The sequence below is a fragment of the Procambarus clarkii genome, chromosome 19 (genome assembly GCF_040958095.1).
Source record: "Procambarus clarkii isolate CNS0578487 chromosome 19, FALCON_Pclarkii_2.0, whole genome shotgun sequence".
Taxonomy (NCBI): domain Eukaryota; kingdom Metazoa; phylum Arthropoda; class Malacostraca; order Decapoda; family Cambaridae; genus Procambarus; species Procambarus clarkii.
Genome location: NC_091168.1, coordinates 23,002,907 through 23,074,995, shown reverse-complemented (window position 1 = coordinate 23,074,995; position 72,089 = coordinate 23,002,907). Strand labels below are relative to the sequence as shown.

At 37.1% G+C, this 72,089-nt stretch overlaps 5 protein-coding genes and 1 long non-coding RNA gene across 9 annotated transcripts in view; 5 read left to right on the top strand and 1 right to left on the bottom strand.

Moving 5' to 3' along the window:
• LOC123757726 (uncharacterized) overlaps nt 1-3,570 on the top strand; it is an 8,243-nt gene extending 4,673 nt beyond the window's left edge. Inside the window, exon 6 of the mRNA XM_045741572.2 lies at nt 1,882-3,570. Within this exon, the coding sequence (XP_045597528.1) occupies nt 1,882-2,003 (122 nt within the window). The 3' untranslated portion in view covers nt 2,004-3,570. The remainder of the gene's footprint in view (nt 1-1,881) is intronic.
• An 8,277-nt stretch (nt 3,571-11,847) lies between these two features.
• On the top strand, nt 11,848-16,631 carry LOC138366236 (cadmium metallothionein-like). The gene is made up of 6 exons (XM_069327159.1): nt 11,848-11,987; nt 12,753-12,884; nt 13,595-13,766; nt 14,318-14,435; nt 14,605-14,882; nt 15,013-16,631. Exons 2-6 carry the CDS (start codon nt 12,834-12,836, stop codon nt 15,069-15,071), a joined length of 678 nt encoding a protein of 225 aa, XP_069183260.1. The 5' UTR covers nt 11,848-11,987; nt 12,753-12,833; the 3' UTR covers nt 15,072-16,631.
• Nucleotides 16,632-21,349: 4,718 nt separating this feature from the next.
• On the top strand, nt 21,350-29,743 carry LOC138366234 (uncharacterized). The gene is made up of 8 exons (XM_069327158.1): nt 21,350-21,399; nt 22,190-22,336; nt 23,242-23,404; nt 23,844-24,132; nt 24,845-24,948; nt 25,148-25,262; nt 27,180-27,457; nt 27,807-29,743. Exons 2-8 carry the CDS (start codon nt 22,286-22,288, stop codon nt 27,890-27,892), a joined length of 1,086 nt encoding a protein of 361 aa, XP_069183259.1. The 5' UTR covers nt 21,350-21,399; nt 22,190-22,285; the 3' UTR covers nt 27,893-29,743.
• Nucleotides 29,744-32,335: 2,592 nt separating this feature from the next.
• Nucleotides 32,336-38,163, top strand: LOC123757570 (uncharacterized). Its single transcript, XM_045741326.2, has 8 exons — nt 32,336-32,469; nt 33,170-33,318; nt 33,757-33,934; nt 34,217-34,577; nt 35,157-35,260; nt 36,097-36,211; nt 36,573-36,850; nt 36,961-38,163. The coding sequence occupies exons 2-8, from the start codon at nt 33,211-33,213 to the stop codon at nt 36,987-36,989; spliced, it is 1,173 nt and encodes a 390-aa protein (XP_045597282.2). The 5' UTR covers nt 32,336-32,469; nt 33,170-33,210; the 3' UTR covers nt 36,990-38,163.
• A 1,638-nt stretch (nt 38,164-39,801) lies between these two features.
• LOC138366330 (uncharacterized) lies at nt 39,802-48,146 on the bottom strand. The gene is made up of 8 exons (XM_069327362.1): nt 47,821-48,146; nt 47,186-47,306; nt 46,470-46,566; nt 44,501-44,819; nt 43,166-43,281; nt 41,958-42,075; nt 41,537-41,814; nt 39,802-41,205 (listed from the first exon to the last, which is right to left on the bottom strand). Exons 1-8 carry the CDS (start codon nt 48,144-48,146, stop codon nt 40,994-40,996), a joined length of 1,587 nt encoding a protein of 528 aa, XP_069183463.1. The 3' UTR covers nt 39,802-40,993.
• A 9,190-nt stretch (nt 48,147-57,336) lies between these two features.
• LOC123757725 (uncharacterized) lies at nt 57,337-59,583 on the top strand. 4 transcript variants are annotated; one of them, XR_006772798.2, is made up of 4 exons: nt 57,337-57,447; nt 58,082-58,153; nt 58,378-58,567; nt 59,368-59,583. It is a non-coding gene; the product is annotated as an uncharacterized lncRNA (long non-coding RNA). The 4 variants fall into 4 exon arrangements; XR_006772797.2 differs by having other exon boundaries at nt 58,373-58,559; XR_006772796.2 differs by having other exon boundaries at nt 58,373-58,567.
• Nucleotides 59,584-72,089: the final 12,506 nt, after the last annotated feature.

The window sequence follows — 72,089 nt, the reverse complement described above, 5'->3', positions numbered from 1 at the left end:
TGCCTGTCTATCTGTCCAGCTATTTATCCATCTATCTACCAGATAACCTACTATCTAGATAATCTCCTACTAGAATCTACTATCCATTTTTATACTATCTATCTAGCTACTCATCCATCTATCTATTCATCTTTCTATCTATCCATCTACTCAGCCATCTATCTATTCATCTTTCTCTCTATCTATTCCTCTGTTCATCTATTTATCCATCCGTCTATCTATCTATACATCAATCTGCATCTATACTCCAATCTTTGTATCTATTCATCTGTCTATTCAACCAACAAGTTATCCACTTCTCCATCCATCCATCTATCTATCCATCTATTCATCCTTCCCACCTATACATGCCATTTTCTATCCACGTTTTCATTTATCTATTCTCCATCTACTCGTCAATCTATCCATCTATCTAACCATCTCTGTCACTTTATCTATCCGTCTGTTCATCCTTCTGTCAGTGTCTCTCAATCTATCAATTTGTTCACCTGTCTCTTTCTTTCTCTGTCTGTCTGTCCGTCTGTCTGTCTGGGTCTGTATCTCTCAATCTCTGTCTGTCTCAATCTCTGATAAAAAAAATAATTAAAAGAAAAATATTTATTAACCCCAAAATATAATATAATATAAAGCATTTTGAAATATTCAAAAATAAAATATATCTCCATTTATGTTGAGAAAGGTGTTGGGTTGTTGTTGTTATTGTTTTAGATTCAGCTACTTGGAACAAAAAGTTCCAAGCAGCACGGGCTATGGTGAGCCCGTTATAGACTTAGCTTTAAGGATCGGGGCTTGGAAAACCTTTAGGCTGTCGATGGATCGTTTGTTTCACGGAACTATGGGCAAAGTATGGATAGCAGGAAACACCTGCTAATTTTTATGAGATCAGTGAATAAGGGAGTATATTACTGCAAGAAAAACTTTATCTTAAGCATGTTTGTTTTCAAAACATTCTCCAGTGTTGCCAGTGGAGTCTCAAAATTCTTCGTAGTGGTTTGAATGTGACCCCTGGAAAGCTATTTTTTTTTTTTTTGGTGACTCCTACTAACCTATGTTGATCCCATACCACAGACGATTCCTTCTGTCTATTTGAATGGGGCTAACCGCAAGCGTTTGGCCTCCAGCTTTGGACAGGCAGACCATATGGACAGACTGACAAATAGACATTATTTCTTGTAGGTATCGACTTGGAAGGGTAACCGGTGGTGCCCGGGTTCCCCATCCCCCTCCTCTCGCCCATCCTCACCCCTCCCCCCCTTTACTCAGCCCTTTTTCCCTTACATCAAATATAATATAACCTAACCTAACCCAACAAACTTTGTAAAACCTCTTTATGTATGTACCTTACCTAAATAAACATTTATTTATTATTTATTTATTTATAATGTTAGAGAGCAATGAAACTGCTCGATGGTTTCACGAAAATAATGTATCTAATGAAAATCCCTTTGGCCTCCCAATCAATATTTCACAGTTGCCCATAGTTGAATTTATGAGTATCGGATAGGGGGGTGGGAGAATAATTACTAATATTTCTTAAATCACTTAATTCGGCCATACCCTGACCCACCTATGTGTGTCCCATACCGCAGACCATTCCCCTTACAAAAATTGGCTAAGGCTAGCCCGAAACATCTGACCCTCCAACTTTGAATAGACAGATAGACAGAGACACAAACTTATACAGACAAACGTACATTCTCTCTTTTAGTGTGTGTGTGGTGTGTGTGTGTGTGTGTGTGTGTGTGTTAAGGTTTTTTTTACTGATTGCATTGATGTATAAAATATGTATTTATGTAATCTTGTACAAACCCCTGTTTACTTGTGTTGGAATTCAGTACCACACGCTTGAGTCGTTGTAAATAAACACTTATGTATTTTCAGCTAAGAAAAAAGGGAGATTCCGCGGGTCTTGCGCCGTATCTACAGCTAAGAAGCATAAAGCCATATTCCTGAACAATACTTCACCAACTACAACCGGCGTCAGCCTTTACACATTCTTTTAGCCATGATAGTGGGACATGGACACTCTCTCTCGAGTGGCTATTCCAAAAAGGCTTACACAACGTAGTTCTCCTATTTCTTTGCATATTTATAGTCACTTGTAGCCCTCCTATTTCTTTACACACTGATATTCAATAGCAGCTCTTCTATTTATATAGCACTATATAGTACTGACTGAATTTGTACATTGAGTATAATAAATTTGGAAGTTTTCGTTTTCTTCTAATGTGTAAATTGCTTTTCCCCCCTCATACTGCGAATATAAATAACTACTAACATCCCCAGAACAACTAACCTAACCTAGCACTAACTTCACCAAAAATTACCCAGGTTCAATGAAAACAGCTTGAGGATGGGTTGCTAAATCGTTATTAACAATTCTAAGTCGATATTTGACCATTGTAAAGTCGACATTAACGATATTATCAATATTAACTAAATTGGCATTAACAATTCCAATTACTTATCGCAATTTCTGCGAAAATTTCTCACAGTTTCATTCATTTTTTACATATGAGTTTGCCCACTTTTCTCATTTGTAAATCATGTGTACACAGACTCCTTTGGTCATGATGGTTTGAAGTAATGTTCAATAAACTTACTAACGAAATCAGTCATACAGCAATGTTAAATTTGTTTGGCTTAGTATTGGGCTTAAGGACTATGAACTGCACGACGGAAGAAACCAAAAATAAACACTGTTTTTTAATCTTAATTCACAGGTCAGATTTTGCTCCTAAGTATAGCATATCTAGAAATCCTTCAAACAAATTTATCGTATACACACTGCTTCACATTGTATGTCCTGAGTTTGGGGAAACTGAGTTGCTGCATATTGATTCCTTGGGATTCTACCTTTGATACCCATATAATTTCCTGGAGGTTTTCCTTTGGAAAGCACGACATACATATTATAACAAAATTGGCAGTGAAAGAATTGCTCTAAAATATGGTATGTGTACCATTTTTTCCTGGGTTTGAAAAAATCATTAAAACTTTTACATTATGTGTTTACATGTTGTGTTAAGTTGTGAGAAAACCTCTAGAAAACCTTCGTAGTGATAAATTTGCTACATATAAATTTATATGTAGAGAATGTGATAGATATTTCGTAGGTCAAACTAAAAAAAAAACTAATATTTTTTTAATATAAATATTATAGAAGAAATTACCAAATATTTAATTATCTGTTTATTGTTTTAATCTGAAAATTCTTACCAAAGTGATTGGGATGGTTATTATGCGATCACTAACTGAAAGAATATATAAATATTACTGAATATACTGAAATTTATACTGAAAAAAAAAATACTGAATCTACTTTAATCATATTTAAATATTTAAACTGAATATCAGTAATGGGTTATATTCTTCGATTCATTTATCAGTGATTAAAAAAAATATTTTATCAAGAGGAATATTACGGAACTACTCCCATTGGGACCTATCAAAGTAAGGACTTAAACATTGGGACCTAAACATAGCTCGATATGAGTTATATTGTCCAACACAAGGTCTGTGTTGTGTTTAATATTCATGAAACCTCATAAATAAAAACATTGATTTCCACCTCATGTGTAACTCTCCAATACATGTCAAATACATCCCTATATATATATATATATATATATATATATATATATATATGTCGTACCTAGTAGCCAGAACGCACTTCTATGCCCACTATGCAAGGCCCGATTTGCCTAATAAGCCAAGTTTTCATGAATTAATATATTTCCTCTAATTTTTTTCTTGTGGAATGGTAAAGCTACCCATTTCATTACGGATCAGGTCAATTATATTTAATTGGAGTTAAAATTAACGTAGATATATGACCGAACCTAACCAACCCTACCTAACCTAACCTATCTTTATAGGTTAGGTTAGGTTAGGTAGCCGAAAAAGTTAGGTTAGGTTAGGTTAGGTAGGTTAGGTAGTCGAAAAACAATTAATTCATGAAAACTTGGCTTATTAGGCAAATTGGGCCTTGCATAGTAGGCTGAGAAGTGAGTTCTGGCTACTAGGTACGACATATATATATATATATATATATATATATATATATATATATATATATATATATATATATATATATATATATATATATATATATACTGTCTATCAATACGTTTGAAAAGATGCTGAAATATACGCGAAAGCGTTAAAGTAATTTTATGTTTCATTATCCATCCTCGGCATACGCCATACATAAATATTTTCACTTATACTAGATTGAATACCCAGGAATACCCAAGTCGAATCGAGTCATGGTCCACCTGTGAGGATCACAAGGTAACTAGTGTTGACTAAGGGCCTGTATCAACTCTGAATCATTTCAGCGAAAAAATATCAGAGCAAAATGATGAGAAGTAATGATAACAAGTGTAATATTTATAGCCACATGGTATCTCTAGTGAATATGTCAACATATACTGAAACATATGTGTGTGTTGTTGTCCCTTTGTGTTACTATTTGTCAATACTTCATGAACATCTCTTGAGCTTAATATAGATAAACATGTGTGTGTGTATGTGTGAGTGTGTGTGTATGTGTGTGTGTGTGTGTGTGTGTGTGTGTGTGTGTGTGTGTGTGTGTGTGTGTGTGTGTGTGTGTGTGTGTGTGTGTGTGTGTGTGTGTGTGTGTGTGTGTGTGTGTATGTGTTGGTGTATAAAATACGAAGAAATTAACTTGTGGTATATTATAATTAACGTATATAATATATTATGCATACATATATATATATATATATATATATATATATATATATATATATATATATATATATATATATATATATATATATATATATATATATGTGTATATCACGAAAATAAACACGTGATTAAGAATGTGACAATGTCAGACCACGAAGGAAAAATGAAACAGGAAATTTCCTTAAGTACTTTCGTATATTAAATACATCTTCAGAAGGTGTATTTAATATACGAAAGTACTTAAGGAAATTTCCTGTTTCATTTTTCCTTCGTGGTCTGAAATTGTCATATATATATATATATATATATATATATATATATATATATATATATATATATATATATATATATATATATATATATGTCGTACCTAGTAGCCAGAACTCACTTTTTGGCCTACTATTCAAGGCCCGATTTGCCTAATAAGCCAAGTTTTCCTGAATTAATATATTTTCTCTAATTTTTTTCTTATGAAATGATAAATCAACCCATTTCATTATGTATGAGGTCAATTTTTTTTTATTGGAGTTAAAATTAACGTAGATATATGACCGAACCTAACCAACCCTACCTAACCTAACCTAACCTATCTTTATAGGTTAGGTTTGGTTAGGTAGCCGAAAAAGTTAGGTTAGGTTAGGTTAGGTAGGTTAGGTAGTCGAAAAACAATTAATTCATGAAAACTTGGCTTAATAGGCAAATCGGGCCTTGCATAGTAGGCTGAGAAGTGCGTTCTGGCTATTAGGTACGACATATATATATATATATATATATATATATATATATATATATATGTCGTACCTAGTAGCCAGAACGCACTTCTATGCCTACTTTCCAAGGCCCGATTTGCCTAATAAGCCTAGTTTTCCTGAATTAATATATTTTCTCTAATTTTTTTCTTATGAAATGATAAAGCTACCCATTTCATTATGTATGAGGTCAACTTTTTTTTATTGGAGTTAAAATTGACGTAGATATATGACCGAACCTAACCAACCCTACCTAACCTAACCTAACCTATCTTTATAGGTTAGGTTAGGTTAGGTGGCCGAAAAAGTTAGGTTAGGTTAGGTTAGGTAGGTTAGGTAGTCGAAAAACAATTAATTCATGAAAACTTGGCTTATTAGGCAAATTGGGCCTTGCATAGTAGGCTCAGAAGTGCGTTCTGGCTACTAGGTACGACATATATATATATATATATATATATATATATATATATATATATATATATATATATATATATATATATATATATATATATTTATATATATATATATATTTATATATATATATATATATTTATATATTTATACATAATATATATCATATTATGTATATATATATCTGTCAAACTAAAGATTTAAACTTTACGCCTATTAGCTTCACTGGTAATTTGTACCAAAAATCCCCCAACGTTATTGGCAGTCCAATATTTACTAAGGTCTATTCTGCATCTAATTTTCTCCAGTCTGCATTCATTAACCTTCATTCATGTAAATTGATACTAACTATGATACCCAAGTTATGCGTAGTGATAATATTCCCCAGGTTCATGGATTAAATATTTAAATTATATTTAGTTTTTTTTTGTTTTGTTTTTTACAAATGGGTTTATAAAATTATGAAAAACACGTTCAGCTGTTTTTCACAATTCAGCTGTTATACAGCTGTTGTTTAGCTGTTATATAGATGGTAACAACTCATATACTATCTAAATCTTATTTATATACAGTCGTGCTGGTTTTCTTATTTCTATAAATAATTATAAAAATTAATACATTTTATTGAGATCTATATACCTCATTGTCAGATTTCAGCACTGGTTGTTAGTGTGAAGGTTTCATATGTGTCCAATCCCCGGGTCGAATCATAGATGAACCACGTGAATGAGATTGTGTAACCCACGGTATTGTGGAATATAGGTCTTACATAGGCTCTGAAATAATGTTTACTGCAAAAGGCCTATTGTCCTATGCGATGCAGCTCAAATATATATCTAACAAATGCGTGTAACAATCCAGCGATTTCACTTCTATTACATTAATAAACAATCCTATTTCAAAATAATTATTTCACTCGTATTTTGTCCCAACTTAAACACACCAAATTATATAATAAATTGTATCGTGCTGTATTTTTGTGTTGCTGTTTTTGTGTACTTATTATGATCCACTTGCCTTAGTCTGGTCAAAATACTGGAAAACTGAGAATTCTATTACGTTCAAAATTCAAATGCAGATGGATTATTCTGAAAGTTTAAAAATTCACAGCAAGTTGGATTACTTTAAAAAATCCAAAATTAATAGGAAGATGGATTGTTCTATAAAATCCACAATTAACAGGAAGATAGATTATGCAGGCGATGAGTCACAATAACGTGGCTAAAGTAAGTTGACCAGACCACACACTAGAAGGTGAAGGGACGACGACGTTTCGGTCCGTCCTGGACCATTCTCAAGTCATTCTCAAGTCACAATCGACTTGAGAATGGTCCAGGACGGACCGAAACATCGTCGTCCCTTCACCTTCTAGTGTGTGGTCTGGTCAAGATAGATTATATTATGAAGTTCAAAATTCACATTAATATGGATTATCCTATTCATTTATGTAGGAGGAAAGAAACGTTGCTGAAGTTATATATTTTTGGTGGTAACTAGGGAGGGTGGCAGAGTGAATGTGGTTTGTAAATTAACATATATGTCACAGAGGTTAACATTTATGAGCAACGCCTGACCTTTCACTGCTTCAAAATATTCAACCTCGCCTATTCATCATGGCGTCGTAGCTTAAATGAGCAAAATAGTGATTCAGTAATCACAACTGCCTGTATATTTCTTCTTGGTACAGCATTAATGAAGAACATATTTACTTAAACGTTAAAGTGCTGTGAATATTCCTATGTGCACGATAATGTCACACATACGATATCACGTCATAAAATCACGTACACCATAACTTCACGTACACACCATAGAGTGATATCTTACTTCTCTCCTGCCATCTCCCGCAGTCAATGAAGTCAACTAAGACTTATTTTTATTTATAAGCTGTGTCAGGTGGAAGTTAATGGCACATTTATATCCAAAGTTCCTCGCTGTGGAACATATTATTATTATTATTATTTACTTGCAATAGAAGGTAATTTGGTGTTTCATCGCTCAACACTCATTAGTGAGTGTTTCTTCCTAATCGCTCAGCGCTCAGTACCCCCGTAGACGCTCAGCAACGCCCAGGTCTGTGCCTCATCGGACCCAGTAAATATATATAATGTTCAGTGTTAAGCTTTCACCGTGAGTCATCTAAATGTTTTCGTAATTAATGATTGCAACATGCATTGCAATACGGAGAGAAGAAATTAGTATGTGGTTTATTCCAAACAAAAGATAATATTTAATACATCAATTTGATTATACAAGGTCAAGTATAATTTGCGTTTTGATTTCATTGAGATGTTCAATTTAAAGATATCTTCCTCGTGAATGGAAAAAAAATTAAATTGATCTCTCTGGAATTATTTTATTTCAGTGACTTACTGATGTTATAATTAAGTATATTCATAATGAAAGCCAAATTACGTCTTTTGTGTTATCCTTCAAATTGTTTATCCTGTTTAATATATTTTATTTTATAATTTCTGAAACGATTTCCTTCACTGGAGTGACAAATTATTTACTCATTTGAGTTACTTAACATAAAAAGTAAATAAATTGCACACGCGAGCACAACCAGAACCTTCTTGAGCTATCATATACTGAGTTTTCATATACTGAGTTATCCTATAATGGGTCAGAATTCATTAAGCATTACTTACGAAACCTGTACATCTTTCCTTAATCATGGCTGCCTTGTTTACGTTGATTAAACAAGTTACGAATTCCGATGCTTTGAGAAGTATGTTTTAACAGTAATAATAACCATTCATTCTGAACTTTCAAAGCTCATTAATTGTTTAATAAATGAAAACAAAATCGTCATGATTCAATAAAGATGTACAAGTTTCGTAATAGTTTAATTAGTCTTGAGCCTGATGTGTATCATAATATATTTCGTGAACAAAAGTTAGTATTATCACCTGATTTATGGCTAAGTCCTCGGGTTCTGGATCACGAGAAATTGACGCACTCGGCAGTAGTTGAGACATTGTTTGCCAGAAGTTGAAATGCACTTAAGTACAAGCGTGTGTTTGAAGCATATATATATATAAATAAAAAACAAATTAGTCAACTTCTATGGAATTTGATTTTCTGCTATTAATAAATAATTTTTCAAGCAACTGGCTCTTTATCAGAATAAGGGGGGTATCATTTTTATGTTTCTGTATTTCACACCACTAAACTTCCCTCACAGGCGACTACCCACACAAAGAGCCAAAGCTCAACCCCCGCAAGCACAAATAGGTGAGAACACATTAGGCAATTAGAATTTTTGTAAGAGGAAATTACAATTTTGTTAACACCTATATTTTGTAACACCCCCATATCTCTACCCAAATTGGATCGCTCCCTTCACAAATTCTGCCCATCCTCATACCCACTAACAGCCTCCAAACTCTCCACAATGATACTATTTCTCCCTTCGATTTCGCCACAGCCACTGGGAACTACGCTTGGAACTTATCAAAATTATTTAAGTGGGCCATACATGTATTAGAACAATTTCTACACCCTGAATGGAGAACTAGAACATTACACACTGACTAGATAAATCCGCTCACTGATTGGAAGATTTCCAATACTGTCTGGAGGGCCCTACACACATATTGAAGAACTCCAAACTGATGTGGGGCAGCAGCCAATACCTGAAGGCCATGTTTGGAGTGATCCATACAAAATATTCGGTCATAGTTGGCACATATATCTAAATTCATTTACCGTGCCCAAAATGTCCTAGTTTAGACTCGTAATGGTGATTTACAGATGCTAATTATGTGACATTTCCTGATAAATATTGATTAGGTCAAACTAAGGAAGATGTATCTAACGGAGCACATCTACAACACGTCCAATATATCATTTATATACGTGTGTGTGTGTGTGAGCGACAGAAATACACAGACAGAAGGAGACACAGACTCATAGATAATGATATATATAGAGATAAATAATATATATATATATATATATATATATATATATATATATATATATATATATATATATATATATATATATATATATATATATATATATATATATATATATATATATATATCCAGAGCTTTGCGCCCTGGAGAGGACACTCCAGCCTCGATAACCAGATCGCAAATTCATAGTCTCTCGAGACAACTGGATGCCTGCGATATATCACAATGATAACACAATGGAGTGATATCAATGAAAATCATTTTGAGTCAATGGAAGAACTTAAACTCGCGACCTGATTATTCCCAAATTCGCCATTGTGATTTAATTGTGATCTAAATGACAGTCGCAAAAAGATGGGTCCAACATGGGCATTCCAAGAAATGCTTCACACGGTAATTGAAGTTTCATGTGTCGTAAAACTGGAGACAGCAAAGGTGAAAATACCCACATACATGTGGAGAAACGTTTAGATTTGATCTTAAAGTCTGAAAATGGGTGGGGAATTGTGCTGGGAAATAGATTTGGAGAAGATTTCTGAAGACTTTTCACAATGAAAGTGAACTGTTCAAAGGAAAATCAGTGACATGGTTATTAGCATCAAGGAATCAAGTTGTGCAGGAGATCAAAACTGCAGCATATGACTTATTTTCCATTTAACTTGATCAATCGACTGATGATTCGTCGTGTTCCTAGTTACTGGAGTTTACAAGATACTTAGGTTCATTTGTCGAGGAGTTTCTCTTTTTGTTCTCCTTTTGAAACAGTTAACCAGACCTTGGATATTTTTTGGAAAATGTTTCATTTTTTATGTGAAACACAAAAATCTTTATCGGGATAATGTCTGTGGATGCTGTTCAGACGGAGCACCAACTGTGTTGAGGGATAAAAGCAGGATTTCAAGTTATTCGGTAAAAGGGAGTTCTAAAAGTAGAAGGCATTCGCTGTATAATCCATCGTCAGACACTGGTTTCAACAACACTTCCATTTCCACTACGGAAGGCTTACGATCAAGCAATTCCATTTGTGAATTTTATCGAAGGGTCTTTCAACTCACGATTTTTTAAGCAGTTTTGTGTTGACATGGATGGAGACCATCGCACACACACGCTTCTTTTCCCCACAAATGTTCAATGGCTTTCAATTGGAAATTTAACTGAGCAAGTATTTGAGCTCAGAGAGTAGCTCAAATTACTCTATGAAATTTAGAGTAAGATAAAAACTTTCTTGCCTGGTTGAATGACGAGGAATGGATCGTGTGCCTAGCCTATTTAGGTGACATTGGGGAAGGAGGGAAGGCAAACCTTCTTGAGAATGGACGAAAAACGTCAAGTTTAAAAATATTGCAGTGGTTTGAGAAATTCATGTTGCTGTTGCTAGTAGTGATAACCAAGTTCTCTCAAGATTTGCACAAAATTGGGTTTAGCAGGATTTGATAGCAGTGGAAAATTATTTCATCCCATATTTTCCTATACTCAATGATGAGGAGTTGGATTTAGTACTAAATCCATTCAAATTACCAGTTGAAAGTTTTCCTCAATTATTGTCACAAAGAATTTCTGGAGCTGATGACTTATTCGGGTGCAAGAGATAAACTCGATGAGACATCACTCATAGAAGTTTGGCGTTCGTGATGTGTAATTCCACGCCAAAAGTGGCTGAAAGAGCAATACATGCATTAGTTCCATTTATGAAGACATTTTGTAAATAGGGGATTTAATTTTTGTTCAAAGTGTAAAGGAAGCAATGAAGTGTATTGAAGGTTGAAAATGCATTTTTTTCTCACAAATTCTGTCACACACATTGTATTTACATCAGCAGAAGAACATTACAGTGCATTTGTTTGAATAATTGGATATTATTGGATATTAATTGGATATTAATCTAAAAGCAAAATGGTATGAGAACCTTTGTGTTTTCCATCTAGTAGGAGTGACGTCATGATAGCCTCGGTGGTGCCATATGGCAGGTGAATATATACAGCAGGTGTTCACTCCACATGCCTACTTAAATAGCCCGCTGGAACACAAATAGCAATAGTTAGCGAGAAGTCCAAGAACAGGTTACGAGGCGAAGCTCAGGAGGCCAGGACGGGAATAAAGACGAGGCATATACAAATAGACAGACAACAACACAGTAAACAGAGCTTCAGAAGTAAACAGTAAACAGAGCTTTAGAAGCAGAATTCAGGTAAGCTGAGGTGACCTTTTCTTTCTCTCTCTCTCTCTCTCTCTCTCTCTCTCTCTCTCTCTCTCTCTCTCTCTCTCTCTCTCTCTCTCTCTCTCTCTCTCTCTCTCTCTCTCTCTCTCTCTCTCTCTCTCTCTCTCTCTCTCTCTCTCTCTCTCTCTCTCTCTCGCTCTCTCTCTCTCTCTCTCTCTCTCTCTCTCTCTCTCTCTCTCTCTCTCTCTCTCTCTCTCTCTCTCTCTCTCTCTCTCTCTCTCTCTCTCTCTCTCTCTCTCTCTCTCTCTCTCTCTCTCTCTCTCTCTCGTTATCACATCCAGAGCCCACTCTCAGCAACATAGGCAAGTATCACATAACTTTCAGTTATCGCAAATGCAGGGTGCAGTCTAGATACATATACTCATAAACTCATAAACTCTATCAGTCACATATTACTGACCTACTATGTTTCAACTTTTGCCTAAAGGAAAGGGCTTCGGTTATTACTCTATTTGTTAATTACTCATTATCTAAAAACGTGCATTGCCTGATAGGGTGTTGGTATTAATGCAATTTTTTCATTTCAAAATTAAAACAGCTTAGTAAAAGATTCCTAAAACTTATATTCAGCCCATACTTGCATAATCAGTTTGTATCCTGGAAAATATGACCCTTATCTGCATGATCCGGATACGAATATGTCAGTTACACAAGTCATTCGAACGTAAGTTGAAGTGTTCAGATATTAACTCAGGATTAAAAATATAAAAGTGATGTTAACATTATCATTAACAGGAGCGGAAAAAGGCTAAAACACCAGCAGCGACAGACGTTGGAACAGCTGTTAAATATATCAACAAGCAGAAGCAACCAATCATGTTCCTGATCACGATCCTGTTTCTCGTACATGGGGTCTGCATGCCTGCAGTGAGTCAAAGAGCCTCCTTCACCAAACCTATTATTATTATTATGTATTCTGCCACTGATTCCATATCATTTTTATGTTCTCTGCCACCTATTCCCTTATTACTACTATGTACCCTGCCACCTAATTCCTATTATTGTTATGTACTTAGCCACCTATTCCCCTATTTCTACTATGTACTCTGTCACCTAGTCGCTGTTATTGTTATGTCCTCGGTCAACTTTCCTTCCCTTTCAGCCTCCACAAATATTTAATGTGTTCATTGGCAAGTTCTCCACGCTAACTTAACCAGTCATCCGGCTTCTCACTCATTTTAACCAGTTCTCTCACCTAACAGCTTTGACAAACTCGTGTCAAAAATAGGGGGGTTAAATTAAACCAAATAAACTCTACTAATACTGCCGTTCTCTAAGCATAATTCTCGGTATATTTGGTGGGTTTCTTAGGTTTATATGTTGCTTGTTAGACAAAACAGTTGAATTTTTTTTAAGGTAGTGACTATTGTTATTTCACATTGAATTTTCTGTTTATTTGTATGATTTGCGTATCTGATTTGTGTATCAAAATTAGTAAATGTGTATATTCCATTCCAATAATCTTTTGATGAGATTACGAAGAGAAAAGGCTAGGCCATAATGACTATAGAGACACTTTACCAAAATTAAAAGGGAATTTGTAACGCAATAACGTGAGAGACTAACCATACTTCCAGCTGGGAGCGGCTGAGGAAGAGGTGAACGCCTTGGAAGAACGAGGATTGCCGACCTGTCGACCACAGACTGACAGATGCTTGATGGTAGGGGGTAACTGTGTACCAAACTACACAGCAGTCAAGTGCTCATTCAACTATACTCTATGTGGACCTTCTTGCACCTGCTGCATTGGTTAATATCTTTTCTTGGACGTTCTTAATCATTATAAAGAGATATGTGTAACTCAGGGACCAAATCTGTCATTTAAAATTGTTGAATAGTCGTTCGCCGATGATAATTACAGATTTCATTTAAATATATATTTTTCCATAGCGCATATTTTGCATGATTTACATGTTCAAGTATATATGTACACTATACATGAGTATAACACTTCGCAAAATATTAAAATAGTTGACCAGACCACACACTAGAAGCTGAAGGGACGACGACGTTTCAGTCCGTCCTGGACCATTCTCAAGTCGATTGTCTTGTTCTCAATCGACTTGAAAATGGTCCAGGACGGACCGAAACGTCGTCGTCCCTTCACCTTCTAGCGTGTGGTCTGGTCAACATATTTTAGCCACGTTATTGTGACTCATCGCCTGCATTAAAATGGATATTAATATCGACATTAGAAATACTTTTCAACACTCCCAAAGTAACACAACGTGTACTAGATTTGGGCGGTGAGGAAGCATGTAGCCGTCGTTAGTGGATCTAATAGTGTGTGGTGTTTCCAGATTGCAGAGCGAACAGCAACAACTCGTCTTGCGTAAAATTCAACGGTAGTTGCAGGGCTGCTTGTTTGTGCTCAGAATACAAGAATCCAGCGACACCCTGTAACAGCCGATTTTGCAAGTGAGAATCTTTTCCCTCTCCTTCGCTAACTACCTCTCAAGTAGTGGTGAACTGGCCTGTAGTCCTGAACTGGTTTATAAGTAGTGCTGAAACTGTTGTACACGTAATCCTATACTTCTGTACAAGAAGTACTGTTGGTGTGCTTATCTACTTTATTTTACCCTTGTAGCTGCTGCCAGGCGTGTAGACCAACTCTCCAGTGCAGCACCGGTTCAAACCCCGGCGCCTGTGTCGGCAGCGCGACGTGCTGCAACTCCCCGACGTCTTATATCAGCTCGGCCAACTGTGTGACTAGAAACTGTGCGTGTTGCAAGACTTGCCAGAGAGAGCAGAAATGTGTGGATGTTGATGGGTACTGTCTAAGGGCCAACCTGTCTTGTAAACCGAACTACGTTGCTTTCGCCTGTGGCTGTAACGACGACAAGAACTGCAAGTGTTGCGTGCCAAGTAAGGATAAAAGAAAGTTTTGATTGATTCTGCTTGTTATAGAAGTCTCTGGGGAATAACTTTTGTGTGTGGTGTATTATTAATAATTTGCTGACTCGCATTTTAATCCCAATAAATAATGTATTTACAGAATCAAACCAAGAGAAATTTTCCTGCAATGGAACCCCTCCAATCACAACTAAAGCATAGAACTCATCCGACTACTGATGCCAGGGGTAATACGACCACCTCTTCGCCAAGGCTTTCATCGATCTTTACAATCATCACAACTAGCAACGAAAGTCAAGATTTCAGTCATGTTAGAATATTTATGTCGATTAACATCGTGTGGCCTCTAATATTATGTGACCTCGGTACATATTCACTACTCTGGAACTCTTCTCCCTAATTCTTACCACATATACCTCTTCAAACATGTCATATGCCTACTTATAATTATCATAAGCTTTCTTACATTTGTCATAAGCCATCTCAGTTATAACATATACATGAGCTGTTCAGCTCAATATGTTATGAATGAACTCCTTACATTAATAAAGGCGAAAAAGAGGAACACTGCAATGTTATCAAACCTGGCATTATACAGCATAACTGACTGATACTGTGACACGGAAAACTGACAAATGCTGAACAGTCACGCATAAGACATTTCAAGATTACTTCTGATGATATGAAAGGCTTAAGTCAAACTAATACACCTACAAAACTAAAAGCTGAAATATAATATTATATTTATTTCTAGAAACGATGCTCAATGAGTTGACATAACTCATTTGGCAGTAACTCTATTACTGCCAAAATAACTCAAAATAACTGCTTATTAGATCTTTTTCATGGTCTGAAATTCCTGTATTTTTCTTTCTTCAATACTTTTCCTAAAGAACGTTCAAGACTTGTTATAACTTTAGAAACTATGAGTGTTTATAAACAGTTTCAATTTCCTAAGATGACCTTATGTGGGAGGCTATGCAGTATGCTACACAACAGCATAATATTGTAAAATGCTTTGAAATATATTTCTCTCTTTTAGTTTGACTTTAACCCGTATATCACCTGTATGATACAAAGCCTGAACACCATCATCTTTTATCTCCCTGAGTTCTTTCTCCATAGCCTAGAATCCCAGTCTCTCTCTCTATCTACTACGGAACAATCACCTTCCATCTCTCTCTCTGAACTTTCTTATCTAATATACGTCTCAACGATACCATATCTTACCTCTAAATGTCAGAATCCTTTAGTTTTCAAGTCTTATGTGTGACCTTCATGCTAAAGCTTTCTTTCAAGATTTATCTTATATTATTGTGTTTTTATTTAGTGTTATTTTGCTAGTTTCGCAAATTTCTCCTAGTTCTATGAAGTTTGTATTATCTCAAGGGTTTTGGTTATATAAAATAAAAGCACACATATGTACGCTCTCTGTTTTATATTTAAGACAGAATTTGAAACGGATTATTTTATTTTTTGTTTGTAGTTATATATATATATATATATATATATATATATATATATATATATATATATATATATATATATATATATATATAACTACATATATATATAGTTATTGGTAACGGAATTTATTTACATGGGATGTGACGCTTCAGCTTTTAAACTGGGAGGAAGAAATATACATTATTCACCTCAATCATGTGTGTTTAAGATAATTATAGATTGTATACGAATCTTATTTCAAATGATATGTAATATATTGGCTTTTGATTGGAAATAAAATCTGCATTCACAAAAGTTGGTGTTTTTTTTAATGTGTATTTTGAAGTCAAAGTTATTATTTGAAAATGACTAATAATAAAATGCTGAGATGATAGACAATGACAGATGAGGATGGATGGTTTCTTTGATATTCAATGTCGACTTAACGAATCAGTGGTATGCTACCTGAATATGTTGTTCCCTGAAAATGCTGCTACATGAACATGCTGTTCCTTGAAAATGCTCCTCCCTGAACATACTGCTCCCTGAACATGCTGCTCACTGAACATGCTGTTCCTTGAAAATGCTCCTCCCTGAACATACTGCTCCCTGAACATGCTGCTACTCCCTGAACATGCTTCTCCCTCAACATGCTGCTGCTCCCTGAACATGCTGCTACTCCCTGAACATGCTGCTGCTCCCTGAACATGCTGCTACTCTCTGAACATGCTTCTCCCTGAACATGCTGTTCCCTGAACATGCTTCTCCCTGAACATGCTGCTCCCTGAACATGCTGTTCCCTGAACATGCTTCTCCCTGAACATGCTGCTCACTAAACATGCTGCTCCCTGAACATGCTGCTGCTCCCTGAACATGCTTCTCCCTCAACATGCTGCTGCTCCCTGAACATGCTGCTGCTCCCTGAACATGCTGCTGCTCCCTGAACATGCTCGCCAACCACAGTTATGCTGGATATCAAAATCTCACATCACCAATGTTAAGGAAATCGTTAAGGTCATTAGATCTCTCAAATGAGGCAGTTACATATCGAGGGTAAACAGCTGGTCGGGCGCCAGGTAAACGCATGCAAATTTGCCTTAACTTTCCTACAAAAAAGGGACGAAAAGGAGGCAGCAAAGAGACGCTGGGAAGAGAAATAAATGGGGAAATAGGAAGAGACCAGAAAATGGTACAAACCAAACACATGATGAAACAATTCAGGGAAATTGAGGGAGAAATTCAGATGGAATGGAGGGGAAATTGAGGGGGAAATTCAGATGGAATGGAGGGGAAATAGTGGGACAGACCAGCTTAACAATGCAACAATTAAACTACAGAGGGAAAGAGTAGGGCTGCCCAGTCTAACGAACCAGCAACACAAAACAGAAGCAAGAAATGACTACTTCACCTCTTCTCTCCTCCCTCCCCTATCACATACGGAAATGCAGCCATTGGAACACACACATTTATACGGAAATACAAGCTCCTTTATTATCAAATAAAAACAGTCCATTTGCGAGGAACTGCATGAAAATAATGTACACAAATGCTTGTAGAATTACAAAGGTGTAAAGTTTCAGGAAGATAACCTGTACTAGGTTGCCTACCTGTACTAGTTATACGAGGTAACCTTCACAGTTGCTGCTAAATCTGACTGTAACGTTCACAGTAACTGTAATAATGCAGAGTAACCCTTAATCAGTAACTGATATTACGCCATGTAACCCCTTCATAGTACCTGGTATCACGCAAGGTAACCTTTCACAATACTTTGTATAACACTACGTAACCTTTACAGTAGTTGTTATCTCTCTATGTAATCTCCAGAATAGCTACCATTACGCTGGGTAGCATTCAGAGTAGCTGCTATCATGCAAGGTCATATTATCAGTAGCTGCTACCTGCCTATGCAATCTTCAGAATATCTGTTATCTTTCTATGAAATCATCACAGTATATGAAATCATGATAAGGTAATCACCACATTACTTGCTATCATGCTACGTATGCTTCACAGTACTTGCTATCACGCTAGGTAACCTTCACAGTAGTTGTTATCTAGAAAAAACACAATCTGAATTATAATTTAAATCCAACATAATAGTCTTGTCTGATTCTTTATATAATATACGACTCCACAAAATAATTAGAAAACTCCACATACTGATTAGCGGATTCCACACAATGAATCGAGTAAACGACAAATTAAATTCAGGACTTTGCTCAATGGTTGCGTAAAGGCAAATACTGATTAGAGATCCCCACAAACTGATTGGAGGACTCCATAAAATGATTGGAGGATAGCAAAGAGGAATTAAAGACCTCGCGTGAATGATTGAACAAATCTAAAACAAAATATTCCTTCTTCAGTTTCATTATATATTCATTTATGTGTTTCAAATTTTCCTAATTTTAACCCATTAGTTTTGTGGTGATTTATAGCCGGTAAATATGTAATATTCTGATAGGTACTGATTTAAACAAACTGAGGAAGATGGATGAAACGAAAAACACCTGCAACATGTCAAATATATAATTAGTACATGTACGAGTATGAAATATATATATATATATATATATATATATATATATATATATATATATATATATATATATATATATATATATATATATATATATATAAAGAGAGAGAGAGAGAGAGAGAGAGAGAGAGAGAGAGAGAGAGAGAGAGAGAGAGAGAGAGAGAGAGAGAGAGAGAGAGAGAGAGAGAGAGAGAGAGACAGACAGACAGACAGAGACAGAGACAGAGACAGACAGAGAGAGAGAGAGAGAGAGAGAGAGAGAGAGAGAGAGAGAGAGAGAGAGAGAGAGAGAGAGAGAGAGAGAGAGAGAGAGACAGAGAGAGAGAGAGACAGAGAGAGAGACAGAGACAGAGACAGAGAGAGAGAGAGAGAGAGAGAAAGAGAGAGAGAGAGAGAGAGACAGAGACAGAGACAGAGAGAGAGAGAGAGAGAGAGAGAGAGAGAGAGAGAGAGAGAGAGAGAGAGAGAGAGAGAGAGAGAGAGAGAGACTCTCTTGCAGGTTGAATAGTACGGGGTAGGGACCTGGCATAGGCGAATCAGAATCGAAGATCTTACTATATTTTTTAATATATTTCATGGTGTAGTTGCTAGAATGACAGTCTATGTTCGAGTCTTTGACGAACCAAGTGAGTGAAATGTTATTACCAGTTCTATTTTGAGTTCTAGCTTATATATGTACTAAGGAGATTTTAGAATCTGCAAATACTTAATGGCGCTACATTTGGAAGGTTTAAATCTCAGTTGAGTATCAGTAAGGCATTTCTGAGATCTTTCTCTATTGTGAATGTTCATGGTCTGGTGAAATGAAAGCTTGAATCCTTCATCATTAGTTAGATTCGCTGATTATCAAAGTGAATGAAATCTTGCTTCCCACGCCAATGTTGATTGGCATCTTATATGTCGTTAATGAAGGTGTATACTGATTCCGGAAATCATTTTATATCTGACTTTTGCAGGTATTATCTTGCATCTCTGCACGAGGATTCACTTAGTCTTCTATTTAAGAGTCTTTGTTGTTTTTGTGTTAGTCTGCACTTAAGTACATCTAAATATTAGGAAGGGTACCCGGCGGTGCCCGGGGTCGTCTGAATCTTCCCCAACCAATCATACCATATCTTTTCATTCCCCTTTCCTTGCATCTCCCCTCCCTTTTCTTCTCATCCTCCCTTTCCCATCCCTACCCTTGCCCCTCTCTTTCTTCCCTCTTTCTTCCCCATTTACCCCCTCTTCTCCCCACCCTCCATCTACACCCCTATCTCCCCAACTCTTCCCCCCTTTTCCCTAGAACCTTGAACATACATTTCTATTCATATATGTATAAGGGAAACTTGCTGTCCCCAGTATGTCACCCCCTCTTTCATCTTTTCCCCTCTTCCCCACTTTTAACCCTTATTTTTCCCATTCATCCCCTCGGTCCCATCCCCTTGGTCCAGCCCTTCCTCTTTTCCCCTCCCCTCTTCATGAAGCACTGAAGCGTATCTATGGGCCTCTCAGATGCTTTCTATTCATTTTACCTTTTACTTTTCTTCCTCCTTTGTTTCAATCATTTATTTTCAGTAACGACTCCACGGAAATGACTCGACTTATTTCACACTTGACTCCATGACACGGGTATGTGGTATATATATAATTGCTAATAATTCTGAGAGCACTTAAATCTTCCCCGACCAGCCTATGTGCTTCCCATACCGCAGACCAGCTTCCCTGGAAATTTGTGTGAGGCTAGGCCAAGGCATTTAGCTACCAACTTTGGATTCACAGACAAACATTCTCTCTTATAGTTTAAATTTGCCCTTTAAAGCCCTGAATACTTAATTTATTTTCAGTGTTGTGCTTTACCTTGCTACCAAAATTCAATAGAACTTTTTTTTTTAATTTTACTTCTCATGTTTAGGTACTTATATGTATAGGAAATATAGAGTTGAGTAAACTATCATAAACTGAAAACACTGTACTCAACAGGTAGGGTAATTACCAGACGAAAACACTGAGTAATTACGACCATATAGCACTTGGAAGGTATATTAGAATAAGGATTTAGTATAGGATGGAGGAACAGAATGATGCCCAACCACCTGGACGTCGGGGATTGAACTGTACACATCAGTCATACCGTCTTCACACATCTTGAACTGTCTCAGAGATGTGAAGAAAGTGCCATAACTGTGGTATGACATCGCTGCATGGTTAACCTTACAAGGTATATCTTGATCAGAAGAATATTAATTTGATGCATTTGTCTACTCTAATGCAAGCTGTGTTTACTCTAATTATCCTTTTAAGGATAAATATCCTTAAAAGGATAAATATCCTTTTAAGGATAAATACCTGAAATCCAGAATTGTTAGAGAGCACCGGTGTTGCCCCCATCCAGTGGAGGCGACGTCAGAGTTGTGACAGTTGATACAAGTGACAAGTGAATGTACTACAGGTGTTCTGGCTATATAGACTATATATATATATGGCTGCCGGAACACGAGCAGCAGTCAGCGAGCAGTCCAAGAACAGCAAACTACAAACTGAAGACCTGCCAGCCAGGAGGTACAAGCGGAGGCACATATATAGACAGATAGCAACTAGTCTCCTTCAAAATAAACAGAAAAAAAGCACTTGACAAGTACCTAAACTGAACGTTTAAAGAGGCCTTTTATACTTTACTTCCCTCAGCGATACATACACGTATCCCCATTATTTTGAGCCATACCATATAAAGAACAGGAAAACAGAAGACGTGATTGTCTTCTGTCTGACACATATCTGAAAATAAAGAGAGTGACGACGTTTCGTACCGTCCTGAGCCACTACCAAGTCAAGAATGGACCGAAACGTCGTCAGTTTCCTCTATTTTCAGATGTGTGTGTGTGTGAGTTATGAGTGTAATTTTCATAAACATTATTGTGAGTTAATTGTCTGCATAGACATTAACCTCACAAACTTCGCTAGTAATGTTTCAAATTAATATTGTTTCAAATATCGCCTGAAGGTAAAGGCTTCAGAAGTTTTTTTTAACTTTATTTAATCTTCAGAAGAGTTTACTATTTTTTTCGACTAACTCGATAATAATTACCGAAAAATATAGCATAATTTAAATTAACTCGTCGATATGAAAAAAAATAATTTAGGAATATAAACACTTAGATTAGCAGTGAAACCTGGTATCGAATCCACAGTTATATTGTTTGTTTATACCCTGTAATATATATAACTTTATTCTTGGGTGATCTTGATATATGTCAGTAGCATAGTTTCCTCGAGTCGGCTAAGCTGGGTAGAGAACTTACTCCGGATTAATAAAGTGAATTAATATGTGATTAAATATTATCATTAACAGGAAGGGGAAAGGATTACATCAGCAGCAACAGATAAATCAACAGGAACAACATCAGCAACAGGGGGATTCAGAATACCAACAGGAGCAGTGACTAACATGTCGGTGTACATGATTCTCTTCCTTGTGCTTGGGGTCTGTCGACCTGGGGTGAGTCCAAGTCTGTTTATACTCACGTATTATTATTACTATGTTCTCAGATAACCTTCCTCTCTATAATGAATGTTGACGCTACATGTCAGCCTTTCTCCTTTATTGCTAATCTGGGCTCTGTCAAACTCTCTATGCCAAGTCTTTGTCATCTCACTTCTCATGTTAACTCGTCTTAAAATCTACTTCTTCCCATTTCTAAAACACTTCGACCAACTAGCCAAAATTTAATGGTTTTAAGACAAAACAATTCAGCGTAATATGAACGTGTTCTGTGCATCGATAGGTTGTTTAGGGCCCGAACGTTGCTGGTTAGGAAAAGCAATTGCTCTTTTTACAGACAATATGATCGTAAGAACGATCCTACTGCACCTATCTGTATGTACTCCAGCAGCAGATCATCACAGGAACCCACCTTTGTATTGTTTTAATTGATAACATCTTTACAGTCTAATATCTGCTTTACATATTTATGATAACCTGAGGACAAATGTCCTGTAGGGCTCTGTATCTTGGATTATATTATATACTAATTTTTGTCTCTGATGGGTTAATATCTTGCTTATGTATATAAAGTGTATACAAAGAAAATGTTATGTTATGTATCAAATTATTTATTTTTATGCATAATGTATCTGATCAATACAAATAATGTCTATATTCCTATCTATTAATTAAACTTTCCCTCGATATTAATCATCAAATATTATAAACAAGTTAAGGTAATTATATGGCGAAAGCGCTACTAATCCATTACGATAATGCAGATATATGTACCCAAATAAATAGGAATATATATACCTAATAATTAAATATTAGAATTAATTAATAGGATTAATTAATCCTATTTAAAAATTAGATATTTGTATCTCAATAACGTGAGTAAGCACTAATACTGCTTCCAGCTGGGAGCCGCGGAGATGGACTCCTCGAACGTACGCCGGGCATTGTGCAAGTCACAACCCCTGTGCGGTTTGATAGGGGGTCAGTGCCAGACGAACATACCAGGAAAATGCTGCATATGCAACATCGCTCTTCTGTGTGGTCCATCTTGTTGTTGCTGCTTCGGTTGAGTATACTTTCTTTAAGATTGTTTTTTCACTATATATATATATATATATATATATATATATATATATATATATATATATATATATATATATATATATATATATATATATATATATATATATATATATATGCGAACAAGCCTGGACGGTCTCCAGGCATATATGCAACTGAAAACTCACACCTATATATATATATATATATATATATATATATATATATATATATATATATATATATATATATATATATATATATATATATATATATATATTTATATATATACATATATACATATATTCATATATATCGTATCTTAAAATGAATATTTTTAATACAGAATAATATATATAAATTTTATATGAGTATAACACTAACCACACTATTGAAATGGTTTTTAACATTGACACAGTAAAGACACGTTTCATCTTTCCCAAAGGGAAAACACGCGCATTGGACGGTGATGGTGAGGTAGCAGATGCTGGAGTAAAGATGGAACAACTTGTTAATGTGATGGACGGAGTGCAGGAGGCTGATGATGCAGAGGAACTGCAAGAAAATGAGAGGAACAACGTAGAGAATGATGGAGAATTAGTTCCAGATGCGGTGAAGATGGAAGCTCTCAAGGAGAGGCTGGGAGATATAGAGGAGATAGAGCTGCTTGAGAAGCAGCTCTATGAGAAGGAGACCTTGAAACAGGTCGATCAGCGGTCAGTGTGCGGCAATATGTAAGTATTCCATCTCAAGTGGTTGATGGAATAACCACTTGATGCCCAACTACTTGGGCTGGATGGTAGAGCGACGGTCTCGCTTCATGCAGATCGGCGTTCAATCCCCGACCGTCCAAATGGTTGGGCATCATTCCTTCTCCCCCCCCCCGTCCCATCCCAAATCCTTATCCTTACCCCTTCCAAGTGCTTTATAGTCGTAATGGCTCGGTGCTTTCCCCTGATAGTTCCCTTCCCTTCCAGTGGTGGATTTACCTTATTTCACAAAACTTCTTTCATTTTTTTTTTAGGACAAGCCAATATAATTTTTTCATTCCACTAGAGAATATTTAAGGACGTTTTTTTTTATACCTTGATATACTGTTGAATGTCAGTTGCATAAATATCTTATGACAATTAGAGGCTTGACACACTCAGACGCCTGTCATTAAGCAAGAGTTTTAATGTTTTATTAATGTAATAATCTCTGCTTACTCTTCAGTTTTAGCTTATGAATGATTTTATTCCAAACTTGTCCACCGTTCTTATTATCTCCCTATATATATTTTCCCTGTTGCTATTCTGTGTGTTTTTTAGTGTAACTTGCTTAGTTAATGAGTGTTTCACAGTGTTGCTTAATAACGTTTCCCTTATGGCGATATTCATTCAACGTGTTCTTCTATTCTCTCTCATCCACACTGCTGTTCTTCCGTCGTGGTTCTCCCGTCTCCAGCACCCGCTGTGTGAAAAAAGGCGGGTTCTGCACGTCGAACGCAAAGAACTGTAGCTTCTTAGTCCCTGGCCTCTGTGCACCTTCTCAGTGCAAATGTTGCATCAGTAACTATTCCCACTGCATTATGTCATTAATATATGTAGACCATTTTGTACCCAAAAACTGCATGTATTCAGTTATTGGCAGCCTTGTAAAGCATATAATTTGACGCATTATACGGCCAGAAAATGGGTAAATATATATATATATAAGAACATTATAATGTAATCCTAATCATTCACGAGATATTTATGGTGTTTCCAGACTGTAAAAATCAACCCAATAACACATGTGTAATATCAGGAGGTCAGTGCAAGAAGACTTGCTCGTGTTCAGAATTCCGAAATAAAACGACACCCTGTCAGAGTGAACTTTGCAGGTGAGTTCCTTCTCTCAGCTTGATATATATATATATATATATATAAATATATATATATATATATATATATATATATATATATATATATATATATATATATATATATATTGTGAAGTGGTGCACAAGTAGTACTGAACTGGTGTGCAAGTGGCCTTTAACTCAAGGGGGGTGGGTAGGGTAATGGGGAGGGGTTCAATTTGAGGAAGGCGTACTTCTTAGGGGTGCGTAAGGGGTTTATATGGGGGGAACCCCTAGCCCTTTTCTCCCTTATGGTCAGTGAGTTATCTTTCATTTGGTTATCGTTCTTATATTCTGATAACTATAGCAACGATAATCACCGTTCATGGTACTGTCAACTAACACTCTCCAACGACGCATATCACACGTGTCCACAGATATCTAAGGCCAGGTTTATCCTGAGATGATAACAGCCCTTGTATTTAGAAAATCCAGTGGTCAAATCCAGCCCCACTGGATTTGCTATCCAGTTACACGAAATGGAGCTCCTCCCAAGCTGTAAGCAGTCTGTCAGGATTTAAAGCAAAAATGGAAACCATTAACAGTAAGAAAAAAACATTTGTTCTGCATAATTCATACGCAGGTTTTAGCTCTTAAAGACACTGCCTACTGAACTAAAGGAAGTGACTAATACCAGAGTAAAGATGGACAACTTCATAATTCGAGTGATTTAACAATCTGACTGTTTTAGAATCCTGCGCTCAGATCTCGTAATACGCTTGTATGACACATAGGTATGAGGGTTATTTCAATAAAATATTGTCAAGAAAGTCTTGGAAATACGAGTTGAAAGAGTTCTTCAGTCGTAATGTATTGAAGGAATCTCAGATGTATCAAAGTGGATACAAAGTGGCATTTTGTTATATTTACTTGCCTAAATAGTCTCAACATATCTTTCCAAAGGGCTGATGATGTCACTTAGTTAGTTGATAAACGGAAAGTTTTCCATTGAAATTAGAACTGTTGCAGATAGAAGCAAAGAAATGAAATTTTAACATGTGTTTGAAACATATGCTGACATGGAAGACGGTTTTAATGCTGAACATGTTGTTTAAGATTTGCTACTTGGAACAAAAAGTTCCAAGCAGCACGGGCTATGGTGAGCCCGTAGTTCTCCTTCGTGTTCAATGCTGAACAGATGGCGCAGGTAATAGGAGAACTATTCACTGCAAAATGAACTAACGAGAGATTTTCCAGACATGTCTGAAGTGAACTAAAATCTAATTATAAATATTTTTTCATGTTAGTAAATGCTTCTGTTAATTATGATATTCAGGAAGAATGTGTTGACCCAAAACTTGGCAAGAAGATCAAAAGCACCATTGGTCGTCTTTTTAATTCACTTTTCAGCTTTAGTTACACTAGAGTTTGAGTCAAATATTTTCTAAAGACAGTTAATTACGTAGTTTTCTATATTTAAAACCCAGTATATTTGCCATGAAATTAATAATGCACAACCCCAGGGGACGTATGTGTAATTGTTCTATAATTTTCTTTTCAATGGCTATTCATGTTTAAGAAAACACATTATTAAATGGCTATATAGTTATCCATTTATTGATGCAGATTTACAAACATGCACAAATGAGTATTATTCTGCTTATATTATTATCAGTAAGGAGATAGATGACATTAATAATGCTCACAAGCAGGCGATGAGTCACAATAACGTGGCTGAAGTATGTTGACCAGACCACACACTAGAAGTTGAAGGGACGACGACGTTTCGGTCCGTCCTGGACCATTCTCAAGTCGATTCAACGAAACGTCGTCGTCCCTTCAACTTCTAGTGTGTAATCTGGTCAACAATGCCCACAAGGTTCGTGGAGGGAACAAGGGTCTAAATATCTGCCTTAACTGCTGTACAAGTGGTCCTGATCTGCATTATTCTCCACGTAGCTGCTGCCAAGCCTGCCAGTCCACTACCAATTGCAGCGCCGGGCCCAACACTGGCAGCTGTGTCGCCAAACCGTCCTGTTGCAGATCTCCAGACTCTTACATCACCCCGGGCGGCTGTGTGTCTGAAAAATGTACGTGTTGCAAGACTTGCCGAAGAGAGAAGAACTGCCAAGCCGTTGATGGGTATTGTGTGGCGGAATCCAAGTCTTGCAAGTCGAAGTATGTTGCTTTTCCTTGTGGCTGCAATGACAGCAAGAACTGCAAGTGCTGCGTGCCAGGTAAGCACCGTTCTGGAGGGCGGTAGTGATATATGATTCAAAAACTAATCAAATAACGATAACAAAATTTGGAGGCGATGAGTCACAATAACGTGGCTAAAGTATGTTGACCAGACCACATACTAGAAGGTGAAGAGACGACGACGTTTCGGTCCGTCCTGGACCATTCTCAAGTCGATTCAACGAAACGTCGTCGTCCCTTCACATTCTAGTGTGTGGTCTGGTCAACAAAATTTGGAGTTTATTGATACTGATCATTACACAGTCTAGCAAATAACGTTCACATGGCGTGTCATTTTTCATCATTCATTTTCTTGCATTGTAATCCAATTAAATCATCTCTTTACAGTGAAAAATCAAACTAAATTTTTCTGCAACGGAACCTCAACTACCTCAACTACCACAACTACCACAACTACCACAACTGCACCATAGAAATCATCAGACTCTTCATCCCTGGGAGCCTCTACCACCACTAGGCCATGGAGATCATCGAACTAAAAATAAGCAATAAGCATCACAATAAGCATCACAATAAGCAAATAAAATGAAAGAATATAGATTTGGAGAAATGTTGCAATGCTCCTACTTACTAAATACATCCTCATATTGAACATATTCGTCCTATCATTTGTCACAGGTCACCCTACACTTAACCAGTGCCACCTCATACTTACCTCATACTCAATCGTACTAAACGGTTGAACTGCTCAATTCAATGTGCAACATATGAGTAATCTAAATGAAAATATACCTGATGAGGAATGCGGCAGTGTTATTCAACGAGGCATCTTACTGAATAACTTATTTACCTAATAACTTACTTAATGAATAACTTACTGATACGGTGACGAGAGACACTGGCAAATGTTGAGCAGGAACTCAAGAGATTTTTTCTAGATTTCTTTTTGTGACACGAAAGTTCAGAGTTTAACAGACAGACCTATCATACTGTAGGCTGAAATTCTATTTTAGCAGATAAGATAAAATTACTGATTTTTTTAAGGGATTAAATGCTCTAATTAAACTGTTCTTTTAACATTTCTGAACACATTTCATTAAAGAACATCAAAGATAAGTTACGGAGAAGTAAGGGTTTATAGACCAAATAAAATCGTCATGTATGGAAAAGATTCTCAAGGTCTATGAGGGACAATACACAATGTTGTAAAAAAAATCAATATTGTTACACACTTAAACAGTAATCTCTTTCATTTTGCTTGAACTCAACTCGTACCTTGTGGGTGCTATACACAGGACCTGTTATTAACAGTATTCTAAATTCTTTTGATGTCTTTCTACTTAGGCCTTGATATCAATGTCTTCAACCCCTCTGTTGTCACCTCCAGTGGGCTTGAAAACCAGCTTTTTCTATCCATTGATGTCCCACTCCATCCATTGATGTCCCACTCCATCCATTGATGTCCCACTCCATCCATTGATGTCCCACTCCATCCATTGATGTCCCACTCCATCCATTGATGTCCCACTCCATAAGTTACGACACATTCATTTAATGATCCTGTGAATTTTCTTGTATGTTATAGACCTCAACCCCTTCCTAATTTACCTCACCGATGTTCTCTATTAGCTTGGAAACCGGCACCTTCTGCTCTTGTAAAGTGCTTCTCCATTGGTCTAGACAATTATACCTGCGTCCTTTCTTGTGTGATCTTGACGCAAATACATTCTTATTTGCATTTAATAAACTGTTTTATTACTTTAATAGCTGAAGATTTTTGTTCAGTTTTGAGATCACATAATCTTCAAATCTTGCACTGTGTGTGGTTACGGTAGTCTTCATTCTTAAGGTAAAACTTACCAATATATTTATGGTGGAAGAAAATCTAGAATTTGGTTCACAACAAATATTATTATATCAAAATGCATGTTAACATTGTTTAGTAAAGGTGGCTGAAAAAAATATATATATATTTACTAAGAAGGCATTGGTTTAATATTCATCATTTATATAATTACTTCGAAATTAAATATATTAAGCAGTATATCTAAGCTCTTTGTTATGTCTTTTCCTACATTTTCATTTCCAGAACCTTTCCAAAAGTTTAACTTCCATTTACATGAATATCAAATTACAAATTACCTACTTAGTTAATATGCAAATATTTGTTTTCTCAAAATTTATGCTAATCACTAAATTTTTCAGTCTCTTTGTATTTCGGCTGTATCTCTCCAGTTTTCCATAAATAAGAATAGTATACTAGTCTTAATTCATACGATATGTTGAATAATTGTTTTGATTGGAAATAAACGTTGCATGCAAAACCTTGTTTTTCATCCTAGTGTAAGTGTTGTAATCTGTGTCGGAAATTTTGTAAACACAATAATATGTTGAGATGAGTAATAATTACAGAAAATAACATCAATTTTATGCTCTCTTAACATGTAAACATATCAGAGTTTCCCCTGAACGTTGATGTCTCATCTCACGAAACTGCTGAACACCAGCCACTATGTAATCACTGGCTTACCTGAAGTGGGTTTCAAGAGTTCTAATATTCTCTCCCCCCCAAGTCTGGCATGAGGCCACTTACTGAATAACATGGGGCCACTTAAGGAGACTCCTACATATTAGGGAAATGATGAGAGATCTCCCAAGTTCTCTGGACAAGATCTCCCAAGATCCCTGAACGAGATCTCCCAAGATCTCTGACAATGAGGTAATTACATCTGTTAAGTAATTGAGTATAAGTTTTTAGTGGAAACGCATAGTATTGAGCCAGATATTAATTGTTAATTTGGCGCAAATTAAACTAAACCGACACTTGTTCTTCTTTAGAGTTTCTCATACAAATCTGATATTATATTACCATTATTAATTAACCATTAATATCATGATTAACTAGTCTACACATGCGATATATGCCATTATCATGTTTCGTCTATTAGCTTATCTAGATGTATTTAAATATATTCAATATATATGAAAGCGAGAAACAACCATTGATATAATAAGACATAAAATTTAATAAAAACTCGGACACATAAAATTTAAAAACCTTTAACAAAAACTTCGAAACAAGTATGTTACAAATCTGTACTTAAAGTAAAAATAATACAGCAAGCAAAATTATATAACGCCAAGTATAGCCAGATATAGCCAGATATAACAGTGCTAGAAACACCTCTAAATCATAGGTATCTATGCTACAAATAACAATGTTATATCAAGAGTCAAAATATCAGAAAAATGTTAAAGGTTTGGAAAATAGGCGTGTGTATTATCACAGTGGTATCACAGTAGCTGCTATCATTCTTGTTTACCCTCACAGTAGTTGCTATCATTCGAGTTTACATTCACAATAGCTGTAATCCTTCTAGTTTACTTTCACTCCATTCGCTGATTGGCGTACTCCCTATTGTGATTATAGGTCTCCACTCACTGATTGATGGATACCTCTTACAAATTGATAAACTCCTCCCCCCTCACTGATGGCATAGTAAAGGTCTCCACCACACATTGATCGGAAGAATACACACAACAATTGGAAACCAATCACTGATTGAAGGTCGTCTCATAACAACTAGAGGACTCGACACTGTGGTTAAGGGACAAGGCAATGAGCGGAGGACTAAACTCACTGATTGGGGATATCCTCAATGACTGAAAGGACTTCACAAACTGATGCAAGGACTTCACAAACTGATGCAAGGACTCTATACATCAATTGAAGGACTCTACACAATGATTAGAATTCTCACCAAAATAGTGTGTACAAAATGGATCACTTTGTATGGAGTGATCCTAACAAAGTTTCTAACAATTCTGACCCTTCTGTTTTAAAGTGGTTTATAAATGCATAAATACGATCGATATTGCTGAGAGTCGTTGGTTAAGACAAACTAAGGAAGATGGATGAAACCAAACATATCTGCAACCACTGTGGATGCGTACGACATATGTAAAATGAAAGCGTATTTTTGTCACGTGGATTAGTTATATAAATAAAGATGCAGTTAAGTTGCATTTGAATGCAAAGCAAGTGACTGTTTTCCTCCCCCATGAGTAGAGACTTTATTGCAGTGTGATGTGTCTTGGGTATTCTTTGTAAGGCAATTATGTACATGAATATATCATATGCTGTATAATCGATTATTTTTTGGATATGTTTACGTTACAATATCTAACATTTTAAATGAATTTGTGACTATGTCTCAAGTTCAATGTCATAAGTGAATTCGTTGTCTAATTTTACAAAACTCATCAAAAAGTTATCTTGAGATGATTTCGGGGCTTAGCGTCCGTGCGGCCCGGTCTTCGATCAGGCCTCTTTTTTGTTACACATCCTCCAGGAAGCAGCCTGTAGCAGTTGTCTAACTCCCTGGTACCTATTTACTGCTAGGTGAACAAGTGCACCAGGGTGAAAGAAACTCTACCCATTTGTTTCCGTCTCCGCCGGGGATCAAACCCAGAACCTTAGGACTACGAATACCGAACGCTGTCCACTCAGCCGTCAGGCTTCTGTACTTGCACAGAAAATATGACACACTACAGTGTGTCATATTTTACACATATTTTGGTATATTTTGTACACACACAGGTGCACAGTCACACCTGTGGAGCCACGTTATAGTGACTCACCGTCAGCTTGTGTTGATGTGAGGAGAGTGATGCCATAAACTAATTTCATTTATTACATTACTTCATGGTAAATCTTACAATATACATTTGTGTCCCCTAAGAATAATATTATCATGATTCAATTGATGTGTTGAATGCGAGCGGATATCAGCCTGAAGGCAGAATTCACAGAGAGTATTTGTGATGTCCATCATGTGGGATTGACGTCATGGTGGCGACAGTTGTGGTAGATGGCAGGTAAGATAACCTCAGGTGTTCTGGCCAGGTGTGTGATATCGAGCAGTAGTCAGTGAGCAGCAGTCTACGAACTGAAGCGTAGGCGGCCAGAAGGTTATAAAACGTAGCCCATTCAGACAGACAGCATCCGGTCACCAACACGGTAAACACAACATCAGACATCAAAGTTAAGGTAAGCTGAGATGATCTTCTCGTTTCCGTACTATCTCTCTCTCTTATCTCTCACTCTGTCTCTCTCTCTCTCTGTCTCTCTGTCTCTCTGTCTCTGTAACTCTGTCTCTGTCTCTCCGTCTCTCTCTTTCTCTCTCTCTCTCTCTCTCTCTCTCTCTCTCTCCCTCTGTCTCTCTCTCTCTCTCTCTCTCTCTCTCTCTCTCTCTCTCTCTCTCTCTCTCTCTCTCTCTCTCTCTCTCTCTCTCTCTCTCTCTCTCTCTCTCTCTCTCTCTCTCTCTCTCTTTCTCTCTCTCATATACAAATACAAATACAATAGAGACTTAATGATAGAAACTTTGATAATGAGGAATTTTCAACACATTTTTCCATACATCACCGAAAGGAAAATACTTCAAAAGTTAAACTATTTAATGTTTTTTTCTGGAAAATATGCACGACTTTGAGTGTATCGATATTAACTTTTTTTTTAGGAGCTTAAATGTTTAGCTGAGCAATAAAAAGTTTGTTTTTTAATTCCATAAACTTCTATCCATTCCCCATTTACATTGTTAGTTTATATTATGGAAAATATGACTTTGCTTCTGCGTGATCCAGATGCGAATATATCAGTTAAACAGTTTGCTCCGAAGTCGGCTTAACGGTTCAGTGATCCGCCTTCGGATTAATAAACCAAAAATGATTCATTATTATCGTTTTAACAGGAAGGGGAAAGGATTACATCAGCAGCAACAGATAAATCACAATGAGCTACATCAGTAACAACAGGAGTTTCAGAATATCAACAGGAGCAGTGACTAACATGTTGTTGTGCCTGATTCTCTTCCTCGTACTTGGGGTCTGTCGACCTGGGGTGAGTCCAAGTCTGTTTGTCCTCACGTATTATTACTACGTTCTCAGATAACCTTCTTGTCTCTCTCTCAGCATCAAGTCATCTCAGTGCTATCTTGTAATGCGATATGTGTTAACATCTTGTCTTTCTACACTGCTTTGTTATGTTATGTATGTTACCCAAGATGAGATCTCTTGTAGAGATCTGTGTCCTTGAATATATTATACATTGAATCTTACCTATCGGTAGTTAATATCCTGTTTATGGTGATACTGGGAAGTAATTAAGTTATTTCTGAAGTAAATCTTCCATTTGGCAATGATTCGTTTGCCGGATATTAATCAGATGAAGTAATCAAGGTAATTATCGCGAGATAGCGCCGTGACATTATAAAAATATAGATATTTAAACCAAAATTATAGGAAATTTGTTACACATTAACACGAGTTAAAATTTCAGTTGGGAGCCGAGGAGGAGGAGGAGGAAGAAGTGAAGGCCGTGGAGGTACGACAGCTAAACTGTCCGTGGAGTCTCGTGTGCTTGTGGATCTGGGGTCAGTGTGTCCCAAACAACTCGACAATCAACTGTAGATACAACTTCACTAATCTCTGTGGTTCATCTTGCTATTGCTGTTGGGGTTAGTACCTTATACCTGGACGTTTCTGTGTCAAACCATTAAATAAAAATGTATGACTCGTGGAAAGAATGACTTATTTATCCCTTATGAATTGTTGTTAGTTGGTGATGATTTCAGAATTTAATATATATATATATATATATATATATATATATATATATATATATATATATATATATATATATATATATATATATATATATATATATATATATATATATATATATATATATTCATAAAACTTATTGTCGCTATTAAGGCATTTTCTCAATAATCGCCAAGGAAGGAGACGAGCTCTAAACGTGGATGACGAGGAAGCAGATATTGGAGTAAAGGTGGAGCAACTGATACATCTGAGAGATGGAGTGCAGGAGGCCGATGATGCAGAGGAAATGGAACAACAGGAGAGGAGGAACGAGGTACAGAAGAATGAAGTGTTAGTGCTGAAGGATATGAGAGATACGCTGAAGATGGAAGCTCTTGGGGATATGCTTGAAGGAATAGAGGAGATGGAGAGGGAAGAGGAGATAGTGAAACGTGTAAGCCAGCTGGATGGGAAGGATATTGAGATGAAGGATGGGGAAAGTGCAGCATCCCTCGTCTTGAAACAAATTGATGAAAAGGCTCTGTGTGCTACCATAAGGTAAGGTAGTTTAATTTCTCTAGTAGTTTAATTTTAATTTCCTCTTTAATTTCACGGAACTCCATATTTCTGGCGTCTATCGAACGATTATACTTAACAGCGTGTTTAATCTCGTGACACTTGTGCTGTTCAATAAATATATCGTTCAATATATATTCGTTCAATATATTCAGTTCAATAAATATATCGTGACAAGCAAATTCCTTGACACAAAAACTTGTCAGGAAGTAACAGTTTTATAGCAAGTTGAACTTTTCTTGGTGTAATATATTTTTGCTTCATAATAAAAATATGTTTCATGTTTTATTTTACTTAATAAATTATCGTATATTCACCATGTCCCCGTTCTTGCTATCGCTATATTTCCTCATTAATATTTTATTTTTATATTTTACTCAACTAGTTCAAGTTACGAGTTTTCCTCCGTGTTTCTTAATGTTTAAATTATTCCACTCGCTTCCCTTCCACCGTGTTCTCCTGTCCACTCTTATCCATACCGCTGTTATACCCCTTGTTCTTATACCGCTGTTCTTGTTCTTATACCGCTGTTCTTGTTCGGTGTATGTTCCCTGTTCTCAGGGATCGGTGTCACCAGCTTGGCGGGAGTTGTTCATCGAGAGGAAAGAACTGTGATTTGATGTTCCCTCCTAAGTGTATGCTCCTTCCCTGCTCCTGCTGTGTTGGTAACTATCACCTCTATAGCTGTGCCTCTTCACTCTACATGTATTCTGAGAACACACCCACAGGAACTGTGATTCGGATTCGAACCTATGCGCTGGGTATATTCCCAGACACATGCTCCAGGAGACGACTATAGGACGACTCCTGTGTCGTCACTGTGACACGAACAGTACCTGTGAGCACTGTGGCCTGGTCACGTCCAGACTGAGGTCACCGTAACGTAACATGTTGTTGTTGTTAAAGATTTAGCTATTCTGGACGGAGTGTCCATGTAGCATGGGCTATGGTGAGCCCGTAAATAACGTAACAATGTTTTGTTCTCATATAAATTATCATCCACACTTCCGTGGAAATTAACATTCTATTCACCTGGGTTGTAGGAGACTCGAACTGTGAGCACCCCCATAGGCTCAGGGGTCCACGGTTCACAGCCCAGGAGAATGAAATGTTTATAGTTCTCAAGTTAATAATTTGTAAGACATAATAATTTATTGTTTACCTATTTGTATTCGTTCTGTATCAACATTAATTCAATTCATTGTTGATATAATGTGTTTGTTTTGTAACTACTAATGACATTATATTTTATGTGATATTCTCTTTCTTGAACTAATAATAATAATTACTTATTTGCACTCTATATTTTTTCAGTCATTTTTAAACTGTAATGTTTAATGCCGTTATTGTAAATATTAGGTAATTACCCCCTCGTAATTACATTATTACTCGAATGTAGGAAGACAGTAAATTTAAATAGAATTATTATTATTATTATTATTATTATTATCTAAATTTAACATAATGTCAAGAATTCACAGATTGCTTGTCGTTTTTTTAGATTGTGGAGAGAAAAATAACTCGTTGTGTAATGAACACAGCGGCCACTGCAGGAAGGAATGCTTGTGTACAGAATACAGGAATACAACGACTCCCTGTAATAGTGTATACTGTAGGTGAGTTTCTTCCCGCTCCATCGCTGGTATGTTCATGTTCTAAACAGGTGAACAAGTAGCTCTGATCTGGTGTACAAGTAGTTGAACAGTGTACAAGGAGTTCTGAACTGAACTAAAAATATTACTGATCCTGATGACCAAATCAAACACCGCAAGATAAAGAGACGACGACGTTTCGGTCCGTCCTTGGACCAGTATCGAGTCGATGGTGATAAATCGACTTGATAACGGTGCAGAACAGACCGAAACGTCGTCGCCTCCTCATCTCATGCTTGGGTCATCATTATCTTCAGCCACGTTATTGTGACTCATCGTCTGCATTACTGATCGTGTGGTGTATCTACGTTATTTCCTTTCGTAGCTGCTGCCAGGCATGTCGGGCTACTCCGGATTGCAGATCCGGGCCAAATACTGGCAGGTGCGTCGCTGACCCGACCTGTTGCAACTCCGTGACGTCGTACGTCAGCTCTGACGGCTGTGTGACTGAGAACTGTGTGTGTTGCAAGACGTGCCGAAGAGAGCAGAAGTGTGCTGACGTGGCCGGCTACTGTATAACGGCCACAGGAACTTGCAACCCGGGCTACGTTGCTTTCTCCTGTGGTTGCAACGATGGCAACAGCTGCAAGTGTTGCGTGCCAGGTAAAGAGAAAAAGATGAATATTGATGATTTATGGATTATGCTTCTTTTCAGAAGTCTCTGGCATATTCGTTACCTCGCATTTTAATCCTAATAAATCATTTATTTACAGAATCAAACCAAGCTAAGTTCTCCTGCTAAGGAACCTCTGCAACCCCCTCCCTGGAAACACAAACCGAAACTGTCTCTATTTTCAGCTTGTTACAACTTGTAATAAAGTTGTTACAACTTGTAATAAAGTTGTTACATCTTGGCTTAACGTGTTTATGACGTATTAGAACGTTGTTACAACTTGCTATATTGGCTGTTATAACTGGTTAGGTGGTGTTAAAACTTGTTCGAACGTTGTACCAACGTCGAAGTTTCGGTGTGTGTGTTTGGCGGGCTCCCCCTTCTTGCAACTAAACCACAGAGTTCATTCGACTATTCATCCCAGGAAACCACTACCCCCACTACGCCATGGGATTCATTTAACTGAACAGTCATCACCACCAGCTAATGAAATGAAAGACTACAGATTTTGTGTCATGATACAGTGTTTATGGTGCTTGAGAACGAGTTGTCTCTTTCGCTGGGCGACTTCGTAAAATATTCGTTGCTCTGCAACTCATCTCGCGAACTCTTGAAATATATCACACCTTATATGTTAAATGCCTCTTCGTACTTTTCATATGCAAATACTTTGAATTCTCACGATGAAATTGGGTATAGGTATGAAAGGTAAATATTTGCACACTCACTATATTTTCTTTCTGCTAAGTTTACAATTTAAATTATTATGTTTTATTATTTGCACCGTGTGTGGTTATGGAAGTGATGATCCTGAAGCTAAAAACTTACTAATTGAAAAAAGGAAGGAAATTTAGATTTTGGTTCACAGTAAATATGAAATTTACATTTACATCAAAATGTATTTTAGAATTGTTCAGTGAAAGATACTGAAAATAATTAGTTTACAAACAAGGTATTGATTATATTCTTAGCATTTGTGTATATGAACTTTCATTCATTTTCTAATAAAATGCTGTAAGCAGCATTTGTGGGGTTCATTTGTATCTATCTCCTAACTTAAGATACATCTCCCAAAGTATAACTTCAATTTACATGCACACCAACTTGTTTTTAGCTAAAGGTTAATATATAGAATATTTATTAGTAATTGGCTAAATAAATATTTGTCCTGTATTTACATGTCAGTCACGAAATCTGTAAATCATTTTGAACTTCAGCTGCGAAGTTTCATTTTTCAAATTCTAAGCAAAATATGTAAATAATACATTCTGATGATGTAACAAAGAAAATAAAAGATACAATACATTTTAAGTCATTTGACATGTTAAATATTTGTTTTTTATTAGAAATAAAGTCAGCATGTCAAAAGTTCTTTCCACATCCTTTTGTGTGTTTTGTATTACATGTAGAAATATTTTCATGAATAACAATAATATGCTGCGTTGATAGGTAATACCATAAGAGGAACAAGGGTTTTGTTAGATATTCAAAATCAACTCAATGATTGATCAAGGGTTTGAAAATCCTTAGAAAAATGTGACCATGGTGTCATTAAGCACAAAATGTGTTCAAAACGACTAACCAGAAAAATTGGAAGATGGATCTTCAGTTTCCTAACTAGCAGAACTCACTATTTAATAGTCAACAAAGTAAAATCCGGACCATCAACAGTGAAAAGCTCAGTCCCTCAGGGTACTGTGCGTGCTCCAGTACTCCTTCTAATTTTCATATCAGACATAGACAAGGACACAAACTATAGTACCGTATCATCTTTTGCAGATGACACTAGGATTTTTATGAGAGTAGACAACACAAAGGGCACAACAAATCTCCAAACTGATTTAAATCAGGTCTTTCAATGGGCTGCAAGAAATGTGATATTCAATGAAATGTTCCACCTCCTGCGCTATGAAAAAAAAAGAAAATATAAAAATATAAAAACGGAAAACACGTTCAAAACGCAGTCATATCATACCACAGAACATAAAAGCAATGTAAAGGTTTTGGGTCTAACCATGGTAGAACATCTTAACTTTAAAGAACACAATAAAGTAGCAGTCACAATTGAAAGAAAAAAGACAGGTTGGATAACAAGAACCGTTCAATCTGGAGATGCTATACCGATGATGATACTTTTCAAGATACTAGTGCTCTCTAGAGTTGAATACTGGGCTCTTTCCCCTTTCTTCTAATTTTCTCTTATCTTGATAAGGAAGCTGAAAAATTAACTCTCCAAAGGTAATCACACAACTTTATTGTGTCCTGACGCAAGGTGACGCGTTTCATTGACTCTTGTCAACATAATCAATGGCAGAGTTCGAATTGATAAGAGTTTTGTGCTAACGGATATATTGCCGAGGATGAGATGAAGGTTTAATGGATTTTTAAATATCTAACAAACCATTTTTAACATTCCTTTTTCATGCATTGATTGATACGAGATCACACGCCTCTAGCTACTGATAATATTTCCGTTCCCGTTGATTGTGGTAAGTCTAACTTAACTAACTTAACTAATTTATCCTTGATTGTTATCTTGGCAATTAATATTTACTCAGTATGGTATTGTTAAAACATAATTATTTCATGCAGCATTAATTACACTACATCCACTTGGATAACCTTTTGCATGTAGAGTTTATATATAATTATCAATATTGTTTAACTTTTCATGAGAATTATAAGTGGTAAAGCATATTATATATTTCTGTTCACATAATCGAGGTAAATAATCTATATTTCTTCCTCGGAGTTGGACAACTGAGGCGTCGCAACACATGTTAAAACAAAATTAAAAAATAAGTGACATATATAGAAAATAGTAATTTTCTATAAAATCTAAATAATAATTATTGTTTATATTAACCTGTTAGGTAGAGGGAAACTACTGCTTTAGGAAATATGTTTTATGTAAGGTGAAATTGGACAATGAGCCAACACATGTTGTTTAATATATTTTATTTCAAAGTATTTATATAAATTCTTACATTTAAATAATTCATTGTTAAGAAGACAATGGCTACAGGAAGGAATTATTAAACGCTGGAGAATAAATAAATGTGATAACCACTCCAAAATATGTGAGAGAACTCTGAGAAATAACAGCAAATGTGCACAAATCGCATATTCTTATATGTAAACAATTCCTTGAGAAAATATAAAATGCATTTATAAAATTGTTAAAATCTCTCTGAAACCAAAGAAGTGAAATTAGAGACGCGATAGTAAATTAATGTTAAGAGTGATTTAGCATCGTGTTCTGAACAAAAACGCATCAATGGATTCAAATGCCACGTACTGTTGAGAACTGGAGGTGGTCTTGTACTGGAGAAACAGTGCATATAGTTGAACAAGAGTTTAGGTGTAAATTCGTCCACTTGACTTGTGGTGCACAAGCCTCGCCTGAGGTGAGGGTGCATAAAGCCTTTGCTGAAATTGTGGAGCAAATCTGCTGGCTGTCTCACAGGGGTTATTACAGGAGTGAGTGACCCGCTGTCATGGTCTGCAGTTCTTCCCAAGTGTATCCACCGGCATGACTGTTGAAGGATAACTCCACCGGTTGGAGTCGTCTGAGTTTCGAAGCTGATTCGGATTTTCAGTCCACTTATGTGTCAGACCTCTTTCGGACCATTTCACCCCAAACAAAATCTCCTCTGACTTACAAGTTCACAGATTTAGAACATATACCAACTGATAACAGGTGCTTAAGGTTTTAGAACAGAATTTGTGTAAGGGAAATTGTGTATTTATTCAGAAATATATTGAAATAAGTAAATGATATTCAAATTGTTCCGTTTTTCTCCAAATAAAGGGCAATTATTTGAAAGATTTTAGTGACCTGAGCTAATAGTTTTATATTTACCCTAGTTGCCTAATTTTGAAGGCCACAATTATAAAGGGTCATTAACGCTGAAACATTATTCAATACACACACACACACACACACACACACATATATATATATATATATATATATATATATATATATATATATATATATATATATATATATATATATATATATATATATACATAGTTTTTTCAATTATTTTGTTGTGTTGATTGTATAGTTTAATGAAAGTCTGTTACGTAGGGGTGTTAGTGGTTTTCTGGGTTTAATAGTTTGAGGTTTTTCATGTTGCAATTCTGGTGATGGTTTGCTGAGTTGAATGGTCAGATGTACTCCATGGAGTAGTTATGAAGGTGCTTCTCTGGGTTGAATAGTCGGGTGAACTCGGCTGAGTAGTTGTGATAGTTCTTTCCTGGGTTGAATAGTTTGATGAATTCCATGGAATAGTTGACGTAGTAGTAGTTCCATTACATGAATAATTAGCTTGTTTAGCCTCTGTAAAAAAAGATTATTCAATGTAATTGAAAATTCGAGTTAACTCATTATGAGTATGACAACACACACGTTTGTTTTACAATATACTTTTTTTAACACCCAGAATAAATAACTTGCCAATTAAACAACTAATCCAAGCAACACACACACATAAAAATCCAATTTACGACGTTTCAATCCAACCCGTATCCCTTATCAAGCTTCAAATTTCCTAACAGCAAGATCCATCAAGCTTCTACTCACCCCCTTTACGAAACCTGTGCATCTTTACTCAATCATAACGCCACATTGCTCACATTTATTTAGCAGTTTAAAATAGCCATTCCGTTACCTGGAACACAGCACCAGCAGTTGCTGTTATCGTTACAGCCGCACTGGAAAGCAACGTAGCCAGTCGTACAGGGCTGGTAGGCTCTGACGCAATATCCACCAACGGCCGCGCAGCCCGGGTCTCTCTGGCACCACTTGCAACACAGGCAGTCCTGAGACAAACAGCTGGCCGGGGTGATGTAGGTGTAGGGCGTGTTGCAGAACCACCAATTACTGACGCAGTAACCGTAGTTAGGGCCGGCGCTGCACTGGGTAGTGGGCTGGCAGGTCTGGCAACATCTTCGAGAGGGAGGAAAACATAAAACAGATGTATCTACGATCAGAGAACTACCTGAATTAGAGTAGTTGAGGACTACTCGTAGTCCTGAACGTAGTCCTAGGGCCTACAGGTGTGTGGGGGTGAGATGAGGTGATCAACTCACCTACAGCCTCGACTGTGACATTGCGTCCATCTCATCTCGTATTCATTGATCCAGCAATCCTTCCTGCAATGGGCTCCTTGTCTTACACAAGCTGTTTTCTTATATCCATTTTCACAATCTAAAACGAAATAAAAACTCAACTTGCATTCAAAATTTTGCGTAATTCCAATAAAAATCATAAAAATAATAATAATAATAATAATAATAATAATAATAATAATAATAATAATAATAATAATAATAATAATAATAATAATAATAATAATAATAAGAAGAAGAAGAAGAAGAAGAAGAAGAAGAAGAAGAAGAAGAAGAAGAAGAAGAAGAAGAAGAAGAAGAAGATGAAGAAGAAGAAGAAGATGAAGAAGAATATTAACCCATTAGACCCTGAAATGACCGATTTAACAGAAAAGCAAATTACATATCTGCTTTTTGGCTTTGTAGATTCCTCTGAAGGAGGAAGAATTGTACACCAAACTCAACATGGTGTAAGAATGTTGAGTTTGATTTAGAATACCATGGTGTAAGGCATCACATTCTAACTGTCTCCGCAACAAGGGGTCTTGGCAAAGAATGAGTAACATCTTTCAAAATGACATCTACTAGGGTCTTCAGACAGGGGGGATGTCTATAAGCAAGCAATAAAACTTCCCAAATAATGATATACAAGACATCAAATGTCCGCAAAATAGACTAAAAATATCTAACGCAAGTTGACTAATCCTAGTTTGGATACAGCAGCAGCCAAGGAAAAAAATCCTGAGCAGAGAATCGCTTTTAAAAGTTGACTGATTTACATATATTAAGAGCCTGAATGACAGTGGGAAAAATCACAAGAGACAGGTAGAGAACTGTGCTATGGATAGTTAGCAAAGGAAACCTGAATAACTATTTTTTCAGGTGGGTTGGGGTTGAGGTTGAGAGGCAGTAAAACTTAGTTGATCATAATAAAAGAACTGCAAGAGTAGCACCAAGCTCCGTGGGGAAGGTAGAAGCCCATTGAATGCAAAATTACAAGTTAAGAAGACTGGCCTACCTTCCTTTACCAGTTCTCGATTGTCTGCCAGAATCATTACCCCCATCCAGTCTTGCCTACTACACTTAGTCGGAAGGATCTGCTTATAACTTACAAAACTCACACATTCACAGCAACAGAAAGAGAGATGCATATTAAAACCAGAGACCGAAGGGAAGGGGGTGGTAGTTACCGACGCAGCAGGAGCACAAACTGGACCGACACATGTTACCGAACACGTAATCACAGGTGTAGCTGACACTGCCATTCGGAATGCAGTCACCGCCCCTCCACCGCCGACATCTGCGCCTGAGAACACCATGATTAAAAGAGGGACATGAACCCACGGTAAACAACAACAGGATGATTTATGAGTTGCAAGGTGCAATCATCAATGCTCTCAAGAACAAACGTAGCACAACAAAATTAGAAATTGATTACTGGTTATTGGTTACAAAATTGGTTACATTATTGGTTATAGGTCACAAAATATGGCCCCTACTGATTTTCTCACAAAACAGAGATATCTGAGTCTTGGCAATAAGTCGGATTGAGTCTCTCACTCCATGTTGATAGTCTCTGAGTGGGGGAGACAGGCTCAGGAGCTGAAGTACGACCATCTATCTGCGCTAGCAGATGGGCAATTATTTATTAACCCATTCCCATTAATATTAATTCTTTAAATCATGCCCAGGGAATTTATTTTACATCAACTGATGGAGAAGAATTAGCTGATATTAATTATATTATTTAATATCTCATTTGTGTAGATTAGTGATTTGGAAGCGGTACTGATTGGTATTGTCTGTGACAATATCATATGGTACCCCTTGCAAAAATATATATGTATATATGTATATATATATATATATAGAGAGAGAGAGAGAGAGAGAGAGAGAGAGAGAGAGAGAGAGACAGAGAGAGAGAGAGAGAGAGAGAGAGAGAGAGAGAGAGAGAGAGAGAGAGAGAGAGAGAGAGAGAGAGAGAGAGAGAGAGAGAGAGAGAGAGAGAGAGAGAGAGAGAGAGACAGAGAGAGACAGAGAGAGACAGAGAGAGACAGAGAGCAGAGGAATAGTAAACAGTCATAATGACAGGATTTAAATGCAACAGTTGATCAAGCACGTTAAGATAACACAGAATAACAATGCTGAAGTTGGAGATGGGCAGGACGACAACATGATGAAGTTATGAACATTCAATAAATAAAATAGACGAAGAAGCAGTCACAGAATAAGATAGATCAAGAAATAGAGTTTATTATATTTAGAAAAGTAGAACTACGTATAAAACTGTTCCTTCGTGACATGCGTTTGACTGTGTCAAGCGGCTTGTCAGTCACAGGAATGACAGTCATGCCTCTGACTGTCAAGATGTTTTTGTTCAACCTGACAACAATAGCGTTAAGGGATAAAAAAAATCATTAATAATCTCTGGCTGGACGAAATAGTTATGTGTCCTTTTAAATACAAATTTACATTCCATGATACAAGGTTCCATTCCATGATAACAATAAAGATTAGATACTTACTTTCGGCTGACACATAGAACCGGTTGGATAAGTCGGTTCAAGGCGACAGATGCTGCCATACTCCTTCCCTTCATCTCAAACTTCTTCCCATAGAGCTGGTTCACAAGCTTCACCATCTCCTCTCCCCTCTCCGTCCCCTCTATGCCTTCCACCAGCTTCATGAGCGCTTCAATCTTCAGCGCATCTCTCATTTCCTTCGGCACTAACGCTTTATCTCTCTCCTCTACACCTTCTCCCTCATGATGATGCTCTCCATCACCAGCCTCCAGCACTCCACCATCTGCTGCCTCGACGTCTGCGTTCAGAGCACGTGCTTCTCCTTTGGCAGAGTTAAGAGTTACCTTCAAATTGTTGACCATTAATATCAATTCGTATAGTGTACATAGTGTTTATATATATATATATATATATATATATATATATATATATATATATATATATATATATAAATTTAAAGTATAGATGAATAATGTAACAATGTCTGACCACGAGGGAATATATGACAGGAAATTCATTAAGTACTTTCGTATTAATACATCTTCAAAAGGGTGAGCATTTGAATTCAGTGGTGGGGGGTATAGCATGATGGATATAAGTGAAGTGAAAATAATGTCTTTGGGGCATGAATATAAGAAGATGAGGAAACTATAGAAGGCCCATTAACCCATGTGAGTTCCTGGAAGTGAGTTCCTGGAAGTTCCATTGATTAATGGATATTAATGAGATAATTGTGTATTAATGAACTTACTCAAATCGTTTTTAGTTGATCAATTAAAAAAATAGACCCAAATGGTACAAGCGAATACTAATGCTTATATTATTTGGCTTTGTAATTTGTATTTAAACAGATTCAATAATGTTTTTGTTGGAAATGCTTTTGCAATTAGTTACTAATGTTGAAAATGCGTTTGCAATTAGTTACTAAATGTTGAAAATGCTTTACAATTAGTTACTAAATGTTGAAAATGATTTTACAATTAGTTACTAAATGTTGAAAATGCTTCTACAATTAGTTACTAAATGTTGAAAATGCTTTTACAATTAGTTACTGAATGTTGAAAATACCTTTAAAATTAGTTACTGAAGAAGACCTCGCCCAATTCATGTGGGTCATCAGAAACCAAAACGGAACAACAGCCTACCAGTGTCACATTCAGACCACTACACTGATTATTAGCACTCCCCATCAGTACACAGACGAAAATATTTTGAAACAAAATCAAAACAAATTTTTATTGGAAAAAATATACACTATTATTCATTGGTCTCGGGAAAATTTACAGAAATTCCCTGCTATTCAAACTAAGGCCGTAATCCCATAAATATGTAAATTATATTCTGAAATTAGCGGCTCCTCTCCCATAGAAACTAAGGCAGCGCGCAATTTCAAAAGGGGAGGAACTATTATATTCTCTATGAATGTAATTTAATATTATAAATACATTGGCACGCTCTTATTATGCTATTAGTAATATTGCAGGACAGAGAGACATGTGAGTAGGTTTAATGGATTGATAGTTGGATAGGAACATGAAAAGATGGATGGATGGATAGATAGATGGATAAATAGATGGATGAATAGATAGATGAATGAATAGATAGATGGGAGACGAATAGACCCACGCATCACCAGTGTACTGTGTACATATATACCCTAGTGAACATATATACACAACTGCATATATTTATTAACCTTGTTTATATTATATATATACATTTATATTAAATTTTATAATAAATCAAATAATATTATATTTACACGAATATAATATCATTATCCTTTGTCAACCAGCAATTATTCACAATGAATAAACGACAAGTTCAAGCATTTAGTAGCATAATAATGCAATGGCCATTACAAAATGAAAGTAAAAAATATATAGAAGATGACTACTCATACAGAAACATGAAGGACTAGGTAGTTATGTTATAGAACTTAGGTATACGACCTTCAGCACACACAACCCACCGAGTCTCACGTAACTGGTGGTCGTCGTCGTTGTCGTGGTCCCATTCGGAAACACAATCAGTCGTGTATCCAGGTCGTCCTCCTTCTCTGCACCAAACTGGAGGTATAATTAAAGCTTTTAGGTCGTTCTGTAATATATTTCCCCCTTGATGTGGTGGAAATGTTTGATAATTTTGAGAATCCAGCAAATGATTAATTGATGAGGGTTTATCCTATTCATTTTTTTAATTAATCAGATATATTAAGCATACAAAAAATGATTATCAACATAAAAAAAGATATTAGATCTCCAGAGAGAAAATAAAATACATGATCCAGAATACAGATGCCATAAAATATCTGTCCTCAGGTTGGCTGTTTGCAGGATATCAAGGCAGAGTATACAGGCAAGATGTTATCAGCATCACAATGCAAAGGTGATCCAGGGAGATGACCTGATGCTGTAGCATCAGCCGTGAAGCTTCAGGGTGAAGCAGAAAAGCAAACATGATGGAGAAATCGAGATATGAATTCGCACGTAACGAAGCAGGGCTTGACAGAGTACACAGTTATATTAAGTGGAGAAGGTTGGCAGAATACACAGTATAATAGGAGAGGGAGTTGACAGAGTAAATAACATTGTTGGAGGAAAGGTGGTAGAGTACACAGCAATAATTCAGGAAAGCTGGCAGGGGTACATTGTAATAATAAAAGGTGTGACGGAGACTTGCACTCACCGCAGGCAGGAAGACACAAAGTGCAAGGAAGAGAATCGTGTAATTCATCATGATGGTCACTGATTCTGATGCTAATCCAGAAGGTTGTAACCTGTTGCTGCTGATGTTGCTCCTACGGTTCCTGCAAATTATTATAAAGTTTGGTTACTTATGTTTTGCTAATCCGGAGAGGGGGGAGATCTCTCTACAATTCTACTCTTTCAGAAAACTGTACAACTGACAAATTTACATCCAGATCGTGCTCTAAGAGAGTTAAAATTTCCAGAAAATATATAAACAATGTAAATCTGGTATGGACAGTAGTTTGATGAACGAAAGCATTTCCAGCAAAGATATTTTTGTGTTTAAAATCTTAAATACATAAATTTCTTCGACATCCGCTTGCAACCTACAAACCCATTTCTTCCTATTCTAAATACTTCCAGAACAGTGCAGCTACATTTTTTAAAGACGATTTAGGAAACATTATAGATCAGAAATCTGTCACTAGCCAAGCTTTAGAGTTAATATCTACTGTCTACTTGCACTTTGCAATCGTGATCATTCCAGGTTATGATATATGTGTATATCGCTGAGGGAGAGAGAGCTAGGAAGCTGAGTGTGTTGAAAGGAATGAAAAGTTAACTTCAGCTTACTGAAATTTCACGTCTTGTCTTCTGTTTAATGTGTTGGCAACCGGTTGCTGTCTGTTATTCGCCCGTGGGGCTGTTACCTGTCTGTAGGTACTGCCTGTCTGTGACAGGCTCTTGTGACTATCACCTGTCTGTGAGTGGGCCCCTTTGGATGGCCTTTTAGCGTTGCTGCCTCTTAATGGCTCGCTCCTGAACGTCTCCCAAGCTAGAGCATTAGTAGATAGCCGTTCGTCGTGGACCGCTCGCTGCTCGAATCCGGACTTGTAAAGCCTGGTAACCCAGCCGGCTCTGTTGTCCAGCAGCAGCAGGCGACCATTTATAAAGCCCATCTGTCAAGGACACCTGCAGTATATGCCATTTGGCGCCACCGTCGCTCCCATGACGTCACTAGTACCGGACTGACAACATAAGTGATCTCTAATCATTCTGGTCTTTGATTGGTATCTGCTCGCATTAATGAAAACATATATATCATTCTAATATTTAAGTTATCTTCAGTATATATCATTCTAATATTGATGTTATCTTCAACAGATATCTAATAATCTGTTGACGGTATTGAGCGTGAGATTTACATGGAATAAAATGCTAAGTTGGATCTGTTATGACGCTTTCCTCACACTACTGAGACATTTCCACATGTGTGTTGTGGGCATGACAGTCTCCACACATGTGCCTTGAACAGGTGTGTGCTAGAACTTGACCATGCAAGGGGACGATAGAAGCCTTAACTGCGCAATAACTGCAACCTGTGTAGAGCTGCAGTTGAAATCTGTCAAATTCTTCGTCATACCTAAAATGCATATATTAATTAATATAAAGAAAATGTATGATGGAACTGATCCAGTCCTTGTAGATCTTTGTTACTAATTCAAAAGACGTTCACGAAATCAGTCTTCAGTTATTAAAATTTCTTAATATGTTCTCAGATTAACAGCTAACCTTGATTAATGATTGACCATACACCATAAGATGGAGAAACGACGATGTTTCTCCATCTTCGATGTTTTTTCGATGTTTTTCGATGATGTTTTTATTCTGGTGGGTGATTTGGTCATCATATCTTCAGCCCCGTTATTGTGACTCAGCGTCTGTAGATAATCTTGAAGAGTTGTTTGGATATTTTTGAGGCGTACGGCGAGAGGAAGTAGCTAAACATTTTATCTATTAAGATGGCCTTTCGTAACTATTTTCTTACTAATAACTCGTCTTAAAGATGAAGTTATCTCTTGAATAAGTTACAATTCATTCATTTTCAGGCGGTTACACTTATGGTTAGCCAACCACAATCTCTCTTTCTCTCTCTTTCTCTTTTTCTCTCTCTCTCTCTCTCTCTCTCTCTCTCTCTCTCTCTCTCTCTCTCTCTCTCTGCAGCACACTTGACACCATGTGCTCACTTGACGTGTTCCAGGTGTCCTCCGTTTCATAAATTTTCGTATGGTTGACATTACAAATATTTAAATATTTACCAGGCAATGTCAGGACAAAGTTTATGTATTGCTCAAAAACTCCAAGTCAGAATTAAACAATATTTTGGATCAATAACAATTTTCTAACAGAATATCTAAGATATTGATAACATTTTTGTCTTGAGCACTTCAGTCATTTTTGGAAGGTTTCTCCAGTCATTATGTGGCGTTCTCCAGTCATTATGTGGCTTTCTCCAATCATTATGTGGCGTTTACGAACATAGGGATTGATTGTAATATATTGTGTTCTTATTTGAACATCATCTTTTGGCAACCTTGCAGGCAGTGCAGGCAATGAGTCACAATAACGTGGCTAAATTATGTTGACAAGACCACACACTTGAAGGTGAAGGGACGACGACGTTTCGGTCCATCCTGGACCAGTCTCAAGTCGATTGTGACTTGCGAATGTGACAATCGACTTGAGAATGGTCCAGGACGGACCGAAACGTCGTCGTCCCTTCACCTTCTAGTGTGTGGTCTGGTCAACATATTATTTAGTTGGGGGACCTTTTAGCTAACCCCTTCCTGTGATTAGCTGTAGCAGTGAATGTTAACAACAGTTTTCTTCCAATGAAATGCAAGCACGGGTATGCCTCCATTCGGCCAACTACCCGCTTTATCGGCTGTTTCTGGCCTGTTGGTAGTGCAATGATATGCCAATAGCTATCATATGCTGCATCTTGCATGTTGGCCTGTTGTTGATAGCGTAATTTTATGCCGATAAATGGCGAATGCTGTATTTTATGACTGCTGTTGGCCTGTCCTGTTGTTAGTGTGCTTTTCTACCGCTAGGTGGAATTAGATGTATTATTGCCTCTGTAATCAACGTAAACATTGATGTACAAATCAAGTAGTTTATGATAAAGGTTTCATATGCTGCTGGTATTAGGTACCTGGAGCTATGCAATTACTTTATCCCACTCCTGAGGATATCATCATAATGCTCCTGAAGTGTTCCGATGCTGGCTGTTGGGAGAGAGAGAATGGAGAAGTATATGTATGAGGAAGTATGTTTCTTCGTATTCTCTTATAGTTAAACTGTAAAACTGAACTACAAACACCTTTATATTTATATATATATGACCAAGTCAGACCACGAAGGAAGGATTAAAATTATTCCTTCTCCCACTTCATCACATTCTCTATTTCTCAATTTCTTCTCTCTCTCTCGTCTCTCTTTCCCCTATTCACCCCACTTCTCTCTCATCTCACATCTCCACATCTTCAACTTTCTCTCTTCCCCCTCCTTTCTCGTCTCGTGTCCTCCCTACCATCTTACTAGTGGCTATAGAAGCTCTGTCCAGCCACCCAGCCACTGGAAGTAGAAATGCGAATACTTTCTACTATCATGTCTGGTGTAGAGGGTCAAAATAAGCTCCTGACGGGGCCAGGAGCGGCAAGAATACGTTATAGCGTTCCTCTCCTTCACGAATCGAAGTAACAAGAGTGGCACTTGAGGAATTTCTTGCGGTACAACGAATACGTTTCGTGGGATCGAGAGTGGCACTTACATCTTTATCGAAGAAGCTCTTGAGAGAGATCTTAGTGGGATTGCCTGACGAAATCATATTTTTAAAGTTGTGAACTGATTTTTGTTTTACAGGATTGCTTTGTTTTTTTACAAGTGGACGAGCCGTTGGTTTTTATTTGAGTTTCCCGTCCTCTCAACTTTTAGGTTACAGTGACCAACGTTAAAATTTCAACCTACGATGAAAAGCAGCAGCAGCTGACTCTGCATCAGACTCAGTAGCTTAGGTGAGTTGCTTTTACGTCCATACGTTTCTAGTTAGGACATGAGGCTGGATTTTTTTTCTTTTACGAAATTAGTAAATGAGAAGAACGGGATTAATTTTGAGCTTCAAGACGCGATGGTCAGAAAATTAAAATGATCACAGTTAAGATGATATTCTACACAATATCATCACCAGCGCATATTGAAAGAACAAGGGACGACGCTTTCCTCTGTTCAGGTAACACAAGACAAATCACATTGCAAGTAATACAGCAGTGAACTCGGAATTCCATTCACCTGGGCTATAGGAGACTCGAACCGTCGACTCTTACAAGTTATTGAGTATTTTTTTAATACCTGTCAAAAAATACCTGTCTCTCAAAAAAATTAGTTTAGTATATTCAGTATTTAAATGAACTCTTTGTTCATTTAAGTTTTTCTTTGTTTCCCATGAGATATGGTTCATTCTGAGGTGTTCCAGGAAAGCGAAGAACATCAGAAATATTTCTGAGCTCATTAGGATTGATAAGAAAATATTTCTGAGGGGCAGACATGATCTGGAAGGCTTTCCTGTAAGGTAGGCTAACCTAGGTGGTGTTTCTTGAGGGCAAGACCCACCAGAAGTGTTTCCTGAAGGCATGACCCATCAGGATTGTTTCTTCAAAGCATGGTATCTCATATGTTGGGATAATCCTAATGACCTTCAGCCCACTAGAGGTAAACCATCTGACCTCGAGAGCCACACAGGTAGACCAATTGACCTCGAAAAGCTCACTGGTGAACCAACTAACATACTGCTTACATCTACACTCAAATTTACATATTTAAAACATCTCAAATAATAAATATTGCGAAGTGAACTGTCATAATATTTTAAGTTAATTACAAATATGTATTTATTTTCCGCGTTGTGGCTTACCAGCCGTCAGTGAGTGAGACATGTTGTCCCCACAGGTAAACTTAATGTCCAAGGAAGAATTTTTTTACAGTTAATAATGTTTTATTTCTGTCGAGAATTTATACTACGCAAATCCTGTTAATTGCAAAAATAAAATCTGAGCAATTTTGTTTCTTCTCCATATCTCTTCGCTTTTGTGATTCGTCGAATGCATCTGTGAATATTGCAAAATAATCTTACTTATTTTGTCATTCATTATTCATCCAGATAGCAGGGACATTATTCATCATAATTGCAGGGTGGTGATGATCATTCCTGAGAGGGCACCCGGAATACTAAGAGCGGCGCAGGGCAACACCGTCGAACTCTCTTTATATATCAGGCAAATAAACTGATGCGAAAAAAATATACAGACGGACCTTGGAACATTCCTTCCAAAAATACAAATGTTTCTTCATGAGATAATGATGTAGTGTATCAGAGTATACACACTCTATACTCACCAGGATGTTGCCTGATATAGCCAGCAGGTGATCAGCTGAGGAAGATGTCTGAGAAATCTCAGACTTCTGAATTAAATTGTATGTACATTGAAAGATCTAGGTCTATGTATGTGTAATAATAACTTGGAAACTGTTATCCAAGGCTGAAGGAGCAGGACAGCAGGATGACATTTATGTCTTGGGGGGGGGGGGGGCAACTCAGACGCAGGTTCGAGCCCACCAACCTGCTCTACTGGCTTTCACAAAGATATATCACGTTATGTGTTTCTGACTGCGTATAATGGTATATTCTGAATGATTAAACTACACGCATTCTGATTCATTATGGATGATAGAAACTGAAGCGATTGGCTATTCATTAGAGGGGTAAATTCCGCGAGAGTTTATCAACAGCTCTATTGCACGGTTTGATGATTGACTTAAGCCACTAAAGACATAACACAGTGGAAAGTAAGGTAACTATTAGGAGAAAACCTTAAGTTAGTATGCCTATAATGCACTTTAAGGGGATGAAGTGGACTCCCCAATCGTCCAATCACTTGGACGATTGGAGAACGAACCTGCCGACTCGGCAACAAGCGAGGGGCTACTACCGACCAGTGCCGACCAATACCGACCAATGGTTAGACAACAGTGGAAAAGACACCTAAAGATAACATTCATACCTAAAGTGCATCAATGGATGATATTTATAGCAATTCATATCATCCACATTTACACGAGCTAATGGACACTCCTGTATAATTAATTTACACTAATTGACACTACAGGAGCACAAGAAACCAGTTTAATACGTGTCATATACTGACCCAGGAAAAGTTAACGTTCTGTTCCTATTTTCCTATTTAAATGATGATTTAAAGATAATTTAATATTCCTCCGTTTTTACGTCGTTAGATAAATTATTAATAAACTAATTTCCGTGATTATTTGTATGACTTGAGTTAATTTATTTTCTATATGTCGACAAAACGTGAATGTTTGGTGAATATTCAGCTCAGCTTAACGCTATCGTAATAAAGGTTTTGTTTTATAGCTTCAAAATCAAAACAAAATATGTTTAAATGTAAGTTATGAACATTTTTAATGATTTCATACGCCAGTTTAGTGCTGAGTAGATTACCAAGTTCATGCGTTAGGGAGGAATATATGTGAATAGTTTGAGATTTATCGCAAGAAGTTTCTCTACTGTCTAACGTAGTGCACAAAAGCTAAAGTAATAACAATAATATAATTTACACTGGGAGGCAAAACTGGTCGCCAATTACCTACCTGTCATCGTAACTAGTATGTTTTTTTGTTTACACGGTAACTATCGTTACAAATTCAACCTACTGTGAAAAGTAGCGACTTTGTTATATAAGTTATTACGGTGGGTGAACTCCTCTTAACTCAACTCATATTTCTGGATTGATTACAAAGGTTAATATTAACAGTGCCGGTTTGATCAACATTCCAGCAAGTGAGGTTTATTGAGCTCTCTCTCCTTTGTATCCTTTGTATACATTGATTTCATTTCAGGTGTTTGCGTCCTGGTTCAAGTGATTTAACATGACACAATTGTTCTGTGTCTTGTTAATTATAGGAGGGAAAATAATTTTCTGCGAAGAGTTAAACAATTCTAATAAATTATAATAAAATTAATTATTATTATTATTATTATTATTATTATTATTATTATTATTATTATACAAGAGATGGGTTCTGTAATATATGTCAATGAAAAGAAAGAGTCATTGATGTAGGTGAATTTAGTATATATTTCGTTATTATAATTAGTACAAAAATTATTATTTAGTACAAAAAAGTACATTACAATAGTAGGATTAGTACAAAAAAGATCATTATTATAAAAGTCACAGTCCTTCATTTTCGCAATTGCCCTTGGCCAATTGGCCGGTTCAAAAAAGCTCCTATTTGTATCTGAATTCTTCAAGCTAAAACCCCTATTTAGCCTTTGTTTGATAATCGACTCCTTTCGTTCACAGCAGACCTGTTGAGTTGCACAGACCACTTTGCCTATTTAGAAACATGTTACATATTTTAACCCCAACACGGATTTCCAAAACGCGTCAGACCCATTCAGATCATTCTGAATGGATCATTCAATGGGAATGAGTCATTCAATTCATACGTCAACGTATGAATTGCTTGACATCTAAATATATGTTTATTTTATACTATATCTGAACCATTTCTGGTTTTGCAGTATGACCTAACTTAACTATTTTTTGAGTACCGCTTAGCATAGACAAAACTTAATTTTGTTAGCAATTCATGTAGCAAATATAATACGTTAATATTATCAAGGACGAATTATTTAAAAAGTTATGCAAAAATCGTTCAAAGAGAATTATACCAAAAGGTTCTTCCTTACTATTATTTGTCGTGGGGTGTCTGGCTATTTAGGAATGACATGTTAATCCTTTTAAGGAAAAGAGGCAAAATAACCAGCACAAAGAAACTTAAAGGTTATCTAATCCATTAACTGGGAACGGGATCCCCACTTTTTTTCTGTCAGGACAAAAAAAAAGTGAAGGTTACGCTGAGTTAACCAAATGCTATTCAAACCCAAAATCAAAGGAACCAAAGCTTATATAAATATTTCTAAGACTTCGAGAATCTAAAGCAGTTGCTTCTTTCATTCGGGCTACGAGAAAAACTACGTAAAGATTCATTTCTCGAGCCATTAATGTTTGAAGAGGGCGGCTGATTGAGAGTTTAACGATTAATTAGTCACTGTACCTGGTCGAGTGGGGTAAATTATCCAGGTGAGGGGGAAGGGGAGAAGCAATTATACAATCTGTTTGTGGGGTTGTGACTACAGAATGTGTACCGTGAGTGTTGAATAATCCACACACTAGAAAATGAAGGGACGACGACGTTTCGGTCCGTCCTGGACCATTCTCAAGTCGATTGTAACGTGGGTGTTCGTGAGCAGTCGCAGCGAACGGTCGTGTCTAGCCAGTGTTCGGGATTTCTGTTGATTCGTGACGGCTACATAAACATGTGATTTCTGCTGTTAAATTGAGATTAGCGCTGTCAGGATGAGATTTATACCGTTTGGATGAGATTAATTCCGTTTGGATGATTTTTTTTATTCCGTTTGGATGAGATATATACCGTTGGGATGAGATGTAAGACGTTTCAAATTGTTACAGACATGCTAAATGATAAGAGACACATTTATTAGTCTGTGTTAAGAAGCTAATTCACATATATATGACAGCATCTCAAGGTTTAATATAAAAAATATTGTTAAACATTTCACTGCAGTTCAAGTTTTGTATATTACACCTTATATACAAGAGCTCTATTATAGAACATTAATGTATATTACAATTATTATTTAAATGTGATCACACATATTTTATTTCCCAATTCGTTAAAATTTATCAGTGCGTCATGTAGACTGTTTACAGAGCGGCGATTCGAGCAGAGGTCATCAGCGAAGCACCGTTCAATAAATGTTCGAATGTCATCAGTTGTGAGTCGTGTAAATAATGTAGCCCGTCCCCCAAACAAAGACCCAAAAGTGATTCCATCCACCCGCCAAACCCGCTGTTCATGAATGAAAAACGATTTACACACGACTCACAACTGATGACGTTCGAACACTTCCGGAACAAGTGCTTCACTGATGATTTTTTTTCGAACCACAACGCTGTAAAAGTTTCACCCACGAACAACAAATACAAATAATCGCCAACAGAACCTAAACACCTAACCTAACCTATGCCTATATATACCCAAAATGCTAGTATATTATAATATTTATTTATAATTGAGAAAAATTCCCGTTTTGAATGAACAGCATGTTAAAATGTATGAATGCGTCTGTGGGGTCGACCGCTGGATGTAATGGACTTGAGTCGAGGATGGATTGGAAAAATGCTTTCCATTCATAAACAGCGGGTTTGAGAGGCTAGCTTGGCGAGCATTTGGCCTTTGTTAATGAGGGCGAGCTGATCAATGAGCACCTTAGTGGTTGTTAATGATGACACGACTTTCCTACTGTTGAAATCCCTCCTGCTAAACAAAGTTCAAATACTCGTTGATGCAGCCGCCGAACCCCGTTACTGAATGAAAAACGGTTTACACACGACTCACAACTGATGAGGAGATTCGAACTCTTCTCGAGGAGTGCTTCGCTAAAGTCTTCTGTTCTAGTAACTCTCTCTCTAAATGCAGTACGTCCCCATAAACAAAGGCCAAAGTTCATTCCATGCACCCACTAAATCCCCTGTTATGAAAAGCGGTTTACACACGACTCATACCGAACACTTCCGGAACAAGTGTTTCGCTAACGAATTTTGTTCGAACCACCACGCTGTAAATGCTTCGCCCACGTACAGCCCGTCCTCCTGACAAAGATTCAAAAGTGATTCCATGCACCCGCCAAACCCGCTGCATATGAATGAAAAACAGTTTACACACGACTCACAACTGATGACTTTCGAACACTTCCGAAACAAGTGCTTAATTGAAGAATTTTGATCAATCCACAACGCTATAAATGCTTCACCCACGTACTACAAATACAAATAATCGCCAACAGAACCTAAATACCTCACCTAACCTATGCCTATATATGCACAATATGCTAATATATTATAATATTAATTTATATTTGAGAAAATTTTCGTTTTGAATGAACAGCATGTTAAAATTTATGAATGCGTCTGTGGGGTCGACCGCTGGATGGAATGGACTTGAGTCAAAGACGGGTTGCCCACGTACTACAAATACAAATAATCGCCAACAGAAACTAAACACCTTACCTAATCAATGCTTAAATTATGCACATTATGCTAGTATATAAAACTACTAATTTATGTTATAGAAAATTCCTGTTGGGAATTAACAGGATGTTAAAATTGACGAATGCGTCTTTGGGGTCGACCGCTGGATGGAATGGACTTGGTCTGAGGACGGGTTGCATATGTATAGTTCCGGAGGGACCAGCAAGTCGACAATAGCTCTCAGTCTCCCAGAGATCACCGGGATCGAGCATTGTGCATATCTGTGTGTCCTCCAAGTTGGCGTTTTAAATTATTGTAACAAAACTTTCCGATTAAGTAATATGTTTCGTATACATTTCGTATATTTTTTGTGTTATGTTTTGATTCGCACATTAACAGTCGAGTGTTTGAGTTAGAAAACTAATTATATGCAAGTATCCCATGTTGAGGGAACAATTTTGTTCCTAAATTGTATTTAATGTTCGAAGACGGGTTTTAAGTGGTCAAAACAATATGACGAATGGCAGTTTGCTAGCCGACTGTCTTAAAAGTCGTCAGCAGTACTGTTACCTCCTGTACTTCTCTGGTCCGGCTACTTAACAGCAACTTAATTGAATGCTGAACTTTAGATTTATTACCCGAATATTAATTAATTACTGAAGTAATATAGCAATGCAAATTTGTTTAAAAACACTCGTTAGTCATGGAGTTTAGTAGAGTTTGCTCTGTAGTATTAAGGACGCTTGCACAAGCAGATTGTTGTTGTGTACATAATGCTCTATTTATCGTCATATGAAATGGTATGTGGGTTTTGCTATAGTTTAAAAGACACTAGAAAGAGGAGCGGGAGGGTGAGAGTATTATTTTGTTGGAATGATTTTTGTTATATGAACTAATTTCTGGTATTTATCTCAAAGATTGTGAGAGGGAATTCGAGCAGACGAAATGACAGTTAACTGGTGGATTATTCAGGATGTATAGTTAACCCAGTTAGTACCTCGATTTCTTTAAACAGTTCCACACATTATGTTGCAAGTAAGTTATATTTGTTATATATAATTTTTGTTAGAAATTTTATTTTGAATATATGCATCTTAGTCTCATGAGGTACTACAGGAGATGTTCTTTAAAGTACCTACCATGAAGGCACTGGTTCTTGTTATTGTGTGATTGATGCAAAGCAATGCAACTAATAACTCCTGTACCAGTACAGCTTCATGCAAGGGTGAGGGCCGCGTGTTGCAAGCGGCGCAATGGCGACACCCTGCTGCAAGACGGCTGGACTGCCCTGTACGAGCGGCCACTCGTTCGTACCCTGCGGCTGTTCCAGTATCAACTGCTCGTGCTGCGTAGCCAGAAAATTTGCCACACATTTTACTACGGTGTATATTTTATGTATGAAAGTATATCCACAACTTTTCGTTTTGTACATTAATGATTTAGCTAACAGTTAATCCAGCTTTAGTTATTGACTGTTAAGTTAAAGTTTACTATTTAGCTGGTTCGTACATTTACTGGTTCGTAGTTAATGGCCTCAATCCAGAGGTGTTTAGGCCCTGATCTGAATAGTATAGTAGTAGGCATCCTTCAGTCTCTGAAAACTATGGAGTTGCGCCCTGACAGGGCGCAAAGCCTGGGTAGGTAGATATGGAGAAGCTGTTACCCATGCAGCAGGTTCCCCCCTCTCCACGTTGCTGAAATTATCCAATAGAAAGGCAAATGCCAATACACATGGTTCCAGCAACGTCGCAGGAGCTGCCAGAACGAGGTCGACGTCAACAACGAACTGCCTTAGGGGCTCCAACTCCGGATTTTTCCTCGAGGTTGACTCCTGAAGCCTTTCCCAAAAAAAGGGGTATGTCCGCAAGGCAAGGCAATGGAGGTTTAAAATCAGGGTTTTTCTTCCCCCCTGACCTGAATAGTGACCCAGTTTAATGTGCATTCAACCAGATGTACGAATCTTATCTAGGCAATCTTTAAAAACATGTTAAAATCCATTTTGGCTGCTTAATTTGAACTTTCTGGGATATCCCTGATAATAAATATTCCTAAGCATGCAAAATTTTAATTCTAATAGGCAAATTTGGACAGCATTTAATTAGGCTTATTACTTTAAAATGCGTTACACATCGTGAATGAGGATTAGACAAATGTGTATGATGAACATTTCATCTATATAAAATTTATTTGATTTATTTTTCAGGTCAGAGTGTACCAGAAAAAATGCGATTTATTTCGACGCGATTATTTCTGCAGATGAATGAATTTGTTGAACTGTTGAGCCGATGTTGTTGAACATAGCATCACTGTGTACATGGTATCTTGATTCATACTTTGTTACTATCTGTGTATTAAACAAAAGTTAGTATATTTTGTTAGTATTTACTAAAAGATACACAAATTTTACTGCTTTCCATTACTTATGTTTCAATGAACAACCTGAAATTTTTCTAGAGTAAGAAAATTTTTTTTCATTGAAGATGGGGTACCATTGCCAGACTAAACTATTTGTTTGGCTGAGTCTTGGCTGTAACTTAATATAGAGACTCCGTGATAAGGATCACCATTTACTTCTTAATATACTAGTATACCTAGAAACCCTAAACTCTTGTTTAAACTGCTCATTAGGACCAGGTGAAGGGTATCTGGTCTACTGAAACTGTTTACACTATTAAGTTTATGAAGAAAATAAACTCTTAAACCTTTCTTTAGGGGCCTGATAACGGCATAAAATAAATTACTGAAAACAGAAATATGCCATTATGTCCATTATTCTCGATATAAAAGGTGATCCCCTTAATAGATCAGAATTGCTTTTATGTAATAGATCTTTCCTTCATAGACATTACCCTGCAGAGCCCATTTTAATGTTTATTAAAATTAAAACTAATAGTTAACTTTGGATCCGGACTCGTATAAAAAAAACTGCCAATTTACGCAGCCTATTTACGTATGCTCCCCAACTTGGTGTCTTTTGATAATTACTTAAACAGCATATTGGAAAAAAGCTTAGTTATCAAATTTAAGATGTAACAGCAATAGTGAACGATATAGTATGACACCGTTGTTAATTTAGATAGAACTGGACGAGGCAATTAAACCTAGCGAGAGGGGAGGACAAACTACCATCCCCCCACCCCCCACCCCACTTGCAGTAAATGTATTAAATTTCTCTTAAGAGGCATTGTTTAACAAAGTTTGTCGCGCGTAATAAGTAACCAATAATGTACGAGGTCACTACAGGGTATAAACTGCTCGTTAACACATTACAGGGTTTATGTCGCCTCAGCAGGTGGCATAGGGAATAAAATTGATCTTGTCAGCAAACTGAGTCCAGTACTCAGTTTGCGATTTGTCAATAGACGGTGAACACCTAGTGTGTTGGACTTTGTGTGTTAGTGAACTTTGTGTGTTGGTAAACTGTGTGTGTTGGACTTTGTGTGTTAGTGAACTTTGTGTGTTGGTAAACTGTGTGTGTTGGACTTTGTGTGTTATTGAACTTTGTGTGTTGGTAAACCGTGTGTGTTGAACTTTGTGTGTTAGTGAACTTTGTGTGTTGGTAAACTGTGTGTGTTGAACTTTGTGTGTTAGTGAACTTTGTGTGTTGGTAAACTGTGTGTGTTGGACTTTGTGTGTTGGTAAACCGTGTGTGTTGAACTTTGTGTGTTGGTGGACTTGGTTAGTGTTGTGGGGAAAAATGTGTTACAAGGCAAATTGTGGATCGCTGTGGCTGGAGATTGTGCCGGACTTATCGTAAAGCTTATGGTAAGTACATTGTTCCTTACAGTATTCCTCGTTCTTAATTTTGATTTAAATTATATTGGGAAATCGTAAGTTGGTGTTGACGTCTTGAAGTAAACTCAATTCGTGCTCTTAGAAGAAACCCGTCTCTAAAATTTAATATAATTTCCCAGGTTCGTATAGAGTGAACTTTGCCGTTTGTACTGATAATCTCTCTTTATGAACCTTCTCTGAATAGTCACTAGTCCCACCGTTAATTAAACTAACGAGGCTCGTTGTCTCGAGTGTCTCGCAGATAACGAACAATGCAAAATGAACTCTCAATACCGGCAATAAAACGACAATCTCGAGTAGATTACTCATTGTATACACTGAATATGTGGGATGAATATGAGCGAATGAGGTAACGATGTTGCAAGAGACAGAATATTCTTGCAGTTGACCAGTTGAGACAACTGGTTAGTTTTTAATTAAATTCGAACGGGTCGTTACAATATATCAAAAAGAAAAATTCTCGGTTGTTCAGTGTCGATAACGCATATAAGTTCGGGCCGTCTCGCTCGGGTATAATGGACGACTAAACCAAATGAGGAAGAAAAATAATTTATTAAAAAAAAAACGGTAATTAAAAATGTATAATAAAGCGGAATTTAGATTTTGATGCCACTCTCCCGCACTGCATTTTCGGCTTGAATTTTTTTATTTAATTACCGTTATTCATTGCATTTATGCATTATTTAATTATTCGTTATCCATTGCATTTTCTTTAAGACTTTGATCTTCTAATTTTAAATGTAATGCCAAGTATGTATTAGCCTTGTCCGTAACGTAATACGTGTTAGTGGCTATGCAATCCTGCAAATTAAGTCTTAATTGTACCATTCAATCATTGACACACGTTCACAAGGCATTGTTGCTTCGTGTTTTGAGTATTTATTTATATATAATGGAGTATATTGGCAGCAGGTTTTCATTTTAATGTTTCACTGAATATGACTGCATATTCATATTCACTGAATATGACTGCATATTCATATTCACTGAATATGACTGCATATTCATATTCACTGAATATGACTGCATATTCATATTCACTGAATATGACTGCATATTCATATTCACTGAATATGACTGCATATTCATATTCACTGAATATGACTGCATATTCAGCGTTGATTATTTCCTATTTAGGGCTTCTATCCCTTTAACTACTGCTCTTACATCTTGGTTTATTGATACGAGGATTCCTCCAAAATGTCATTTTTTTGTTCTGGATTGAAGAAAAATTTAGCAAAATTAACTATAATGTAATATATGTATTATTGTTTACTCAACATTTAAAACCTATAATGCTCATTCTGAAGTGAGGAATGACCTTACCTGTTGATGGTTCCAGGAATCAACGTCCTCGCGGCCCGGTCCTCGACCGGGACAATTTAAGAATATGTATAACTGGGTTGCGTACAAAACTGTCAAGTTATGGGCTTTGGAAAACGAAGTAACTAGGTGGGGAAGGTTAGTTTCATACTTAGTTATGTTGATAATTGACCAATGGTAACTCGGGTGCAATGGTATGGCTGACGTTTTTGCCCTGTACATCAGGGCAAAAACGAAGGATTGAGATCCAGATTCTTGGATCTCAATCCTTCGGGTTGTAGTAGTTCTGTTCCTTTTTTTTTCTCTTAGTCGGGAGAGGGAAGGAATTATCAGGGGGAAGCGCCAAGATATTAAGACTATATAGCACTTGGAAGGGGTCAAGATAAGGATTTGGGACGGGATGGGTGGTAAGGAATGGTGGCCATAATCACTTGGACGAGCGGGGAATTGAACGCTGACCTGCATGAAGCGAGACTGTTGTCTCTACCATCCAGTCCAAATAGTTGAAGTGAATAATTATTTTTTGTTCGTGGGTTAATGACTAGTTCTTCTGCTTTTAGTGTGGGGCTTTAAGAATTTGTAATCATACAACATGCAAGGTAGGAACTAAAACTTGTATTTTAAATTATAAACCAATTTTTAAAGTTTAAATTTTAAAGTTAAATCTGCTACTATTTCTCTAAATGGGTCTAATAGAGGATCCAAAACATCTAGTTTGGAAAGACTATATATAATTGAAGGTGGGGCACCAGAGGTAAAATTATATACATTTCCAGATAGAATGTAAATTTCTTCAAATCACTTAATGGTATATTTAGCTTGTTCCAATTTAATCAAAAGTAAGAGGAACAACATAGGTTTTATACCAAATTCTTTTAAACTCTCTAACATCATTAACCTGGTGAGTTTTAATAAAACCAACACCTGTACCTTTATTAAGCCATGTGGTAATTGTACTATTATCAGATTTTAAGCAAATATCAGCAGTACTCTTAAACTCATTCATGTATAGAAATGAGTCGACGAACAGAAGAGCAGCTGAACGTAAATTAAAACATACGACGCTAATTTAATAACTTAATTAACCCTTGTCATTCAAAGTAGGACTGATTAACGTTTGCTCTAAAATTGAGTACCGCGGAGCTCAAAAAAATAAATTTACTTGGAGATAAACGTTTGTTGGCGGCCTTTCATGATGTGACCCCGAACTAGTTAAGGTATGTAAATTGTCATGCAAATTTGTACGCAAAGTGATATGCAAATAGACATGTGGGTTAACTGATGGGGCGCAGTTTCATAAGACCATGAGAGACGGCTTGGACACGTTTCACTTACTTCTTAAACGTCAATCAATTTCGGCTGTTGCCTCTGGAGAATATTCACGTACGTGTCGTAATATGATCGTGGTACAACCTTCCCTTTACCGTGAGATGAATGCTTCAGTAGCAATGACTTCGGCTTTGAGGTGGACTAGGCCGGAGCCACTCTTGGATCATTCTTAATAATGTGTTTTGCTTTTTGTAACTCTATCGTTTGTTTTTGTTGAATAGATACGAATTATTATTTCAAGGTGTACAAATGTTTGTTGTGAAAGTGTACTCTCGCCTGTTGCAATAATGCAAACGTCTCTGTAAAGTGATGAAATGTGTGTTTAAATTGGAGTAGTTTTGCTTCCGGGGTATAGATGCGTGTGTTCTGTATGTATGTGTGTGTTGAGAGCGAGTGAGCAAGTGAAGGGGAAGAGTAAGTAAAGGGAAGCAGTGAGTGAAGGGAAGCAGCGAGTGTGTGAGGAAGCTGCATGGAATAGCGCCCTATAGTTCAGCCTTCCCCTTTCCTAGTCGGTTATTCACCAATTCCTCCTGTTATTCATCATAATCCCTCCCCTACCGTGAAGCTGCTTGTAGAGTTTATCTAAATGATCTCCCACTGTCACCCACTGCAGTTAGTTTGGACTGTCAGTGGAAGTTTGTTTCTAACAACCTCCCTCTCCCAAGTGGAGGATATTTGGCTGCCCCAAGTGTGTCCATCTTCCAATCGTACCATTGCTTCTACGTCCATCCTGTCAATTCCTCTTAAACAATGTTTATGTTGTAATTACATTTCCCCCCTGAATCGCCCTTCGCTAGGCATCCCTCTCCAAACATACGAAAGTGATTTAGAGTGCGTTGCAGTTTACCAAATAAAAGCAATGGATGCGACAGGGAGAAAAGTCGAACTGTGATTGTAAAGTTATTTCCGCTCGACACAATTGAAAAGGCTTCAGTTGACTGAACCAGAATCCTACTGGATCTTTTAAACGGATCATACTGGTCTTGTAACTGGATCGTATCGGATCTGAATCTTGATTTGCGTTGGATCTGTATTCTTGGATCTCACTGGATCTCAGTATCCTTCGAGAATGATTGGATCATGTTTCGGCTGCACTGGTGTACAAGAATAGGGGGTGGAATGTTTGATATAGGAGCGTAAAGAATCCATACAATGTTGCTGTTTCCCGGCTGTCACAAGAACTGACGGTCCCCTCACTAAGGTCCTCACGCTGACTCTGATTGAATTTAGGTGGTTGAACGAACACTCTCGCGCAATAAGTCGAGGTTTTGGAACTATCAAATTCTTTATTCTGTGTCAACTGTTTACGTGTTTTCTATCTCCAGTGTGTGTGTGTGTGTTTGTGTGTGAGAGTGTGTGTGTTTGTGTGTGAGAGAGAGAGTGTGTGTGTGTGTGTGTGTGTGTGTGTGTGTGTGTGTGTGTGTGTGTGTGTGTGAGAGTGTGTGTGTGTGTGAGAGTGTGTGTGTGTGGGGAAGTTATGGGACTTATTATTACCGGTATTAATACAACAGTTAACATCCATGTACGTTTTCTTAACGTACATGGAAGTACGTTAAGAAACATACGTACCCATCTTCGTTAGCAGATAAGATAGTTATAAGAACGTGCTAAACCTGAATAACTACACAGCAAGGAGGAAACTGGGGGAAAAACCGTGCCCAACGACACTGGACAATCGGGGCTTCGAACGCCGACCCTGAAAGAAGCGAAGACGTCGCTCTAGCGACCAGTCAAGGTACCTCAAAGATAGTTATCCCGAGATAAAAAAAAAATCAGATTGGAAGATGCCGCGTGACTCAAAAAAATCCTTAATAGTGGGAATGTTAATTTTTTTTAGAATTGAATTCTTTCATTTAGAACGGAGCTTAATTTTTACCTAGTCTGAGCGGTAGCCAAAAGGAAAGTGAATGTTTGTGTGTTCAACAAAATGTTCTCTGGTGAATGTGAGTGTAAGTCCAGGGTGTTCTCCTTGATCCAAACCAATCAGGATGTTCATCACCTGAGGTAATGACGGCCAAACCGCTTGTTGTTAATCATTAAAGCGTGATAAGGAATTAGGCTGCTAGCATACCTCCCACCAATCAATTCCTCTTACATTCATCCTGTGCACTACACACACACACACACACACACACACACACACACACACACACACACACACACACACACACACACACACACACACACACACACACACACACTTACTCACTAACGCACCCAAACATACACAAAAAACACACCTGCAGATACTAATGTAAATCAATTAGCCTGGTAGTAAATTCAAATATTGATGCAAAATCCTTTTAAGTGGATATAAATACACTTTCCGAGCCACTGCAATTTTGCAGTTGCATCTCAATGCTTCTCAGATATTGCCGTTAAACCTAGAGAACAAAAAACCCAGCGTCCAGATATCAGCAAAACAATAGCGAAATTGAAAAGTTATTTGTTAAAAGGACCCATGTATCGTGGTAGTAAGGAACGGAAAACCAAGAAGTCAGTGTATAAATGTTTGCAAATGGGCCAAAAAAGACGAGTTATATCGAGATGATTCAGCAATAACAGCTCTTATGGTGTTCAGCAGCTCTATCTTGCCCTTGAGTGACCTACTTGGTGTATGTAATACAATTTTGGAGACTGGTTTATACAATAGAAACCAATACATTTTATACAAATAATACTGACGTCTGTCTTAGATGAGCCGTTCATTGAGACCCTTCCTAACGAAGAGATTCTAAATAACTAAATTTTTAATGCAGAAAAAAACACGTAATGAATGAAAAATTTTAAGAGATGTGAATATAGGAATTTTTAAAATTTTGAACTCAATTAATAACGCGAAATAATGAATGAATTTTGGATTAAACTTGATTTGGAAAAGAAATAGGATAATACCGATTCGGAAATAGGGTTGCAGATCTGTTGAACAATGTTTTTGTTAACGTGATCTTACTGTTTTCCTCTGTGTTGGTTGGTGTGTGTTTGTGTGTGTGTGTGTGTGTGTGTGTGTGTGTGTGTGTGTGTGTGTGTGTGTGTGTGTGTGTGTGTGTGTGTGTGTGTGTGATGGGAGTAAGGTCTGAGTCTCTGAGGAGCTCTGGAGGATCGTTATATTACTTTCCTCATCCTGATGGAGGACACACGCAGCTCTACCATGACCCCAGAAGACCTCGTCCCCCACTACGACATCCAGTTTAATTTCCTCGGGTCACGAGGCGCTGAGTGAGTCGGAAAGCAAAAACAGAGCTCTTGCTAACATGTCTGTTGTTGTCATTGTTATTCCTAGGGCTGCAAAAACAAGCCTCGTTCCCTGGCTGGTAGTTTTTTTGTTTGTCCTTGCCTGAGAGAAGCTGAACGTCAGAAGAGAGCTACTTGGTAAATACCAAAAAATAGGAAACCATTTATCTTGTTCAAGATGGTAAATTCATTTTTGTTTTCGTTCGTTAATGTTGTATCCTTGTGTAGCTGCCCAAGTACAAATCTGTGTGTGTGTGTGTGTGTGTGTGTGTGTGTGTGTGTGTGTGTGTGTGTGTGTGTGTGTGTGTGTGTGTGTGTGTGTGTGTGTGTGTGCTCACCTAGTTGTACTCGCATATTTGTGCTTGGGGGGATTGGGCTCTGGCTCTTTTAGTCCCGCCTCTCGACTGTCAATCAACTAGTAGTGTGTGTGTGTGTGTGTGTGTGTGTGTGTGTGTGTGTGTGTGTGTGTGAGAACCATTCCGAGTATACTTTGTGTAAATATGTACATGTGTATGTGTACGTACCGTTGTGTACTTGATGTGTGTGATTGTATTTCCGTTATTGATGTATTATTAACAGTCTGGACGAATGATTTCTACTCGTCTGGATACATGATTGCGTCCCCATCTGGACGCTTGTTCATGCCCATCAGAACGCAGTGCCGTAACCCGTCAGGTCGTATGACTGCTGTGCCTCAGAAACGCAAGACATTCTGCCCATCATGACGCATTTCTGCTGACCATTTGGACGCATAATTACTGCCTCCCCTACACACACAACTCCTGCTCTCTGGACGCAGAACTACTGCCCCACTCCTCCCCTCCCCCCAACCCTGAACGCATGGCTCATAGTTTAGAAATACGCTGGAAAAGGTTTTGAATCCAATAAATGTTCTCATTTCCAGATCGGTTGTTACAAAGAGATTTTTGGTGACATTCTTTACTAAAAGGTTATATATATTTTTTTAAATTAAGAACCAGAGTTCCCCCCCCCCCGCCCCCCGCGCAGCATGGAAGGGAAAAAAAGATGATGGGAGAGGGCAAAAGGAAATGTGGAATAATGACGGGTAAGGAACGGACGGAAGAAAGGGGCTAAAGAGAGATGGGCAAGAGGGTTAGGGAATGGGAGAGAAGGATTTATAAAAGAAAAGTAGTAGAAAAAATTTGGTAAGGAAATAAGATATTAGGAGGATGAAAGTAGGAATGATTGGAAAAGGTCAAGAATAAGGCAGAAGCAGAAGTGAGAAAGGAATAGAAGAAGGGTTAAAGGGAGGAGGAATTTATATTATTGAACAACCATTGAGGCCAGGGTTTTGATTATTATTATCTCCCTTTCTCTTTTTCTTTCTCTCCTCTCTTTCTCTTTCCTCTCTTTCTCCTTTTTATCTCCTCTTTCTCTCTTCTCTTTCTTTTGTCTTTTCTCTCTGTCTCTCTCTGTCTGTCTGTCTCTCCTCTATCTCTCTCTCTCTCTCTCTCTCTCTCTCTCATATATAAACTAATTTAAGGGTGTCTGAAATAAGATATATATGGTAGCTAACGACATCTCTCTAGAATATGATCTAGTGAGAAAACACTCATAATATGAGTTCCTTCGTGAGGTTCTGTGTGTCCTCCATTGGTTTCATGAGGTGCATGATAGCGTGAGTTTCTTCCATAGATTCTACCTCGGAACTTAAGTAGTGGGACAAGTATTGTTATTCCTCAGATATATCCGTGCCTGGTAAGTCCCCCATATAAATAACGCTGTTCAGTTTTGAATTACCGTAGATAATTACCTTAAGGTAATTCTCTTGACTGTGTTTCAAGAAGGATAACGCTGTTAATCCCGGGATTTGCGAACTTGTGAACGCGGATTATGTATGTTTAAAATACTTTCTCTAGAAAGTCGAGGAGTAAAGAGTGCCACGACCACATACTAAAGTACATATATAACAAGTACGTTAAATATTTAATACTAAAAACAGTAAGCTAAAAATTTAACCAAAAAACTCGTTGTATAAAATGAATAAGATTATATTTAGGAAAAAGGCCTCTGTGGCTACAAATTTGCCATCAAAACAAGTTGCGGATTTTTTTTTTTTTTTTTAGAGCAGGCTGTTGGGCAACGTAATTGTTTCGTGTGCAGGCGAGACATGGGTATATGCATGTGTGTGTCTAGACCGGAACTGCATTGTATGAGACAGAAATAGCCCACCTGCACTCGTTCCTTCTGCTCTTTTTGAGGAATTAGGAACATATATATATATACACACACACGTATATATATATATATTTATATATATACGCGTGTGTGTGTATATTATATATATCTCCCTTCTAAGGCTTTGCGTGTCCCTTTCTTGGAGGCTAGGGGTCCCATTTCCCACCAGAGATTAGAGTACCTCCCTACATATATCTCATATATATTCAAGTATATGTATAAAATTATATAATAAATTATAATATGGAAAGAGCGTTACATAGGGCAGAGTAGTTAATAAACTTGAGTGCAGAAACCAATATGAATACCACAGAAAACGTCATTAATATGGGATTACCAGTTTGGGTCAGAACATTCGGACCTCTAAATGATTTTTATGAAACACAAAATAAAGTCAATTTATTTTATTTTTTCCAACAAGGTTTTTAGGTTTGAGATCCTTATCTAGTTAATTCATGTTCTTAGTTGCAGTTGTGCAAACAAATAAGACGTCTTGCTAGTGACGGCTAGGAAGAATTAAGGGGTAAAGTGAAGATAAAATTGGCCAAACATTCGTCGCAAAGTTGAGGAATCTTCAACTTTACGAAGGAGCGATTGGAAGATCAGCTTTAGAAACTTTTCACAGCCACTTTCTTTTTTTTTTCTTTAATGCAGCATGAAGGCCAACTGGTAGTACGTGCCCCAAGCAGGGACAGTATCCCAAGAGAAATAATGAGGCCGTATCCCAGCTTCTTTCCAATAACCCATTGCAGTCACCGATATTTCTGCTCGGATGAATTTACCCGCGGGGAAGCGATAGGATTGAAGCTACGCGATATATGCCATCAGGTAATTAAGACCTTAACCTGACCGTTTCCGCTTCCGGTATCTCAATATTATTAGATGTCCATAAAACAACGTTGTACGGTGTCGTTGTATGCAAATACACGAAAAGCTATAATGAGTCAATTTCTTTTTTCAAGAATTTCTAATAATACATGGACATTTTCTAAGATAACATAGTTCCAAATATCGTAAACTATTCACACGTTATCCTAAGTAGGAACGGGTAGATGAATACATTATCTGACGCGCTTTCATCCTCACCTGGAAGCGATTTCTGCCTGCGGTAGAGATCTATGGTGCAAGGGAGGAGGTGGAGGAGGGAGGCTAAGCGTTGGGGGATGATGTATGACTTCTGGAAGGAAGATGGGGGAGGTATTTTCATAGTACATTGTGCAGAAGAGAGCTATTGTAGGTTTTTATAGATGAGAGCTGTTGTTAGGGTCGAGGTAGAGCGAAAAATATTTCTCCTGTGGTCTTTTTACTATTGTCAATACCTCCGCACTTCACCACCATCTTGCATTATACATATATATATATATACATATATATATATATATATATATATATATATATATATATATATATATATATATATATATATATATATATATATATATATATATATTCTATTATTAAATAAATTTATTACTAATATAATTGCTTATATATAGTTTATTATAACACTTGTGCTACGAGTTCTACTAGCGAATTACTTAAGAAGCACTGAAGCATTAAAGGACATTACATACCCCAAGATATTGGACTAGTATATATGTATAAGTTAAGTGGCGACTGAACCGTATGGGTGAGAAAATAGCTTTACTCGACTGTCAGCTAAACGGAACAGGGCGTTACTCGACTGCCAGCTGACCTGCATATAGCCTATCCTGACAAGGTGACTATAGCAGTCATCACTGACTTAACTGCACGCAACTGTCAACGCAAATTCATTGCGATTATGACGTAAGTTCACCTCAACTGACAGAGCCTCACATCCCTATGTGATGTGATTTTTACATGCGAGCGGCTGTCTCTCACATCTGCCTCTCTCACATCTGCCTCTCTTACATCTGCCTCTCTCACAATTGTGCCTCTCTCACATCTGCCTCCTGGCTGTGTGTCTCTCCTGCCCACTCTAAGGACAGCATAGACTCGAGATTTGGGTTGATCTATCTAGTTTATTGCGCATAACGACCGAACAAGACATGAGTAATGAAAATTGGATTGTCACCACTTGGAATGGACCTGCTACTGCAGGAGATACAGAGGGCGGCACGACTGCAGTACACACATTTCAAGCTGAAAATGTGTAATTAGAAAAAGTACATCTGAACGGCTGGGGGGTTCAGGCTCTGAACGGCTGGGGGGGGGGGTTCAGGCTCTGAACGGCGGGAAGTAGGGCCGGAGAACCAGGTATATACGCTCAGAAGCGGATTATACCTTTCAGTGTATCTATCCCTTAATATCCTGTTTCTTCTTTCCTGGTATATTTAACAAGGAAATATATAATATATGAAAAAGAAATGTCAAAAGTAGTTTTTTTCGCTTTGGCCAAATAATTAAGAGCAATTTCTTTAAATAAAAACTGATTTTATATCAGATTTACTGATTATAATGGATCTACTTGTATATCGTTCAAAACGTAATTAACGAATCATTTAGAAACGTGCACATTTTTGTTTTAGAAAATATATATATATATATTACATATTTATTATATATATATATATATATATATATATATATATATATATATATATATATATATATATATATATATATATATATATATATATATAATGTGTCCCTTTGAGATCTGATATTAATTTCCTTCGCTAATCGCAAATGTGGAAACTGTTTTAGCATTTTGTACCTATTCATTTGACCACGGCCACTGCGAGCTACAATATTTCTGTCAGTTTTATATTCCAATGTCGACAAAATACTGTTAGAGAGCAACGCTCCCAAAAGATCATTAAAGGGACCGCCTCGTCCAAGCCAAACTCAACAACGGCCGCACGCAACCCAAAAAAAACAAAAATCCCAAACCCATATATAGAAAATTGGGTGGGGGAGGGGAGAGTCTGGATTTGCAGTGAGTGTGCAACAGAGAAAGTTGGGAAGCCATGACTAACGCAACAGTAACAACGCAGTTGGCTCTAGTGTAGGTGATCCCGTGTATTAACGAGTATTACACCCGTATAACACACACACACACAC

Bases quoted from the DNA above. Each gene is read 5' to 3' on its own strand.
- LOC138366236 (XM_069327159.1), top strand. From the start codon at position 12,834: ATGTTCCTGATCACGATCCTGTTTCTCGTACATGGGGTCTGCATGCCT. The intron at 13,767-14,317 runs GTTAATATCTTT...TGGTGTTTCCAG, and splicing joins TTCTTGCACCTGCTGCATTG to ATTGCAGAGCGAACAGCAAC. The intron at 14,436-14,604 runs GTGAGAATCTTT...TTACCCTTGTAG, and splicing joins TGTAACAGCCGATTTTGCAA to CTGCTGCCAGGCGTGTAGAC.
- LOC138366234 (XM_069327158.1), top strand. From the start codon at position 22,286: ATGTCGGTGTACATGATTCTCTTCCTTGTGCTTGGGGTCTGTCGACCT. The intron at 23,405-23,843 runs GTTGAGTATACT...TCTTTCCCAAAG, and splicing joins ATCTTGTTGTTGCTGCTTCG to GGAAAACACGCGCATTGGAC. The intron at 25,263-27,179 runs GTGAGTTCCTTC...TTCTCCACGTAG, and splicing joins TGTCAGAGTGAACTTTGCAG to CTGCTGCCAAGCCTGCCAGT.
- LOC123757570 (XM_045741326.2), top strand. From the start codon at position 33,211: ATGAGCTACATCAGTAACAACAGGAGTTTCAGAATATCAACAGGAGCA. The intron at 33,319-33,756 runs GTGAGTCCAAGT...TTAAAATTTCAG, and splicing joins TTGGGGTCTGTCGACCTGGG to TTGGGAGCCGAGGAGGAGGA. The intron at 36,212-36,572 runs GTGAGTTTCTTC...TTCCTTTCGTAG, and splicing joins TGTAATAGTGTATACTGTAG to CTGCTGCCAGGCATGTCGGG.
- LOC138366330 (XM_069327362.1), bottom strand. From the start codon at position 48,146: ATGGGCTTTATAAATGGTCGCCTGCTGCTGCTGGACAACAGAGCCGGC. The intron at 46,567-47,185 runs GTGAGTGCAAGT...TTATACCTCCAG, and splicing joins TTTGTGTCTTCCTGCCTGCG to TTTGGTGCAGAGAAGGAGGA. The intron at 42,076-43,165 runs GTAACTACCACC...ATTTCGTTTTAG, and splicing joins TTTGTGCTCCTGCTGCGTCG to ATTGTGAAAATGGATATAAG.